General features: G+C 43.4%; 2 protein-coding genes across 6 annotated transcripts; both read left to right on the top strand.

Annotated features, from left to right (window-relative positions):
• The first annotated feature begins 3,545 nt into the window (after window positions 1-3,545).
• Window positions 3,546-10,454, top strand: LOC133475508 (eosinophil peroxidase-like). 2 transcript variants are annotated; one of them, XM_061768460.1, is made up of 16 exons: window positions 3,546-3,689; window positions 3,796-3,861; window positions 3,974-4,058; window positions 5,911-6,086; window positions 6,340-6,472; window positions 6,600-6,726; window positions 6,837-7,043; window positions 7,126-7,480; window positions 7,575-7,735; window positions 7,815-8,073; window positions 8,145-8,315; window positions 8,400-8,637; window positions 8,713-8,912; window positions 9,002-9,049; window positions 9,600-9,677; window positions 9,744-10,454. In XM_061768460.1, the coding sequence occupies exons 2-16, from the start codon at window positions 3,801-3,803 to the stop codon at window positions 10,151-10,153; spliced, it is 2,709 nt and encodes a 902-aa protein (XP_061624444.1). In that variant the 5' UTR covers window positions 3,546-3,689; window positions 3,796-3,800; the 3' UTR covers window positions 10,154-10,454. The 2 variants fall into 2 exon arrangements, with proteins under 2 accessions (XP_061624444.1, XP_061624445.1); XM_061768461.1 differs by having other exon boundaries at window positions 3,644-3,689; window positions 3,799-3,861.
• A 4,689-nt stretch (window positions 10,455-15,143) lies between these two features.
• Window positions 15,144-46,415, top strand: ebf2 (EBF transcription factor 2). 4 transcript variants are annotated; one of them, XM_061768459.1, is made up of 16 exons: window positions 15,144-15,358; window positions 16,593-16,749; window positions 17,943-18,000; window positions 21,472-21,527; window positions 21,655-21,728; window positions 23,466-23,534; window positions 40,700-40,781; window positions 42,117-42,258; window positions 43,128-43,258; window positions 43,372-43,498; window positions 43,611-43,699; window positions 43,832-43,897; window positions 44,119-44,293; window positions 44,375-44,557; window positions 44,633-44,803; window positions 44,975-46,415. In XM_061768459.1, the coding sequence occupies exons 1-16, from the start codon at window positions 15,225-15,227 to the stop codon at window positions 45,004-45,006; spliced, it is 1,746 nt and encodes a 581-aa protein (XP_061624443.1). In that variant the 5' UTR covers window positions 15,144-15,224; the 3' UTR covers window positions 45,007-46,415. The 4 variants fall into 4 exon arrangements, with proteins under 4 accessions (XP_061624443.1, XP_061624442.1, XP_061624441.1 ...); XM_061768458.1 differs by having other exon boundaries at window positions 17,937-18,000; XM_061768457.1 differs by having other exon boundaries at window positions 44,633-46,415.
• The last annotated feature ends 14,533 nt before the right edge of the window (window positions 46,416-60,948 follow it).

Below are 60,948 nucleotides of genomic sequence, written 5' to 3'. Positions count from 1 at the left end.
ACTTCATTGGAATTGGGGTTGTACTTTCACATAGTGGAATTAAATGTAACAAGTAACACTGTATTTCTAATAACACCTTTGACTTTGCTGTGCGGCCATTGCGCACTTAGCTGTTCAAATGCTTTTCAGAGAATAGCAGGTTGTACAAAAAAGTACTAAAATATTGAACAGTTGGACATGTGCATTCAAAGGTTTCGGTCAAAGGTCAAATGAAGTTGACCTGTAAAGGTTATAGGGCATTTTAGGTTCATCCTGAAATTTCACCGGAAGCCGAATATGCCCAACTTTTAGATAGCAGTGTATCCTGTGTAACACAAACGTTGCGGTTTTAACAGCCCCAGAGACTTTTTGTAAAATAAAGTATTTTTCTCTTATCTGTTTTATTCGATAATGCTTCTTTTTTCACGATATTGTAGGCCTTTTAAATCCTGTAACCAGTAATAAAGTCTTTCCTTATCTTTGGAAGTGTTGCTTACGTGGTGATTTGTTACATGTACAGTATGTGTGGGTGTTGGAAAGCTAAAATGAGTACGCAGTTGAGCAAAACTTTACCGCAACAGGTGCCGGAGGGCAAAAAGCAGACAGACAGAAGGACTGACTGCATTCACGTTCAAATAACTTCCATTTCCTGGTAAATGGCTGATGGCTGATACAATACCAGGAACTCAACGCTGAGACTTGACATTAGTACACTTGATCTTCTTTAAACATTTGAGATGTAATACATTTTTACCATGCCATCTATAGGTTGACATTCACTCCAGTCACAGAAAGGCCACCTATGGGGCCCAGGATGAGCCCGAACGAGCTACACGGTGCCATCCATGGAGAAAACAGAGGAGTCCAGTCCGTTGTCACCTGGACGACGGTCAACGGTTGTGTTTTTGCCAACTATTTGTTTTGGGCCGCGGAAGAACCCTCTCACTTTTATTCTTGCACATTTTGGGGGCTCATCTCAATGTGTCCGATTTGTCATTTGTTGAAATTCAAAATACGGCCCTCGCATGTTTTATTGTTGTAACCGAGCGACTTACACGCTCTTAAGTGATGATTAGAATTGTGAGAATAAAAAGGAGAGCACATGTACAAACATGTACCTTCTGACAGACACACCCAAAGTCAAAGTCATAGTGGCGCAGTCTACCTTAAAGCAAAGGCTTGTACCATTCGATTTGGTCTGTTTTTGGTATGCTCTTCATGCATGCTTGCGCTCCTTGATATTTTCAGTCAGCAGCTAAATCATCAAACATAAAAAAAAAACTGGGGGACGATATTTAATTTTGAGTTTGATTAGTAGTGTACTGTTCACACCCGGTCTACAGTTTGCCACACTTCAGAGACAGCCTGTGACTGACATTCGAAGCATGTTGCACAACCTGATCTGTGAGGTAGTCAAAGCCTTCTGAGGTTCCTATCAAGGCACATCCGAGTATAAAAATAAACCCAACACCTCAAAAAGAGCGCAATCACGCTAAGATCTCTTCCTCCTCTGGCTCAAGTCAATCAATAGCGCTTTGGGGAAACCAAATACTGCACAATTCTACCAGTGGTGACCAGCAAGGCCTAAACTCTTATCAGAAGCACTGGCCTACATTTGCAACCTAAATTCTAATCTTGCTTGTATATGAAATTGGATTAATTTATTCCCAACGTGCTGCCATGTCAATCTAATCTGCCCGTGCAGGACCTTCAGCATCAGCATTGGCCAATGTTACTTCAACTCTTAGCAATGGGACCGTTTATTTAACCCTGCTTCAGATTTCAAATTCATCCTCACAGCTCTGGCCGCCCTCGGTGATATCAGTTGTTTTGGTCCTCTGATCGGTCGGTGAGAGCAAAACCTGTTACAGCCGGCTTTGACGAGCAAAACACAATCTGTATAATACATTTATAATCAGCATCTTTAGTCAGTGTGACATATTGATTTGTTCTTGTCACGTTATTAGATCAATATTGAGTCTGAACTGCCCCAGATGATTATGTGGCACAGTTGCGTGTCATTGTAGTGCGTTTTTGTCATAACATTGATGGTTTCTAATTGTGCCGTGATAGCGGTCAGAGATGGATTCAGTTGGAAAAAAAATATACCAAAATATACGGACGGGGACACTTGAGAAAAACACAATGGGAAATACAAACAGTAAGACAGACACCGGTATGAGATGAAGCGGCCACTTCCTTTATGCGGGACCAATCATTGAAAGGAGCCTTTTAGAATATTCTCCCTCTTGATTGACTTTAAAATTGCTCATATGAAGTGCTTGTACTGTTTGCACTAATCAATTCAATCTGATGACTTAAATTCGATGGATGGCAGTAAAGGTTTCTGTGTGCTTTGCATCAGATCACAATAGGGCACATGGTGTATTCACAATTAGAATTTGTTGAGGAAAACATACACCAAACAACCTTTTTGGCACTTCGTTGGGTACACCACATGCGAGCTCACTGTTAATGGACACAGTCTGAGAGGTATTTATTTAACAATGTTTATTGGACTTTGCAGTAGCGAAACCAAAAGTTAAATGTGTTGTTTTAAAAAAAAAAAACTATTAACTAGTAATCATAAAACGATGCATCAGTGTCAATCAAAACTGAGCATCATGATCTTTATAAAGGAAGAAAAAAGAATACTATACTCTACATCTCTTTGAAATTTAAGGTTGAACAAACTTTGGCCAATAACTGTATAGCTGAATAATTTATACTTTTTGTGACTTTTCTAATAATAGAATGTACAGTCTGAGCCACTGAAAATGTAAATATTCTATACATGAAATGAAAAGGGCTAGATTGCTTATTTCATGAAACCACTTCATTTACACATGAAAGTCTACTGTTCAATCATATTTTGATTTGATTTGATTTGGTTTGATTGGCAAGAGCTATGTATAAGAGAAAATCATCAAAACAAGTGCACTGTCCAAATACCTTTTGAATAGTCAGCATATTTACATTTCTGGAGAACTTCAAATCATTAAAAATGTAATATGGTCAAAGTGGGAATTCATCTTTAATTGAAAACAGCTTTGAACGGGAACACAATGTATTTATACCTGCAAGTGATATTTTGTGAATGAATATTTATGCTTTATGCGTTTATGAAATAATACATTACTTTTTTAATCAACAAACAAAAATGCGTGTGCGTGGGAGGAAGCTCGACTGTGGAAGAATATTGGTAATCAAGCATTACGTCTTCTCACGAACGTTTCTCCGGGAAGCTCAGCTTTCATATTACTTGTCAACAGGTTTTTCTTTTTTGTCGTGCATGCACGCTTGCCACGTGCCCAACATTCGATCCTTTTCAGACATTATCATAACAGTAATTCCTAAATAAACGGGGAAAAAAACATGTTGTAAGCCAAAAAAAAAAGAGATTTATTTATTTTTTCCCCCCATGGGCTTTGTCTTATAGCAATAATTATGATAAGTTGACGTTAGACTGTGTATTTTTTCCCTAATGACGCGCTGAAGCGGTTGAACCTGGATGCTCTCCAAGGCGGAACAAAGAAGGAGGGAAAACAAAAACAAAACAAGGAAAACAAAATGCTCCAAATTCCTGGTGACGAGATACGTTTGCAGTGACGCACCTTTTTTCTTTATAAAAGGTGCGAGCGGAGCAACTTGACTGTTCACTGCCTGCCGCCGCGGATTTACAGATTTCTTATAGAGCTCCTTCCTTACAGGTATCAGCGCTGTTCATTTTTTTATTTCATTGCATTAGTTTCAATTATGTGATTTTGACCCCCCTCCTCCAACCCAACCCACCCCCCCCTCCCTCTCCTCATGCAGCAGAGATGTTTTGGCGTGCGTGCCTGCTGCTCGCAGCGCTTTGCCTGCAGTGGCAGCTGAATGCCCGTAAGTAAATGCAGCCTGCTAACACGCATTTAATTGTATATAGTTTGCCATTTGAAACAGATTTAGTTTTGATGTGAGATTCCCCCCCCCCCCCCCCCCCGCTTGCTTCTAGAACATCTGAGCCGGAACGCCATTGAAAAGGCGGTTCACGATGCCATGACTACAGTTGACTCTGCATATGAATATTCAAGACTAGAGTGAGTTCATACACTTTTGTCCTAAAGGCGGAACATGTTGCACACTAACCAGCCGCAACGAAATTATCGACACGTCAGCGCCAAACTTTCATTGTTTATTGTAATGTCAAGCAACATTAGCGGGACAAAAGAAAGCATTTCTTTAAATAAAAATATCTCAGACAGTCTGGTGACATTGCGGTCATATGGGGGGAAATCTTGACTCGGGTTTTGTATGTGTGGAGTGTGCATGCTTGCGTGGGTTTCCTCCCACAGGCCCAAAACAAGCTTCTTCAATTAACTGAAGACTTTAAATTGTCCTTTGGCGTTAATGGTTGTTTGTACAGCTGAGATAGGCTCCAAGTTCACCGGTGACCCCATCGAGGACAAAGCAATGTCGACCAGTCTTTCCCAACCACATGGAGCCAAGGCCCAATAGATTTTGCATTAGAAAAAGCTCACCGCACGCCATCAAACAAATGGACTTCGCATCGGTCCGTTGTGGTAAAGGACGAGCTAAGGCGAAAGGCGAAGCTCACGATTTACCGGTCGATCTACGTTCCTACCCTCACCTATGGTCACGAGCTGTGGATCCGGATACAAGTGGCCGAAATGAGTTTCCACCGCAGGGTGTCCGGGGTCTCCCTTAGAGAACGGGTGAGAAGCTCGGCCATCCGGGAGGATCTCAGAGTAGAGCCGCTGCTTATCCACATTGAGGAGCCAGATGAGGTGGCTGGGGCATCTGATTCGGATGCCTCCCGGACATCTCCCAGTGAGTTGTTCCGGGCACGTCCCACCGGGAAGAGACCCCGGGGACGACCCGGGACACGCCGGAGAGACTACGTCTTTCGGCTGGCCTGGGAACGCCTCGGGATCCCCCTGGAAGAGCTGGATGAAGTGGCTGGGGAAAGGGAAGTCTGGGGGTCCCTGCTGAAACTACTGCCCCCGCGACCCGACCTCAGATAAGCGGTAGAAAATGGATGGAAGGATGGATGGAAAAGCTCACCGCACGCCATCAAACAAAGATGTCAGAAAAGCATAGAGCGGCTTGGAAGTGCAAAACAACAAACACTTTTACAATTCAGAAAACAAATGAACAAAAGCAGAAACTTTTTTACAAAAGACGAAACAAATTACAAAAGACGAAACACCCGGAAAGGAAACGTCCCATTTCACAGACATTCCTAGAAATCCCACGCCCTTTCTCGGCAAGCCCCGCCCCACTTCAACACGATTGGCTCCTGCATCACGGGAACGGTAGCCTAGGCTGTGAAGACGCCGTGCAACGGAGATTATCATTTTTAATCGCGTCAAAACCAGTGGCCGACCGAACGACCACTCAAGGAAACAGTTGCTTAACCACGCAGACTGCGCCATAGTTCGGTCGGCGGCGGCGGTGGTCGGTGTGCGCCAGCCTTAACCACCATAATCCGAACCTTAACTGATCGTAAACTGCCTTAACCCCAACCCTAGTCCTAAACCTAACCATAATAAACTTCTTCGTTTTTTGTTTTTTAAATTAAATTTAGGATGGACATCTCGTTACATCTGCGTAGCCTACCCTTCCCGCGATGGAGGAGCCAATCATGTTGAAGTCGGGCGGGCCTTGACGAGAAAGGGGGTGGGATTTCGAAGAACGTCTGTGAAATGGGACGTTCCCTTTCCGGGTCTTTCGTCTTTTGTAAAATTGTTTCTGCTTTTCTTAATTTGTTTTCTGAAATGCAAAAGTGTTTCACAATTTGTTATATTGTTTTGCACTTCCAGGCCACCGTACTTGTGCCATCAGATTGTGTACCGAATAAGAATTTACTGCAATTCTGTTGTGAACAACAAGAGGCATGCTGCTGGTAAATGTGACCTCTTGACGCTCCAGGTGCCTCGATCGTATCAGACGCAATGCAGCCAGAGCTGAGGATGTGTTGCGCTTTCTCAAGCAACCTGTGGGAATTACCCGCGAGGTGGCCCGATCAGCCGATTATATGGACGTCACCCTAAATATCATCAAAAGGTCGGCAGAAAGACGTCAAAGACGTTCCATCAATGCCACAGGTGAGTGAAACTAATACCTCAATATTAGTCAGTACTCAATATTATGGACTCTGCAAAGCTGGGCATCCGTTTAGGTTTACACTCAACGGGTCTGCATTCGAATCCTTGAAAATGTTATACTTTGGAAAGATACCATGCGTTAGCCATAGGTGGTACGTGAGTGTACGTTTCATAATGAGGGGCAGAAAAGAGACTCAAACTGCGTACATGTTTGTGGATACTCTCAGTCACTGGTGCTATGACTTTGTTGTAGATCTGCTGTCTGAGGAAGATCTGGAGTTCATTTCCGAACTGACAGGCTGCTCACCTCGACAGCGCATCCCCTCATGCAAGACAACCCCCAACCTTGACGTCTTTCGCACCGCAAGCGGCGTCTGCAACAACGTGTAAGGCTTCGGTGGCTTTTGTTTCATGGCTATTGGCCACTTCCCAGTTAATTGAGCATTTATTAGTTTGTACTTAGCAAAACGAACACCACCAATGAAGGCCTTGATCAATTCCACTCACCTACAGGCACAATCCTCGATGGGGAGCCTCAAACACACCGTTCGCACGCTGGCTTCCTGCTGAGTATCAGGACGGTATCTCGCTGCCCCGAGGGTGGGACCCCATCAGAATCAATGGCTTCTTTCTTCCTTTGGTATGATCATTCTATTTCGCCTCTTCGTCGAATCCAACTGATGACATCCAAATGACCGCATACAATTGAAATGGACATCTTTTGGTGAAATGAAGTCTTTATCGTTTTAGGTGAGAGAGGTGTCCAACCGCCTCCTGGCCACAGCCGTCAACGATGTAGTGAGCGACACAGTCTTCTCTCACCTGCTGCCCTCCTTTGGACAATGGACGGACCACGACCAGACCTTATCGCCTTTTTCTCCGGTCATCCGTTCATTCAACAACGGTATCAACTGCGATGAGACCTGTGAACGCACTGAGCCTTGCTTCCCTATCCTGGTCAGTCGTCGACCACGCTATGGCTCGCACGTTATAAGCACGCCCACACAAACACACTCACCGCGGCTCGCACTCTGAACAGATTCCCAAGGATGACCCACGTTTTGGCATCCAAGAGTGCATCCCCTTCTTCCGGTCAACAGGGACTTGCGGATCTGGCAACACGGGCTTCATCTTTGGCGCTCCCACTGTACGACAACAGCTGAACGCGCTCACATCTTACATCGACGCGGGTCAGGTGTACGGCTCCGATGAAGTCGAAGCGCTAGAGCTCCGTGACCTCAGCACAGACGAGGGCTTGTTGAGGGTCAATGAAAAGTTTACCGACAAAGGTCGAGAACTTCTGCCCTTCACTAAAGCGATGGCCAACGTGTGTGCGACCCGAGCTCGCATCACGAACGACAAAAATGCAGAGGAAGTGCTTTGCTTTTTCGCAGGTGAGCGGCAGGCCCAACAAGTTGATTCGGTATGTTCTCCGTAGGAGTTTCTGCATCGCAGCAGCGTCCATCTTACTTAATGTTAACTTCGAAGGTGATGAACGCTCCAATGAGAATATTGTTCTGACCTCGCTGCACACGCTGTTCCTCCGTGAACACAACCGTCTGGCTCGAGCGCTGGCCAGACTAAATCCCGAGTGGAACGGAGAGCGACTCTACCAGGAAGCCCGCAAGATCGTGGGAGCATATCTCCAGGTTAGAGCGGGCCTCCGTCACATGAACCATAATCTGGTTTGATGAATTCTACTCTTTACATTTTTTTGTTGTCTCGCAGGTTATCACATTCAGGGATTACATTGGCAACATAGTTGGTCCGGACGTTGTAGCCAAGAAACTCTCCACATACCCCGGCTATGATAAATTCATAGATCCGTCTATCGCCAATGTATACGCAACAGCTGCCTATCGATATGGCCACTCGATGATTCAGCCATTTGTTTTCCGCCTCAGTTCGGACTACGAGGATCACCCGTTGTACCCCTCTCCATTGTTGCACACAGCCTTGAACACACCGTGGAGGGTTACCTTTGAAGGTATGGTCAACATCCGCAGCTGTTTTTTCCCGTACGCCCTTGCACATTCTTATATCTACAGATGATTTCAGGTGGCATCGACCCGATCCTGAGAGGCCTTGTGGGACGGCCGGCTAAGTTGAACGTCCAAGATTCCATCATGACCGACGAGCTGAGAGACATGCTGTTTAAATTCTCTTTTGAGATGGCACTGGATCTGGGCTCTCTCAACATGCAGCGTGGACGTGACCACGGAATCCCGGGTATTTGTTTCTGTCTTCCTGCATACACAACATGTTCATAATCTCGTGAGTGGATTTTTCTGATGTATTTACCCCTGTTCTCAGGATATAACCAGTGGCGCAAGTTCTGTGGTCTGTCACAACCACAAAATGAGGCGGAGCTGGCTGCCGTGCTGAAAAATACGGACTTGGCTAAGAAGTTTCTGGATCTGTACGGAACACCTGAGAACATTGATGTGTGGATGGGAGGAATCGCAGAGCCTCTGGTGAAAGGAGGAAGAGTTGGAGAATTGTTTGCCTGCCTGATTGGAATTCAGTTTAAAAAGATTAGGGAGGGAGACCGGTAAAGACATGAGAACAAATCACTGTCTTTAAGATGCTCCCAAATACCAACTCAATGACAAAATCTTCTTTCCAGATTTTGGTGGGAGAACGAAGGAGTCTTCACAAAGTCCCAGAGGGCGTCTCTGATGAGGACATCAGTATCCCGCATTATCTGCGACAACACCGGTATCACTGAAATTCCAGACAAACCTTTCCTGTTTCGGCCACGAGGCAACGGTTACACCGATTGCAGTGACATCCCAGAGTTTGACCTCACTCCATGGATGGACACCCGTGAGTCCCTCAAATGAAATCTTTCGAAAGATAGTGCCATTTGTCTTGGTCTTTTGAAATGATTGACTTCACTGTTTTATGTGTTCTAGCATATGGATTTTACGAACCCATGTCAGGCACAACCAAGCCCACTCAAGGTATGCGCAGCACACATTTCTTCATGAACATATACAACTCCCAACTGTAAATTTATTTGCAAACCCATCCATCCATCCATCCATCCATTTTCTGAGCCGCTTCTCCTCACTCGGGTCGCGGGCGTGCTGGAGCCTATCCCAGCTGTCATCGGGCAGGAGGCGGGGTACACCCTGAACTGGTTGCCAGCCAATCGCAGGGCACATAGGAACAAACAACCATTCGCACTCACAGTCATGCCTACGGGCAATTTAGAGTCTCCAATTCATGCATGTTTTTGGGATGTGGGAGGAAACCGGAGTACCGGAGAACATGCAAACTCCACACAGGCGGGGACGGGGATTGAACCCCGCACCTCAGAACTGTGAGGCTGACGCTCTAACCAGTCGGCCACCGTGCCGCCTATTTGCAAACCGTACAAACTATATTACTGTAGGCAAAATCTTTTTGTCATATCAGCTGTGTTGAGCTATTTAAATAGTTCTTGCGTTCAAAATAATTTACTCAAGATTGTATTTTGGCTAACTGCTGTCACCCATTAATTCATTCCAGGTATCTCGTCACCCCCATACGGTGGAATAGATGAACCTCGTGGACCCCCTGGACCCCCCGGACCCTCCGGACCTCCTGGTAAATCCAGTATCATTCAAAGCGCACAGTGGCAAAGTCCTGTTCCTTATGTTATTTCTTTTCCAGGACCTCCAGGTCCCTCCGGAGGCTATAATCAGAGAGTGGCCTTCTCTGTACAATTGAGCGATAATTTCCCCAGACCCGGTGTTCCTATCCCCTTCCGCGAGGTCATCTACAACGGGCAGAGCAGCTACGACACCAACACAGGCATATTTACTTGCATATATCCGGGGGTGTACGAATTCCAGTTCTACTGCACCATCTATGAGCGCTCCGCCAGCGTGGATCTGATGCGTAACGGAGAGAAGATTTTGCATTCGTTCACCACTAGGCAGGAAGGTTACCTCTCGGCCAGCGGAAGCACATATATAAAGCTGAAAGAGGGAGACAAGATATGGCTTGTGGCTAACTACGGTGGCAATGGTATGACCAAAGACAGCTACTTCTCTGGGCATTTGCTCTTTACTGAGGAGTGAAGCTGATATTTAAAAAAACGTGCCCACACACAAGGGATCAACTTCACCCTCTAATGCGCTGTTACTTCCTCAAAAAAAAAAAACAACAGCAACCTGTTTGCAACTGGAAAGGTGGATCTGCTATCATTCGATCATGTATAACCCAAATTTTAGAAAAAAAATGTTTCATTTCCCCTTTATGCTTCATTCATCATTCAGTGAGTGCACAAATGTTACACTTGTAGTATCACAATCACATCTCACATCTCCTATGTGATATTCTCCTTCTTTGAAAATAAATATTTCTCTTTTTAAATACCAATTCCTCATCCCTCTTCCTGAACGATGTCGGTCGGACCATCTGAAATAGAGGTCATCCTTTTCCGATTTATTATCATAATTTAATTGAATACATGAATGACACATAAATCTGTGAATAAAGAAGGTGCCTGACCTTTGCATGATAAATCATAGTGAGCTATTAAGAAAGATAACAGAAATTATTATTGTTTTGGGCCGAATTGGCTGATTGATGAATCAAAAAAAATCCCACACACCAAAGGTATTGCATCAAGTTTAGAAATAAAAGGACGAACCCACGCACGCACACACACACACACACACGCACACAAATAAAAAAACAACAACCTAGTGCAGTTTTTGCATATGAGAGATTATAAACATTATTATTATTAATATCATTATTATTATTATTGCGTGGCGGGGCCCTGTAAAAAAAAATCACTTTGGGCCCCTCCACGCAATGCTGCAAATTTCAAATTGTGTTATTTAGGGCACTTGTCAGTCTTGGGCCCGAGATAAGACAACAACAGCAGCAACCAAAATTCATTTTCGTGCAGGCAAGCCCCTGCAACATTGATTTAAACTGCTCGAGACCACAATGATATGTTTGACTAAGACTTTTGGGTGGTGGTACAGTTTTGCATACAGCGAAATTATCTCGAGTTTGACTTTACACCCGCAGTCCTCTCAAAACCACAAAAAGGCCACCCTTCTGCTTTAGTCCTTCCTCTCGGTTGGTTGACAAATATTGTCGAAGATGTGTTCTTCTATTGACCACTGGGTGGCGCTAATATACAAGGTAAATGAAAGTAGGCAGCGCCACAACCTGTGGAGGTTTACTTTCCTAAATCCAGTCAGGACTGAGTAGTGCTGCACGTTGACCACCTTTGACAAGCCTTCTCTTTTAAAACATGAGAAAGAGTGTTTCTCATTAATAATTAGCGTTCCCCCATTGTTTTAATGTCTTTAAAAATCTGTGATCATATTTTTGGATTTTCATCTCAACTGTTCAGTTTAATTTTACGATTTAAATACATGAGGATCACCTCATGTAAAGCGTGGGCCGCCGGGAAACTCATTATGGCAATAGTAATAACATGATATGAAATTTGTAACATTTGAGTGTGGTACAAGTGGTACACAGGCTCCCTCTAGTGGTATGCAAATGAATCACTGCCCCAGTACAGTTCAGTTGTATTTAACTTTTAAGTTCAATAAATTTACATTTCTTTAAGAACTGTTTTGTTTTCAAATGTTTATATAGGTGATTTTTTATTTGCCTTCTATGTGCAATACATTTTAATTGATCCATTACTTAAGTAATGAATGAATGTCCGCTGTAATTGGGCAGACTGGAAGACTTGAAAAACGTGATTAGAGATGAGTCGACTTCAGCTTTAAACGTCGCTGACAAGTAGTAAAGTCAACTCATCGACTAGTTGACGAATCACTTCAACTTCTAACACACACACACACAGATTCTCTCTCTCCCCCTCGCTCTCCCTCGATCGAGCCTAGCCTAGGTACAAAATAGGGCTGTCACTATCGGATATTTTTAAATGGACTATTCCATTGTTTATTCCATTGATTAATCAAATAAACGGCTAAAACTACTTTTTATTCGCTATTGTTTGATGATGGAACAAAACCAAACCTAAACTGTTGGACTCTTTTCTCACACACTTGTTCACAAAGAGGTGAACCTCGCCCCATCTTTGCTTGTGAATGACTGAGCAATTCAGGGAAGCTCCTGTTCCCAATTAGCCCGTTTCTAAACACTCAACAAACTGCTACTCTAACACACTGAGCGGCATCACATACAACAAAATTTTACACCTGTGGGATGTTCCAAACAGGTGTTCGATGAGCATTCCTCAACTTTCTCCCTCTTTTTTGCCACCTGTCCCAGCTTTTTTGCAGCCACAAAATTCCAAGTTAATGATTATTTGCTAAAAACAATCAAGTTTATCAGCTTGAACATGAACTATCTTGTCTTTGTAGTGTATTCAATTAAATATAGGTCGAACATGATTTGCAAATCATTGTATTCTGTTTTTATTGATGTTGAACACAACGTCCCAACTTCATTTGAATTGGGGTTGTATAATCAGCCGTCTTTTTCCGGAGGACTACAGAAATCAGTTACTCAGTTTACTTTTGAAAGGCTGAAATCAGAGGATTGAGACAATGTCAAGTTGAACAATGGCTCGAAATGATCAATCGATGCTCGGAATAGCCGTCGAATCATTTGATGATCGATTAGTTGTCAATGAATTGCTACATTTTTTGACACAATGTATTACAAAACGTACACCACTGCACCATTGAACTTGCCTCACTGTTAACACATCCCCCTCACAGTTGTGAGGTTTGAATCTCCGCTGTGGCCTTCCTGTGCGAAGTTTGCACGTTTTCCTTGCGATAGCCCACATTTCAAAAACATTGTCAATTGAAGACTGTAAATTGTCCATAGGTGTGAATGTGAGTGTGAGTGGTTGTTTACCCTGCCTTTTTTTGCACAAAGGCTCCAGTTCCCCTTCATGTGACCCTAACGATGGCAAGTGCTATTGAAAATGGATGGACGGATGAAAGGATGGACAGGAAAGGATCATGACTCTTTGCATCCAAACGGAGGATATCTGGTGCAGGAAGTACAACCAAAGTTTAGTCCTCAACATTTTCTCCTCCTACTGACTAATCAGTTTAGGTCGATGAGCTGTTTAGGTCCACAACATGGTCGTTGTGTGCATGAACCAGGCCACACTCTCAACCTTTGGCTCTATTTATTATAATACAATGAGAGAACGCATCAGTCTTGATGACAATTTGTCAAAAGTTGTATTTACTGTACTGCCATCTTCCGTTAGACTATACAGTACACTTTAATGTATTATTTTATTTGGATTTATTTATTTGTCCGATACGGACAGTAGTTACACATTTAACATGTGGTGAAAAAGAACCAGAAAAAGACACTCGTGGCAACACTTGGAAATAAAAAATTGGAGCAACAGAATTGTAGAATGTTACAAGACTTTCCTTGTTACTTTCAAAAACGTCAGTCAATATTATTTGGCTATTACAATATATAATAACGATACTCTGTTATTATATGTACTGTCATTCTAAAAATGAAATAAATATCAATTAACAATAATAATAATATTTACATATTAATTATGCCTACCAAGTTTGAAAGAAAAACACCTACTGCTACCACAACTACTAATGATGCTGATGACATTATGATGTTTATGAGTATGATGATAGTGATGATTATTATGTATTTATTTGCAGATTGGCTGAGAGAAATCACAATATTTCTTTATTCCACTGCCGGTCGTCCTAGTTCAAATGAATGTTTGAGTTTGAAACTGCTTCCTCCTGAAATCGAAAATGCCAAATAGCAAATGCAAAAAAGTTGCAGGGATCCAATTTTTTTTGTGTGTGCAAAACTTAAATGGAATGGACCCCCTAATTAATGTCACAGTTAATAAAAGTAAAAAAAAAAAAAAAATGGCTATTGTGAAAAGGGTGATTAAAACAACTTTTCTTTTCTTTGGGATCTGTGAAATGCAACGGAGCACTTTCCTTTTCCATCACGTGTTAGTAAACAGCGAGTGAAGGAATGTCCCAACAGTGCGCAGACTTTGTGGTGGAGCTGCCGATCTAGTGAGGGGAAGTGTGCGGGGGACAAGGCGACATTGCCGCAGGCTGGAGGTGTTGGGGGGGTGATGGGGGGGTTGGTTGGGGGTGGAGGCAGCGCGACTCCCCGGGACGGCCCTCATAATTGGGGGGGAACATCTGACTTTGTCCCGCTGCTGCCGGCAGATGGTGCAGGGGGAGATTTACACTGTCATTGTGACATTGTCTCGGCTACTTAGAATAGGCTGAGGGTGACGCAATCAGGCTGGTATTGGGCGAAAAAAGGAGGAAATGTAACATATAAGACGTGTTGTTATTTTATTGGCGTTTGTTGGCTTATATCACTTATCCGAGATACATGTAGCAAGACTTTTTGGACATCTTTCCATCAGGTTCTGATCTCAATGTGGGACGTGTGAGGAGTGTTAAGAGGTCATTTTGCACCCCGGATGAGCGTGCCGAACCTTGATTGCACGTCCAACGCTCGCTGTAATGTCGCAAAACCAAAACTGGATGCGCCAAGTGGTTTGAAGAAAAAAAAAAAAAAAAAAAAAAAAACACGCATAAGCCGATACAAAGATCATTTGGCGATATTAGGCAGAAAAGTGTGTTTCCTACACGCCTACAGATGCGGGAAACGCTCGATGATGAGCCAGGAGGTGTTTTGCAGTGTGAAAAGTTGGTGTCGGCCTCTCGGAGTGGATGCCGAATGTGGCCGCGGTCCAAACGACGGGACGCACCTCGCACCAATGGGAGCGCCCGCCGCAACATATGGCAGCGAGGCCCCGCCTCCTCCACGCCGCATCCTCATTCATGCTTCAGACTTGCACACAATCTTGCGAGTTGCACCGAGCAGATGATGATTGCCGGCGCTCGGCTCGTCGGACCATGATTGACAATTGCGACGGGATCTATTTAGTCACATCTTTCCACCTTTGAACGCAAGTGCGCGTGGATTCACACCGAGACAAACTCCAAAACATCTCACTTCATCAGCAACACCAGCTCACCAGAGCTCCTTTCTTTTTTCTTTTCTGCGCCCTGGAGGGGGCGGGAGGGGGGGGGGGGGGTGTGTTTGCTTAAGTGTTTTGACTTTTGGGTCTTTCAAAAAGTGCGCCCTTGCACCACTCAGGACACGTCTTAAATGTTCGGCATCCAGGAGCATTTGATGCGAGAAGTGAGCGGATTAAAAGAGCGAAGTCTTGGAGAGGAGATGGATCCGGTCCGCTCTTGGGTGCGAAATGTCGGCGTGGTGGACGCCAACGTCGCCGCGCAAAGGTACCGACCGTCATCTGCCATTCAGACTGCCTGCATTATTATTATCATATTTGTTTTTTGTTTTTTTGTTGTTGTCAAACTTGTCAAAAGTGCCAGAATTGCTTTCTTGTGAAAAGCGTTGCAAACCTGTTGCAAAATCGGACTCATAAGTCACGAGCAAAAAGCCCCAATAAAAAAAAAAATATATACACAGAATATATATGTATAAAATCTAAAACACACAAAATATTGTCAAAATAATGATAAGCGATTTTATGGGCAATGTGCACATGTAGCGGAATTGTTTGATTTTTTAATGTCGCAGGGAACCTAAAGTCAACTGCACAAATTGGAAAACGAAATACTAAATGTTTTGGGAACTTCTTTACTGGAACGCACCCATTTTTTTTAAATATAAAAAATAAAAGTCCTCAGTTAAAAAACAAACAAAACAAAAAAAAAACAGCAACAACATTTTGGATTCGCAAGAAATGTTCCCATTTCTCATTTTAATGGTCTAAAAAAGAATTCTGTGCGTCTTCTTGCCATGTTTGAAAAGTTTAGAGGGGGAAAAAAAAAAAACAAGCGACAGTTTCAAAATAAGTCAATTGGGCTGAAGAAAAGAGATGAACACCGATTTGATGTAATGCACAATACATTGAAAAAACGGTTTCATTGGTTACAATTTGATTTGATCTTTTGTTTAATTAAAACAAACTCCCAATAGAGTGTGTAAAATGTTGCATGAAAGAAAACGTCGTTGTGTGGAATTTAAATCCAAAATACATTAAGTGTGCAGTTTTGCTCACCTCTGTTTGGCAGTATTTTATTAATCAATTCGTTTCAATTATCAGTAATGTTAATAATAATAAATGTTTTATTATTTAATATGTTTCAGCAGCACTTGGAAAAATCCAATTTGTGAGCGCTGCAAAGTCGTCTTGATGAACTTTAAAAACTTTGATTTGGAAAGAACGTGCATTCAAAAAGTTGGAAAACCATTTGATGATAACAAGATATAATATTAGTAGCAATTTGCTATGCATATTGAAGGAAACTTCTATATGGAAATAATAGTTTGTATTCAACACAATTTTGTGGGGTGTATTTTAAGCAATATAAGGAACCACGGGTGGTTTTATTTGATTGTGAAGCACACGTGTAATTTGTTTCACCTGAAGACCACGTGCGGTGTCACACGACGTCACGTGGCCGTCTAATGGCGTGCACCTGCGTGTCCCCCCTCCTCCCGCAGTGGCGTGGCCCTGTCCAGAGCTCACTTCGAGAAGCAGCCTCCTTCCAACCTGCGCAAGTCCAACTTCTTCCACTTCGTGCTGGCGCTCTACGACAGACACGGGCAGCCCGTGGAAGTGGAGAGGACGGCCTTTGTGGACTTTGTGGAGCACGACAAGGTGTGTGAGGGGCCTCACTCTTCAAGTAAACCGAGTCCGATTTGCGACAAGAAAACACATCCAGTTGCTGCTCTTGATCATCAGCTGACGGCTTCGTGCTTACGCGAGCTCTGTAGAGCCTCAGCGAGCTGAGGATGTGCGATTGAAAAAGAATATCTAATGACTAATTAGCAGCCTGCCTCATTACAAGGTGAAAAAAACAAAAATGCCAATGATTCCCACTTCTGTTGAGTTATCCATCGAGAGCTAATCATCAAAGTGTCTTCTCAAAACAGCAGTAAGGGGCGTTGCGGGGTGGGAATGGGTGGGGAGGGGGGGGGGGGGGGGGGGTGAATTCCTCAGCTTGGGCAAGTGGGACATGCGAGTGGAGGAAATTAGAAATGGACCGTGGCCTCGTGTCCACCGTTGACAGACCAAGATCTTGTCAAGTCAAGTTTGCTTGAAATGCCAGGGATGCTGTGTGTGCGTGTGTTCATGCCAGGGTTGAAAGCTGTCAGGGTGTGCCAGTGGGTTCATTTTCTGCATGGTTACCCTGGCATCTGTTTTGGCTTTGTAATTATGCAGAGGTAGAGCGATGGCATGACAAACTAAACGGCCTTCTGTTTATATTGATCAAACCTACAAAGCCAGGCGTCAAATCTATCTCCTGATATTACAAATTGGACTTTGGACTCCACTATGCCAACTTATCTTCATGCATCTTAATTTGCCCTCTTCTTCTTCTTGCCAGTTGCTCTGCTCCCCCAGCCTTCTCGTTCTTCTCCCCTTGCTCTCATCTCTGAGATTCCTCCTGGGTTATTGGACCAGAGAGCATTCCTTTGAGACCACTTAGAAAGACCAGTAGAGGTAGAAGACGAGAAAGAAACGAGCGGGAGGAGGCGGGGGCCGCAGGGGAGTCCAAGGATAGTTTTCCCGTCAAGGTCGACCGCCGCTCATTCTTACGTGCACGCTGGTCAAACGCACTCGTAGCGCTCCAAACTTCTCCCGCGCCCGATCTCGAAGTGACCCGAGGTTAAGCGGCGAGCTCGTGCCAACAACGCGCGCTCGCGCCAGTTCAGGCCTGTGATCCCGACGGCGGAGAAGGTCGAACTGCGGGATTTGGAGAGATTGGCTTTGTGTTTAACGGTGTCCCTAACGTGCTTAACTGCATGCTCTGTGTCATGCGGCTGTGTGCGTATGTTTCCAAGGAGCAGACGGGAGAAAAGACCAACAACGGCACTCACTACAAGCTCCAGCTCCTCTACAGCAACGGTAAGAGGACGTGAACGCAGAGCTTGAAATTGATCAGATGGGGATGTTTAAACAGGGGGGCGCTGACAGTCAACTGTCAGCAATGGAAGTACAGCAGCAGCCAATTTCTGTCCCTCGAGGTACAAGATACACGATCATGTACTCCACTTCCCAAAGTTTCAAAGGCGCAAGCATCAAAGGTCCTAAAGCTGCACCCATGAGAATGCCGGCCCAGTGACAAATGATTGCACTCTTCATCTATATCAACCCAAGTGACTTTTTTTCTCCGAGTAAGACATTTGCACCGGTAGGACCAAATACAAGTTCAGTCCCGAAATGCATCTAACAGTTTCAAGGCTTCCTATAACACAAACCTGCAGGCTATAATATCCCTGTGACCAAAAAAAAAAAAAAAAAAAAAAAAAAAATGTAGGAGTTTTTCAAGTCGGGAGCCAAAGCTCAAAGTGCCACCCTGTGGCGCAATCTATTAGTTTGAGATTTTGAAAAGGTTAGCCTCATAGTTACACTGTTGAACAAATAAAAGAACATTTTTACTTTTTAACAGTTTCATCATTAATGTTTGGGACTTTTTGATGGAACCTTCACTTATCTGGGTTGTCATATGAAGTGATATTGTATAAATTGTTCACAGTTGTCATTAGGTCAACATGGTATCGTGTTTTCCACATTCTGTCCACATAAAGCAACAAACACATTTTTTAAATGATTGTTCACATTTCATCATGTTTTGTTAACAGTTTATTATTTTCGTGAAGAAAAAAAATATGTGGTTCATCTCAAAATGATGATGTATGGTTTTAATCCAGTTTTTCAGAGGAAACGGCCAAAGGGCCCTGTTGATGCATTCATTCAAAATTCAGAATAATCCTCCAAATGTAATTAGTCATGTTACTTTGACAAAGTAATTGTAAGTTACACAACTACTCCATTTTCAAAAGAGTAACTTGTAATTGTAACTAACTTTTTTCCCCAAATCATCTTATCAACACTGACCACAACTCACACCCAGAAGCTCACTAATTAGACTAACCGGCCAAGTTGCTTCAAATTTGCCAAAAAATCTGCTCCTAAATGAACACCTTTGAGGTTACAACCTCACTGACAAGCCAGTGGACCCATTCTACACTCTCGTACCGCGCATTTCTAGTTTTTGGGTCTAGGGGTAGAACCGATCGGTCGACTACTAATGGATGGGTCGACTTCTCCGCATCAATGTTTAAAGCTTGAAGTGGACTAATCGCTAATGGCACCTTGTTTTCCAGTCGGCCAATTTACAGAGTATTAACAACTTAGCTGTCTGCGGCCGTCGCCGGACTCACAACTAACCGTGGAGAAGAAAAATGTCAGCCCAGCGCATTCTTCAAACGTCTGCGCGAGTCAGAGCGTCTGAAAACAAAATGGTCGTCAATGAGAATAGCGGACAGCCTCGCTAGCTTTGCGTATTCCCATCTCCGCTAGTCGTCAAATATTCTATAATATGGCGGCGATAGGCAACAACTGTGCGATAACGAGAACTTTATTCATATCGCAGCACGCACCGACCGACATTGCGACACTCGCACTATGTCGCTTTGCTGCACAACGCCGTGTGGTAACACTTTGGTGGCATACGGCCACAAAAAGGAGACAGGAAGCACGGTCACTTCCGTCCGCAACTGCAATAAAAGCACAAGCGAAATAGAAACAGTGAAGCAAAGAAATGCTTAATTTTCTGGAGCCTGGCTGCTACAGTCCTGTCAAAGAACACGCTCAGCTGTGGAATAGAAGAAAGCGGTGCGCTCGTTGAAGAGAGGAAAAAAAAAAAAAAGGTGCAGGAGTCTAATTACAGCAACTACAGTCAGCGTAATGGGGAGTTGTATTTTGAATCATTTATCTTCATTCGTTGTTACGCCGGTCAGTCGAGATACTGTATGTTTTTTTGTTTTTTTTTACGTGAAACCGGTCCGCGGCACAAAAAAATGAAGGGGCCAGCTGTTGTGCCAATTAAAAAAAATATATACATCAATGACTTCATCGATTTATTGACTTCGACTCAAATTCCATCACATTATAGTCGACTCTTTAGTCATTTAAGGCCTCATTGGCACTCAGGTTAACCCTGGTGTACCTTTTCCACGACCAAATATATATATGTACAAAATGAAAGGCTACAAAAGCCGTACCTGTGTATCGTCCACGTTCACGTTGCCATCCCAGAACCCGCCAGAACCCCGAGATCAGCAATTGCAACCGCCGCCACAACCGCGACCCCGAATTGTGATTCCCACATCACGTTAGGGATACGCACGGAAATTTGGTTCCCATGAGCAACCGCTGCTCCTACTCTGCCATCGCAGTGGCACCCATGGGAGAGAAGATAAAAGACATGTTCTCCAGCATCCCCTTTGTACACGCGCGCGCGCACGCACTCACACACACATCAAGAGCCCTTCCTCTTCATTCCCTTCCCCCTTGCGATATCAAAGGCATCTCAATAGGGACTTTGATGAGGGGAACACATTTCAAAAAGCAATACACTCCAAAGTTGCCTAAATATACTGGATAAAAAAAAAAAAAAAAAAAAAACTTTCCCCAAGAAACAGTTGATTACACCTCTTTTTCATCTCTGTGATATATATATATATATTTTTTTTAAACAAGCAACAGTGGAAACTCTCTTTGGACTCCAATTAAAGTGATCAAGCTGGTTGTTGTTGTTCTACCTGTTGGTGTGCAGACTAGTCGTTGCGCAGACGAGTCTTGGGAATATGTCGTCGTCGTTGATAAATTGTACGTGCGCGGCTGTAAATTCTGTCCTCAAACAGAAAACAACTAATAATCATCAAACATGAAATAACTTCCAATCCCCTCAGAAACCATCAGAGAGAAAATATGAGGTGCATGCCAATCGTATTTCCCCATGTTGCTTGGAAGGAGTTCAGTTTTGTTTTGTTTTTTTTCTACTGAGGGGTTGACTTTGGGGGATAAGATTTAGATCATAAATCTTTTATTTCTAACTATCCCCAGTACAATAATTGAAGAGTTGTATATTACTGTTTTGGGTCAACTGAATACGTTTTCATTTATTATCTGGTGGTGCGCAGATTATCAATGCGTTTGTGGAGCTGATTTGATTCCCCTACTCAATTTCCATTTCATTATATTTTCAACTGAAAGACTTTTCCTAATTGTTTTTGTACACTTGGGATCAAGGGGGGGGGGGGGGGGAGCTGTATATTTTGTCATCTGAAGTAGGCTACATTGAAACAAGTGCATTGAACAAATTCAAATTTAAAATAAAATAATTGCAGGTTGTCTTCCTGTGAACATGTTGAATCCATAAAACGAAAAATTGGCGGTCCTGAGTGATAATATTTTGTAGATTCATCCCTTGTATCATACTTAAAAAAAATAAAATAAATTAACACCGATTAGTAAAAGAGGTCTGTCATGCTAAGATATGAAAACTAAACATCTGCTCTTTTTGTGCAGGGGTCCGTACGGAGCAAGATCTTTACGCACGACTTATCGACTCAGTCACAAAACAGGTCGGTGAGCTCGGCTCTCCTGATGGAAATCGGCTTTTGAGGAAATGGGAATGAAATCATTTTACATGCAACTGACATATCCTGTTGACTTTCACCCCCCCCCCCCCCCCCCAACCCCCCCTTGCAGCCGATATCGTACGAGGGCCAAAACAAGAATCCAGAAATGTGCAGAGTTCTGCTTACGCATGAGGTCATGTGCAGGTGGGTGATGTACACGTTCGTCCTGGACGCACACGCTTTCAGAATAATCTGAAGTTTTTGGGCCCTTTGGTGTTCCAATGTTTTGAGGGTCGTGGCAGGCCCTGTGAAAGTTACGGCAAAACATCTTATTAAAGCAAAAATCTAGAGATATATTTTGCCGTAATACTGAACACTTATCCGTAACTTTTCCCACTTCCCCATAATAACAATTTGCACACATTTTTTTCAATGTTATACTGTGCACAGTATTTGCACATTTCTCAACTTCTTACCCACTGCAGTAGTACTGTAAAATACTTCTACTTATTATTATTATTATTATTTGTAGTTGTTGAATAGAAATTCTCTGGCTGACAAAGTTATAAGAAAATGGCAAAGTCTGTAATGAGTTGTGTTCAGGCATATTAAGGAAATATTCTTTACAATGTGAACATGAATCTTTTGTCGGATCTTGTCGAAACAATGTACAGCTCGTTGGCAATATTCTAAAGAATCATGGTAACCCTTGCATGATCCAGAGCATTTTCATCAATTCTTTATGCTGAGAAAGGTAAAGAAAGCATAAAGATGTTCGCACAAAGTCGTGTATGACAGTCACAATCTTGAATCGTCCAACCTGTCCAAAAACAAGATTTCCCTTGTCATCGTTCGGACTTCTACTGTATTTTTCCACACGCTGTCAACAAATGTAGCCTTGTAATAACAATAATAATAATAACAATCCATCCCAATTTAACTATAGTGTGTCGCCAACCAGTGTATTGGTTGTACGCACAAAGACGACAGCTGACGTAAGCAGAAGCGCTAAAGTATTACAATTCCTTCATCCAACTGACACTCCAGGAATGAGCTGAGACAGCATGTTTGAACTTTGTTAACGTGCGACGAGTGACACATTTTGAAGGGGCTTTGAAGACCCCATGTGCTGCATATCACCGATGATGATAATATAATAATAGTGTGCTTTATGAAGGTAAATGGGTAAACACGGGTGTGTGCAGGAAGAGGAAGAGGAGGGATGAGTGGGCCGGTGACCCAGAGTTGGAGGGCAGCAGCAGCAGGGAAAGGATGGGGGGGGGGGGGGGCTGCGATGGAGCGGGCTGTGCCATTGTGTAGCCAGCAGATGCCCGAATGTGACTCACAGCTGGCTAATAACGGAGCCGAAGAGGCAGAGGGCAAGCGTCACAGCTGGGGAGTGAGGCCGTCTGACAGGGGGGCGTAGGGGGCAGGGCAGGGCCAAGCTGGGACACGAGAGGGGTGAGGCGAGGTGTAGGGGTGGCAGATGGTAAGGGGTGGGGGCACTTTTGTTATGCAGTGAAGGGGACTTGGAGGCGGGGGGGGGTGACCAGCAGGCTCCTCGGACAGGACTGCTGACGAATGGTCGTGTGTGTGTGCGTGCGTGCGTGCGCGGGCGGGCGGGCGGGCGGGCGGGCGGGCGCGCGTGGGGGTTGAATTTGATTTCGGAATCAATGTGACAGATTGGCTGGCTGCCTTTTCACTTTTGAATGGTCTCTCACTGTTTGTAGGGTGTGTTGTTGTACCTTTTCTTCCTCTTCTATTCTTTTGTCCGCCCCGCCGCCCTCCCCTCTCATGCCTCCTTTGTGTGCTGCTGGATGTTGGTGGACTGCAGAGTCCAGGCCTGCGGACAAATGAGGGCTCCTCCTGTTTAAATTGCTTATTTTCCTGGCTGACTTTTCCCCCTTGTTGTCTTTTCTGTCCCTTTAATTGCCCACTCAGCCGCTGTTGTGAGAAGAAGAGTTGCGGCAACCGAAATGAGACGCCCTCTGACCCAGTCATCATTGACAGGTAAGGAGCTCCAATACCCGTACACAAAGCACCGACTCATACTCACTTACTCGCACATTGAGAGAGAGATTGTGCTCTTGTGTAAATATGACCACTGTTGCGTTTCCACGCAGTAAAACTTCATCTGGCTTGGTCTCGGTGTGCTTGGCTGTACTGGCTGGATGAAGCAATTGGGCATGCGTGCAGGTTTATACCGTACAACTTGGTCATGCTAGAAGCAGTCCTTGCGCCACGCCAGTTAATGGTGCCAATGCAAGGGGACTATTGCACGGTGACGGTTAAAAATAGATCCACTAAAGAGGTCATTAGATAAGATAAAAATACATCCAAAAATGTTTTTATGCTAGATGTGCTCTGTACTAAACCTCCCCTTACAGTGCCAATCCAAACTGTTGATACAGCGCCTCGTTGGAGATAATTAGATCGATGCATCGTGTACCTCATAACGTGTCCAGCGAGGGTAGTATTGTTATGGCTGTCTGTTCAGTTCTCAACCTTATCAGGACCAGTTGCACCGAAACCCCGCCACCACTCCCCAACAGACATTTATCCCATGAGAAGCATGCGTATGTTTCATATCTGCGTGCAGACTCACACATGTAGTCAATGTTCACCCTGAGCGCCACTTATCACACTTTAACCGCCGCAGTAATCCGAGTGTGTGAAGGCCTTTGCATCCGAGCGATTTGGAGTTTTCACGGGTTCTGTCGGCCGAGTGATGAATGGTCATAAGCGTGAATACTTTGGCTGTGATGTCATCGATGCGACTTTCATTGGCTCTCCGTCCTGCGTGCCGCACCTCCTCTCCTTCCGTCTTTCATAACAATTGGGGAGAAAGCATTCACTTCATTTATGTCAAGGACCCTTTTCTTCCCCTTCTCGGTTCAAGCTGGCTGCCTGTTGACAGTGCGTCTCGAAGGAGTTCTGCTCAGGATATTTTTCATATCATGGAAAAACGAGGCTGTTGTCTTTTCAGTGTTCCCAGAATGCCTCGGAGCAGCTGCATTTCTCATTTGCGCATTATTCTCTCCATGTCCCATCCCATATACACTTCCTCCTTACATGCCTCAAACCTCAATTTAAGTAACTCCACAGCCTATTGCGGAGAGAGCGACTCATCCATCCATCCATCCATCCATCCATTTTCTACACCGCTTTATCCTCACTAGGTTCGCGGGCGTGCTGGAGCGTATCCCAGCCAACTGCGGGCAGGAGGCTGGGTACACCCTGAACTGGTCGCCAGCCAATCGCAGGGCACATATAAACAAATGACCATTCGCACTCACGTTCACACCTCCGGGCAATCTAGAGTCTTCAATTAACCTAGCACGCATGTTTATGGGATGTGGCACAGGGGAACGGGGAGAACAGCGAATATATTATATAGTATTTCCACTGCGGATTTTGTGCGACTGCAAGTGCTGATTTAAACTGAATCCTTGACCTCTGCTCCTTTTCTAATCGCACGGGGAAGATCCCGTCCTGGTGGGGGTCTCTCCCTCTCGACCAGCTTGCAAAATCCTCTCCTCTGGGAGCAGCCCATTAGGAGCTTGTTAATTTCTCCTAAGCCAAGACAGTTTGGTGTGGTCCATTTTATTTCACCTTATGTGCATGTTCTCGTTCCACTGGATGTCTGTGCACCACATGCTTGGTTTAAAAAAAAAAAAAAAAAAGTGTGTGAATGTTGGGAGTGTTTGCATGCACACAAATAGAAGTATGTTCTCATGCGAGTGTTTTTGGAACCTCACGTTTATTTATGTATGTGAATGTATGTGCAATTGTATATGTGTCTCAGTGACCCCTACTCTGACCTTTTTTCCCCCCACAGTCACTGCCTGGGCCTTAAATTATTCATGCGTGCGTGCGTGTGTTCTTGTGGGAAGGGGGGTGTAGTCTGTTTCTGTGGTTCCAGTAATCAGCCTCCTGCTCCCAGCCCCAACACCTGTTCTCCAATTAACATGCAGCGCGCGGGGGGCCCGCTCACGTCCGTTGCCCGTGTCGCTTTCCACCCATTTCTGCCTCCCGGTCCCTTGCTTTCACCTCCTCGCATCCTAACTTCTGCGCACCTCGCTTCATCTCCTGCTGCCCAACATGCTCTTGCGTACCACTTCAACCTCTATTATCTAATTCCCTTTCTTTTTTTCCCCCATTGAGTAAGCATCTCAGTAAACACCCCTCCCTTTTCCATTTTTGCCATAATTAGGCAGTGTCATTAGGACACCTACCCAAGCACAAGGTAGTTTGCAATTCCCCAAATGACCCAAACCCCCACTTTTCTAATCTCCTTTCCATATTGTTTCAGTTTTCCCTCTCCCCCCCCCCCCCCCCCCCTCCTCCTGCCGCCCCCTTCTCTCCCTAATCCCGATTTGAGTGAAAGGAGAAAGAGATCACAGCTGATCCATGAGGAGGGGCGAAAGAATGGAGAGAGGGTGGAGGGAAGACGAGGGCACAAAGAGATGACTCTCGAGTCGTCCTAGGGAGAAAATGATTTAATAGGCCGCTGCCTGCTGTGTCTAATCATTTTACAATTGTCTCATCTTAACTCAGGCCAACTCTTCGATACTCTTCTCGGCCGCAGTGTGACGTCTCTGTTTGGAGAGCAGCACTTATCGTTGACTGATAGACAGCGTCGCTCACTGATTGGTCCGACGGCTGATCAATAGACCGATAGATTGACTCCTCGGGACACATAGCCACGATTCTTTGCTAACTCTTCTCACTCTGTGTGTTCTAAAAACAAATCATTCGTCACATCTTTTCTTTCTTAATTGACTGTTAGGTTTGGGTTCCTATATAAGATACTACACATGTACAGTGGATATAGAAACAGATCAGATGCTGATTAAAATAACCCGATTGTTCTAATATGTTTCTAATATGAGACCATCATCAATTATTTGTTTATTATTTGACCACACATCCTTGCAAAAGTGCTCCAAATCTGTGTGGTTGTGTGAGATGTCTTCTGCAGTCCTATTCAGATCACCCCCACGTAGTTTCAATTGGATTCAGGTCTGGACTTGGGCTGGGCCATTCCAAAAGTTATTTTGTCGATTTACAAAAGAAAAACATTCAGGCTCCACAACATTTTGCCAACATGTTTAAGTCTCCTAAAAGCATTTGCAGGGCAACTATGGTACGGTGCAATAAAACAAAGGGTGAAATTCTTGGCCACAATTCCAAAAGGTATGTTTGGCGTGAAACCTAATCTGAGCGGTCACAGACGAACTCCACGATGAAGCGTAGTGACACGATCGCTGGAACCGGTGCGTCAGCCAATATGAAGGAACTTATGAATACTGTACTTCCAAATACTTCTGGCTCAGAACCTTTAAAGTCTGCTATTTTTTATTTTGCCAGTTTTTCTTGCAAAAATCTAACCTGGCGTCCCTTGCACCTTAAAGCTAATAACAATAAACAATTTAAAATGTCAGCGATATTTTTCGATCCTTCTGTGAAAGCCACCTTAGAATTACCCCGCCAAGATTTTTTTTTAATGGCAGCATTATTGGCGCGATGACCTCTGAGCTAGAAGTTCTATTGGTTGTGAGCCCAAGTTGACCTCTGTATTTATGAGCGCTGTGGTGGCTTCACAATGGAGACAAGCAGATGTCAGTGTTAGTATTAGTAAGAATGGACTGTGTGCTTTGGATTGGAGCGGTCAGCATTCACTGGGAGGGCGTGTGTGCATTTATATTGGGCTAAGAAGCGGAGATCAATAGCTGGTCATAAGGAGTGTGTGCAGGGATCCATCGCGAGGCAGCGGCCTTGTGCTGTGGGGGTCGGGGCGTGATCAATGGCAAGCACTATCTCACTAATTGATCGTGTTTCTAAGAGCGGTCTTTTTTAACAAGCCGGCACTCCGAGAAAAGAAGAATAATCAATAGGAATTTTCCAATGCTGTCAATATTGTGGTGCCCTCCCCCAGACCCAAAATGAGCTCACCAGAGCTCGTGTAAGGTCAGCAAATCTTCAAATATACGTTTTAAAAGTTAAAAAAAAAAAAAATTCAAAATTTCAAAATAAAAATACAAAGTCACAACAGGGGACATTTGTCACGGGTGATTTTCGGATAGCTATTTGTACTTTTTGAGATTTTTGCTTCCCTCGTTGAGCAGTCATTACGTGTGTCACGGCTTGACTTCAGATTCGGGACTGCCAGTGGAATCCATTAGTCTTCATCTCGGTTTGGGGGTTGTATTGATCCATTTGTTGTCTTCTAGTTCTGGTTATGTACATGCACCACCGTCTGTGTTTTCAACTAGACCAGCTCACCTTTTCCACACAATTCAACTCTTTGACAAAAGACCAACTGGAATGTTTAGTAATGCTGATATTGTTTACTAAATTATGGGTATGAGGGTCATATAAACGTAAATCTCTTTGGCTGGAGCAGTAAATCTGTAGCCAACATTTCTTTGAATGGATTAAAACTGTCTGGGCGGTTTGACAAAAAACTATTCAGATATCACTTATTGTTATATGTAAATGTCTCGCGGTGTCTCGGAGACCATCTGTTTCAGCGGTCGTGGCTCCACCTGCTTGAGCACGGCTGACTTAAACCAATTTTAAAAACAAACTGCGCGCGATGACGACGAGCGTCGCTTCTGAACTCGGCTGTTTTCTCAGCAGCCGCGACGGCGCACCCCCAGGCTTGGAGCAGCGAGGGCGGGGGACAGGGGGTGTGTGTGTGTGTGTGGGGGGGGGTGGCGGGGTGGGGTGTGTGTCACGCCTTCCTCAACGCTTGCTTCGAGCTCAAAGCAAAACACAACAATTCTTTGGGAAAGAACATGAAAGTCTCATCCAAAGAATAAATGCACCAACAATTTTGTCCCGTGTCAGAGGTCGCATTCCTCTCATTTCCCAGATGTACACTGAAGTACCAAACGGCCCTGTTAGGTCATCATCATACAAGCACTCCAAGGCTGAACGTGTGAGACAACATTGAAAGGGATTGGCTCTCCGCCTGTCGCCTTAACATCATCTTGTCGCTCTTCCTAGCGCAATCACTGAGGTAACTTCCAACTTATGGAGACACTTGGAAGTTGAACACCATCCAAAACAAATTTTCCTTTAAGGATTTCTTCGAATTGGATGAGAGTCGACTGCACAGGCAATCCGCAGTCATTCGAAGATTCTGAACAGCCATACAAGTACGGTCTACAAATGGACTGTAAAAGTAATACATTAAAACAAACGAGCCCTCTTTAAACACTTTCTTAACTTTAGTGACCAATGAACCGGACGTAACGAGTTGCATATGGCAATTCGTACTTAAAGATGCAATTGGTGGGCGACTACCTGGTTACCCGCCTCTCAGCCATCGTCAGCTGGGGTAGACTCCAGCTCAAATGAGATAATAGATGGTTAAATATATACACAATAAATGTCCTGATAAATTCAAGTTTAAAAGTTAAAGTTCAATCTGTAGAACACACTTTCGATAACAAGTTGCAGCTGTTGGTTGGCGTTCGTGTCTAATGTAAGTCATTGTCTTAACTTTACAGTCCGATGTCTCTCGCAAGAATCTTTTTTTTTTTTTTTTTTTTTTTTTTTTTAATGAATTGACAGTTTTACATACTTAATAAAAGAATTTGTCCTCTGCAATTAACCCATCGCAGTAATAAGACACACCGGAGCAGGGGTTCCTTATTGGGTCTGATGAGCAAATTTTGCAGTTACTGTACTCAAAGGCACCATAGACACACAAGGCTTCACATTTTATTGCATTTTTGTAGCACCATTGAGGCATATTTTGTTTTTGGCCTTTTGGAACTTTAACCTTTTGAGGTACCGCTACGTATTTTGTCTCGAAAAAGAAGTAAAGTAAAAAATGTAAAGACTTGAGTATGAATGGACGGCACATTTGTATTTTCTTTTTTCTGAATTTGAGCTGTTTTGCATTGGAACAAGTTGTTGCTGTTGCTGGCAAACATGTTGTAAGCCGATGCCTCTCGCTTCTGGAGGCCTATCTGGTGAACGTGATACGTTTACAATCTCAGGCCTCATTTTGCAGCTTTTTAGAACGCGACCGTAACGGCTTCATTCTCGGAATTTACGTCTGCTGTATATTTGGCATCTTAACCATTCATTGTATTACTCACTGGAGATTTTGAAAATAGTTCATGGAAAAAGTATTTTTACCTCCACTACGGAGGTCTTGTTTTCACCATCATTAGTGTTTGTCTGCTGGTAGGATTACATAAAAACTGCTCCGCTGGTTCTAACCAAACATGGTGCGCAGTCACTGGCATGAGTCAAGGGGGGCGGGGCGGGGGGAATCCATTTACATTTGGATGGAACTTGTATGCCTTAGTAAAAGTTTGTAGTCATATCTTTCTAATTCTATTCTCTTGTCTTACAGTGTTGGTAGTAGAACACAATAACGCCGATATTTCTATGCACATATAAAGTCAGGTCCACTGGTCCCTCCGGTCCACTGTCACGGTCTCTCCCTGGCGGTCGAACCCTGGACACTCTCTCCACAAGCCCTGTCAGTGAGTCCATCAGACGAGGGCTGGCGTGCGGGGATGGTGGGTGGGGTAGGGGGGGGCGGATGCAGCCTGGCGACAGGGCCCTGAGGCTCCAGTGCACACCACCTCACTCACACAGGCTGGACCACTGAGCAGCTGGCACAGGACCATGGGATGCCTCCTCCCTTGGGGCGACGCAAAGGGAAGAGGGAGACAAAGGCAGACAGGGAGAGACCACGCGTAGTCCACAAAATCACATTTTCTGACAGGTACTGCCTGAGAGCCTCGCTCAGTCAAACTGCTAAAAGTTTACGGACCTTTATGTCAGGCTCAAGCATGAGCGCAGGGGAGGTTGGATGACAGACATTCTGCGATTAGTGAAGCTTTTCGGTTGAGTTTGTGTTTTGTCACATGATGACTGCAGCGGTTTGAACGCCGACATCATGTGCCAAGTACCTTTGCTTTGTTTTCTTTGTCCACAAACGGAGACACTTTGTGGTCATAAAGGGAATGGATTACCAATTGGGAAATGTGGACGAACAGAAGCGGCACTTTGAATTGATGGAAGGATGGATGGACAAGAAATAGGAAATGCAATTACATGAAAGTTTCACATTCAAATGACAACATTGTCGAAATGATCCCCCGCGATACTTCTCGTCTGAAGCTCGGAGGCAGAACATCGAAATCGCATTCTTGGTTTGTTACAGTGGCTGAGCGCAGGAGTATGTAAACGCGCAATTGAAAAGTGGAATAGGTCAAAGGGGAAACAAGATTATAGGAGAGGAATGAGCCATAGAAGAATGACTGATTAACTAAATGCATACAAATAACAAATAAAATGCATCATGTGTACGGGTACAAAATGTAAATAGAAGGAGAAGAAAATGTCGAGAAAAATAAAAAATATTATAATGGAAGTAAAAACAGCTGGTAACAACGTCAATTGCGTCACAGGCCAGTAGTAGGCAATGTCGCTCGGTCATGTCATAGATTTCATACTTTCTTGATGTGAATGTTAAGCATGACCGAAGTACAGTAAATAATGTGACTCTGCTCACGGCGGTAGCGGGCCAGGAAATGTACTGTACCTATTATGATGGGAACCACGTTAACAAACACAATTCTGTGGTTATTGCAGTTCCACGCTAGCACATGTGCAGACCGGATGCTTAACATGCATGTATGTGCCTGGCCTCCTTTATGTTTCACCGTTTACAATGAAAAAATAACAGTTGTTCTTGGAAAAAAATTTAAAAAAAAAGGCTCTGGTAAAAGTAGAAGTCCTGATTCAACTCCCGTACTTAAAAGTAAAAGATAACAGAGTGAAAAGTAAAGTGCTCAGCAACAAAAGTAAAATGTAAAAGTTTTTTTGTCAATTATATACTGTGTGTTTATCACTTGACACAATGGGGTAAAAAAAAAAGAAATGATTTCCCTCTTTTATTAACTTACATGGTGCTGTTGAAAACAAACAACAAAAAGTTCTTTTTTTAAACTAGCAAGCGTTGGCTCGCCTTTTATGCCCGACAATCAAAACAATGTGTTCCCATAGCTTTGCTGAACTGAAAGGAGTCGGAGGGAAATGAGTTTGACTTCTTCCTACTCCTTTTCAAATATGCATATTTGTTCTTTTTTTTTTTTACTTTTTCACATTTGAGATAATTCAAATTAAAAAAATACACCTTCTAATATGAGTTTTGCCTGATTATATGGAGAATTTTTGAATGCCAGAAGTTGTCTGTTTTTCAGTTGGCACAAGACAAAACACATTCGCCACCAAATCATTCTTGTAGCCAACAATATCAAACAATTCTCTTCAATAAAGCCATGGCTGGGGAATATCTTGCTTCTCTTAATCTGTGGTTGCCTTCATTGTTTTTTTTCTTTTTTGCACCTTTTTTGTTCCATTTTTCCATCTGCAGAGTTGCAAAAAAAGTAAGTAACCAACTAAAAGTAAGGAGTAGAAAGTACAGATTTTGTTGTTGTTTTTTCATATGTAGGAAGTAAAAAGTTGTTAGAAAAATGAATAGTAAAGATGCTTGTAAACTGTACTTAAGTACAATAACAGAGTACGTGTATTTTGGTACTGCCCGTCACTGATGTTGTGTAAATAGCCCACAAATTGCGTGGCATTGCCCGCGTCGTGGGGCCAATCGCTCCCATTTATCTGACTCCTAATAGGGTTCACCTCTGCCTGAGCAGTGCGGAGATTAACTCGGGGTGCTGAGAGGATCACAAGTGGGCAGATTAGCATGATTTAGAGGGCACTTCAGATTGCGAGCCGTGTTGTTTTACGGGTGGATGTGACTTTTCCTTCTGTGCGGTTTGGCTGTCAGGCAAAATGATCAGCATTACCATTTTTTGGGGTCATACGTGTAATCAGACTCTTGTGTGAGTTTTGCCAGTCATACTGGTATTTAGGAACAAGGGCTGTTTTCTTTCGTTGGATACTAGTGTTGTTGTGTGTGTGCGCGCGCAAATGTGTGTGTGTGTGTGCCTGATGGAGCCTGGTCATCCTCCTGTGCAAAGGTCTTAAATTTCACTAATGACTTAACAATGCCCCCTGGTGCTGCGCAGACCCGGCAAGCCTCCCAAGTTTGTTTGTTCGTCCGTTTAGCTGCAATCTGGATGGACCAAATCTCTCAGGAGTTGGATTTTTTTTATTTATTTTTTTTATATAAAGAAAACATTCAGGAATGCTAATATTTACACTTTAATAAACCTCAAACAGTTGTATCCTTGGGGTTCCTGTTGGCTTATGCCAGAAGAATTATGATGAGATTTTGCCTGTTTTAACTTGTCCTGTCAAACCTGTTTCATGTGATTGCTGCCTGTCGTGACCAACACACTCTTTGAAGAGATTTTTATTCTCAATTAGTCGCCCCCCCCCCCCCCCCCCCTGGGAATAAAGGTTAAAATAAATAATGACAGAAGAGGTTGCTGTTCTTTATGCGTTCGAAACAAAACATAACCCAAAAAACACTAAAAAGAGCATTTTTCAACTGGCTCCACCCAATTGTATTGTTTGTTAAAATAAAACTTATTTTAACACCTCGTTTGTGTTTAATAAAAAAAATAAAATTAAGAAGGCCTAATGACTTGAATTCACATTTTCTCATCAATTGATTTTACAGTTGTATTACGTCAGTTAGGTTGTCGTTGTGAGAAAGCAGAAAATATTACTTGCAATCAAATTGTTTTTCTTTTTTTGTGTGTGTGTACTAAAGTGCGTGTCCCAGGTAATAAAGTCAAATGTGACTTTGGCGTAGTTTCTGTTTTGTTGCAGATGATATCACGCTGTCATTTTGCGGGACAGACGACATTGCAGCAAAGAAGCCCAAACGGATTTTTCTTGTGCTCTAATGGTCTTCATCATTCACGCAGCAGATGTTGCGTAGTCCTCCGCGGAGAGGAGGAGCAAAATAGAAGTCGGGATTGAACTCTTTCAATGTCACAATAAACTTTTGGTTGTGCACATGTGTTGGTAGCGGCGCTGATGAATCTGTCAGTGCTGAGGGCAGGGGGGGCCGTGTGACTGCTGACAGCCTCCCAGCAGGCATGCTGTGAGCCCCAAAAGTTGGCGTGCCCCCCCGCCAGCGACACCCACCGAGCCCCGCCGACGCTCGGCTCCTCTTTTCCCCTCGCCGTCCTGGACTGCGCACATTTGCTGCGTGTTAGCCACAGACGGTAAATTACAGCACCCTGGACCTGTGAGCGATTGCATTCCCGTCTCTTCACACGTTCCTCCACTCCCTCCCCGCAGGACCGTTACCCAGCACACCTCCTCGCACTGTGTCTATCTGCCGCCCCGTTTTTCCTCTCATTTTCATCTGTTTTCCTCTCCTCTGTCTGTCAAACTCATCCTGGCTTTTTAGATGCCTTCAACCCTGTCAGATTTCTCTCCCCTGTCTGTCTGTCTTCCTCCGCTCCACTATTGTGTCACGCTAGGCGGCATTCCATCCCTCACGTCTCCCCCTTTACTTTCTTACAAGCAGGTCCCTGTTGTAGAGACTTCACAGGTTCTCCCCCCCCCCCCCCCCCCCCCGCCCCCTCCTCTGGCTTTCACGAAACAGATGTTGTTTGTCAGATCTTATCATTACTGGCTAATTAAGAAGACATCTCTTCTTCTGTCGCTTCTCCTCTTCTCTTTCCTCTCTTCCCTCACTTCCATCCCTGATCCACGCTTCCTCTCGGAGAAATGTCCGGGTCAAGCTTTGATTTACACGTGGTAGCGGTAAAACTGATTAGTGGCTGATTGATAATGAAAAAGCTCGATTAGCGTTCGCGTATTGGACATGACCTTCTGGCATGTTGAAATCTGTTCCGCTGTGAAGGAGTTTCCATGTCACCATTTGACAGCTATGAGAGTATATTTTGAATCGTTGTCCCTCAGGAGGAACCAAACATTCTGGGAGAGGTCAGGCCACGGATGGGACTTCAATTCCCTGTCCTGGTTGTGAATTCATGTTCTCCAGACTCCGGAATATCTTTTCATATCCATCGTGTTTGGCAGGCTGACCGCTGTCCCATGTGGTGGCACTCTTTTGGTTAAGCTTGGGAGACTTCAAATTGAATTCAAGTCTTATTAAAAGCACATTTCCAGCAAGTAAGACAAAGAAGTAACTTGATGTAACACCTGAGTCCCTCTTGTTTACTCTTGCTCCCCACATTACCTCCTGCAGCCTTCTTTTCCTCTCTGCTACACATGAAAGTTTTACAACACCACTAAGCTCTATAAATCAGGACTAGTGCTTTTAAATGTTTGCTTTTGTCACAGTTCTCAAGTTTAGAGGTGGGTCGCGCATTTCGTGGGGTGAATTTGGTGGGACAGAGTCAAGCCGGAGTCGTTTAGCTCTCTGACCTTTGATTTTTCAAACAAAACCGCCAAAATTCCAAAAGCAAATGTTTTATCTGGCATTATTGTCCAGGTGGAGGGAGAACAGACCAAGAGATGCCGTCCAATTAACACAAATCAGTGGAATGTTAAGGTAATACAAGACAAGATGCATAAATGTTATCATTTTAATAACAAGATAAAAAAAAAATGCGAAAAATTAAACCTCAAAAATGTCAGGGACGAACGTTTTTCTGTTTAAGAATGTTTTTCCCTAAAATTTCAAACAGCAGGGTTAAAGCAAAAAAGAAAAAAAAGAAAAAGAATTTCCATTTCATATTTATCACAAAATACACGTTTGTCTCTCCTAAAGTCTTGCTACTGATGCCACTGTCATGCATGGGCATGCAGTGCAGTCCTGAGTTCCGAATTCTTTCTGTTGTGCTTTTTTGCATGTTCTGCCTGTGCCCGCCCGCATCAAAACTTGCGATTTGGCAAAATGGAGACTCCAAATTTGCCATAGGTGTGAATTAGGGTGTACAAGCACCTCGGTAATTATCCAGGGCAACCCACCTCAATAGCCCAATGTCTTAGGGCTACATAGGCCCAATTGGCAATTTCAAGCGTTCAAAGTCTTGTCCAAGTCAATAAAACACACATTTGATTTCAACTGAAATGAGCAAAGAGAAAAAAAAAACGGAGTCTGTTTGGCTGCGAGAAGCTGATGCCAGTGATACGGCTGTATGTTTTAAGAGGGGGGGGGGGACTGGAAGGCCGGTGTGAAAGGTCCTGTGGTGGTATGCGACAGAGGGTGTATCAGTTCATTGAGGGTTTTCTGTGCCCCATTAGCAGTGTCAAAGGTCATGTGCCCCGGGTGTTAACCCTGGTGACCAGTCTAGCTTCCAGTCTGCCAGGGGACCCAAGTCCAGGAGTATTTATTACCGATCCCCCCCCCCCCCCCCCCCCCAAACATAGCTCTCCCCACAGAGGAAAACCAAACATCTCCAACCCTCCCCCTTGGCCGTTCTTCGGCCTGGGCACATGTACTAATTGGATGCATATACATACGCCGATGCATGACGAACCATCTGTAGACTTGTCTTTGCATCGAGCCTATCCTAGGTCAACATGGCTTTATCCGAATTTGAGCCCAAAGCCATTAGGCCCAAAATAAGTTGGAACCATGATCTTGGCTTTTTGTTGTTTGTTTTGTGTTTCTGCTCTTGTTTGATTGACACAGGCCGTCATTAATGGTGTGTGGACTCGCAACACACACGCTTATGCGGCCTGTGCCGGTGTGTGACACATGCGTGACGCATACGTGCACATTTGCGGGCCTGCTGTATGACTTAGTGCTCCCAGTGTGTGAGTGTGGCAGAGGAAGGCCCTCAGCATGTCAGTATGTTTTAATGCTTCACATCTGCTTTCCTAATCTTCCCCCCACCATGTCAGGACAATGTTTTGTTTTTTTCTGGGTGGTGTATGTGTGTGTGTGTGTGTCGGGGGTGGGGGGGGTGGGGGGGATATTGAATGAGTGATGGGCTTGGATACAGGACATTCAATAAATCGCCATCGCTCTTCCTCAGTCTATTTTTCTGCTATTTAATTTCTTTCTCTTCCTTCTAGTCACGGGGTGTTGCTGGGAGCTTCAGGAAGTACTGTTCTGTTTTAAGCCAGAATGAAAAAAGAGACTTCATTTTTGTTGTAAATCTCATTGTTCTTGACTCCACATCTTTGCCTAATATTTATTTTTCATGAAGGAACCATTTCCCAGAATACAAATGGTAAGTTTCCTCCCTCCCTCTATCCATCCAACCCTCATCCATCCATCCATCCATCCATCCATCTTCTTGAGGCCTCTCAGCGAGCAGCTCGAGCCTATCCCAGCTGACTGTGCAAAAGGCAGACAGAAAAAAAAAACAACAACAAAAAAACGGGAGCCACGAAACCTTTTTGACTTCCGAAGTGAGGATAACACTGCATATATCGTTTGGTTTTTTTAACCTGTCAGTATAAGAAAAGAGAGTGTGTTGCATTTATGAAATTGATAAATTGCTACGGAGAACACAACATTTTTATTCCTGCATGAAACAAAACCTTTTGAACGCCAAAAAAGACGCATGGTTAAAGCTTACATTTAAAAAAAAAAAAAAAAAAAAAAAAAGTCTATTTAAGTCCTCCTGGTATTTATGCGATTAAAGTCAAAGTTCAATGATCCACCTGCAGCGATCCAGAAATGACGTCTGCTTTTGTGTTCGTCATTTTATTTTCGTGTGGAGCGTGCAGTTAACTTTCAACTGGAAGTAAAAATGACTATTCCACTTAATCTAAAATCTAGATCTGTAAAATAGTACCCAATTCAAATATTTATTTTAGGTGGTTATGATTTTGACTCACTGTGTGAGTCCTTAGAAATATTCGATATAAATAAAATATACTTACTAATAAACGGGCAGACAAAAATTTTGCGCACCACCTTTATTCACACTAGATTTTTTTTAAATTTGTATTTTTACTCTTTTATGCTCAATTAACTGAATTTATCCTCCAAGAAACAAGAAGTGTACTTGCTGGGGAAAAAACAAAAAACAAAACAGACCGATAAACTTGAATGAAGTCGTCGTCCCCCCAGTTAGAAAAAAAAAAAAAATATCTCAACAAATGTTGCCCCCCATAGAATTACGAAAAAATGGCATAAGATGTCGTCATATTTTCCTCCACGAAGCAGGAAGTGGCCAGCTAACAAACACAAATATGGTTTTGTTCCCACTTGTGCTAACAGTGAAGCCTTGCTGGAGGTCTGCGTGCTACACAGTGCCGTTTTCTTTTTTTCCCTTTGGGCTATGTTAACATAAGTGGGGATCTCAAGCCAAGGAGCCCAGACCTCCGTAAGGATTCGAATAAAGTAAAGCTTCTATCACGCTTTTGCGTCACATGCCTCAACAGTTGCTGCAACTGGTAAACGTTCATTTACAACGAACTAAGAGGGTGATTGATGTCTTTTATGTCCATGTGAAAAGGCAGTTTTTGTCAACAATCATTAGTGCCTATGAAAGTTTTTGTCGGGGGTCTTGTGCTGCTCAGGTGTACCCTCTGTTATTAAGCCCACATGTAAAGCATAGTGGGTTTCCATTCGATTCCCCAATGGACAGAAATGTAAAACGGAGAGTCCCAGAGGAAAGAAGCATTCCAAATTTACATGTTTGCTTCCAGAGGGTGATTGTTGTAGTTGAAGTTGAGCAAGTTGTCACCATTTGGAGAGTGACTGCATGCTGCGAGGCCCATGTTTAGTCTTGGGAGCTGAAACAGATGCAGACAAAAGGGGTTAACAGAGATGTAGAAGTGAAGACAGAAAAGAAAAAAAACAGACTCCCTGTGGTTCCAGTGTGCAACGTGAGCCCTCAGTTTAAGACTTCTGTCTTTGCTTTGTTTGTGTCCACTCGTTTAAGTCTGTCTGTGCAGAAGAAATGATGAAGAAAGTAGAAACTTGGTTTATTTCTGGATTTCATTAATTGCCCGTCAATTTCCCCATCGACTTTCACTTTTCTTTCAACCATTTCTGCGTCACGTACGACTATATAAGCCTTACAGTCTCTCCTCTTCACAGCGACTCCGATTGTAGTCTGCTATATGTACTGGAATATTTAACGGGCTAAAACACACAATAAACATAAACACACTTCTTTTTTGAAAATTACCCTTCTCTGATAAACCCCGTGGCATGAAGATCACTTCCACTTCTTTGTATGTTCTCCTCTTCATCTCCTCTTTAAGGATGGGGAGGTGCGTGGGTGTATTACATTACCAAAACAAAAACAAACAACAGCAGTATTAAACTTTTGCAACCACAATAGAGGAAGGGATAAAAAAAACAAAAAAAACAGAGGGTCCTCGACTTCTTATTAATTATGCAAGATTAGTCTAATTATAATTCAGCAAATGAATGTGTGGCAGAAGGTGCGAGGCGACGGGGCTGGGAGATTTGCATGTTAAGTGGGCAGGGGAAAGCAGCTAATACATGCTAATATATGCGTCAATGTCTCGCTTTAATTTCAGCATTTGCAGCTGTGTGCGTCCGAACGGAGGGGGGTGAAAAGTTGACTCAATGGTTTTTTTTTTGGGGGGGGGGGGGGGGGGGGGGGGGTTGTAAATGAATTAGAGTGTGCATGCACGCATGTGGATGTGTTTGTTGTGTGAGGCATCTGGTGTCATACAATCGATGAATGATAAGAAGAAGTCAACAAACAAGGTCAAGGGCCCTCATAAAGTGTGCCAAGCCGGAGGTTGTGGGTGATATTTCCTTTAGTGACCGGACTGGCTGAGTTGACGACATGAGTGACAGGCACTACTTGAGCGAACGTTACAACTTTTTTTTTTTTTTTTTTCCTTACTCCTTCGTACAATTGACATGACAATTTCCCGTAGGTCGCTATCAACCGGGCTGACAGGATCACTCATGCACAAGATCAAGCTGCAGACTTAACAGATGTGAACTACGCCCAAACCAAAGTCAGATTCACAGTATATTGTTCTCCAATTGGATGCCTGACCTTTTAGGCATAAATTATTATCACTGTCTGCCAACAACAATATTGATTGTCCTCTAATGAATATACAAATGATATATTGGAAACACAATTGGAACTGGAGCTATGCGAGCCATGTTGCTCTCACAAGGGAGGAAGTTGGAAAGAGTGATAGAAGAAATATTTGTGAAAGATGACAAAATGAAGGCGAGATTAGAATGTGATGGGTGTGTTGAGCTCAGGGGCTAAAGTGAAGTTTCCCTCCGCGCTCCCTGAAGATAAGCGATAATATTTGAACTTATTTAGCAGAGTGTGCGTGGGTGGGGGAAACACTTTTATTGGCGCATTAAGGGTTGTGTTTTTCATAGGCAACTTGTTCCGTGGAAGGAATGGACTTCCGAAGGATGTTTTATTTGCCAACTGTTGTTTCAAATCCTTTTGTTTTGCGTTGGTTCACATCATGTGACTAATTCACTGTGAGACTAATGTGTTTTTTTTTTTACCCAGCATCCCCCCCCCCCACCTAATTCCTCGGCATCTCACCTTGCAAAGCATCTCTTTTTCTTGCGTTAGAGTGGTTTCAGGATGTGTTGTTAGCTTCTCTTTCGCATCGCTGTCTTCGCCTCTCAGCGTGGGGACTTTGGGATTGCGGCAGAGCTGCGTTGCCATGGTAGCGGGCTATGTTGCCGAACTGCGTACACCTGGGATTTGGAGTCTCTGCCTAGTCTTCCTCTCCCCTATTTATTCCGTCTTTTTCTTTCTGGTTTTCTTTGGTGGAGCAGAGGCTATCAGCAGCCCTCTCTATGCAGCCTTTCCCACTCAAAATAAACTCACATACATAATGAAACACGCGTACTTGCCAAGGAAATTTACGATGTCCATGCCAGCGCCTCGGTCTCCATCACCGCCTTCCTCTTTCTCTGTACTTCATATCCCTCCCTGTTCATTCCCATGCGGCGGTTCAGATATGGCATTGTGGGACACGGCGCTCCCTCGGGTCTGCAGGCATACATCGCTCTCTGTAGTTTACTTTGAACAACAACAAAGCTTTTCGCCGGACTCCACTTCTCATTCTCATCACTTTAATAGCATTGACTTAACAGACTATAAACTTAACTGCTGGGATTGATGTCAGAGCTATAATCAGATAGATTTGCATCAACACCTACGTAAACCTGCACCCACCATGACTGCCTCTGAAAATAATGAATGTCTCCTTTGACAGTTTGTGTTGTTTGTGAGCAAAGTAATCCTACACATGATCTTTTTCATGTTATTCCTTACTTGCTGTAGTTCTGCAAACACGTGTCCTCTTATTTACCTCTGCAGGTTTTTCTTGAAGTTTTTCTTGAAATGCAACCAGAACTGTCTGAAGACAGCAGGAAACCCCAGGGACATGAGGAGATTTCAGGTGAAAAAAACAAATGTATGCTTGCAGGATGAGGCGTTATGATGAGATGCAGAATCCATCGCCGTGCAAAACATAACATTTAATGTGCACAACTTTCATGACTTATTTTTTTCTTATTTTTTTTCGGCTCAATCTCAAAGATGTTTGTCAAAACATGATGAACCACAATCAAGTGTTTGCACAAGATTATCAAGAGGGAATGCAGGTGAAATGAAATCACTAAGGAGTGAGACAAAAAGACAAAAGTATGTTTTTATATGTTTAAGAGAGGCTGCTGTGATGCAGGAAATAGTTTGAGGTGTTTCAGGAAGTTGTCAAGAATTGAGTGATTGGCTCCAGATGGAAGAGGTCACACTCCGTGACCCAGGAAGTGGTCACCGGGGACACTCCTGCCTCACTTCCATTGCCATCTTTCAGCACCAGCGGCCCCTGTCTGGCATTCGGTTTCTCCCGGCTAACCCTGTCCCCTTTTCCGCCTTGCACGTTCCTCCGTGTTTGCTTTAACTCCTGGGATGTGACACATGCTGAGAAGTTATGAGCCCACAAAGACTCTCATCTCTGGGTTAAAAGGTGCTCAGTGCTGGACACGAGTCAGCTGCTTGATCGATAATTTACAGTTATTTTTCTTAGAGCGACCCTCCCTTGATATAACTTAAAGCATGTTTTTTCTCTTTTTCTCCTCCATTGTTTTTTTTTGGTTTTTTTTATGTGCAAAATTATTAACCCGTGTGATTTTCTAAAAGAATAATTAATACTAGATACAAAAAATATATATTTGACCTAAATCCAACATCCCTTATTAGTTTTTTTTTTGTTTTTTTTTAAGTAACCGCTGATGATTGAAACTGATTATCACTTTCAAAATAATATCAAATAGACACACCACAAGTGTTCTCTCATTTTTTTTACGGCCGTGTCATCCTTGCATAGCAGATGCGTGATAGAACCCACACATGGTGTGTCCAGAGAAAATTAAGGACACCATATATCATGCCCTGATTTAACAGCCAGCAAAAGTAGGAGATTTGCTCCATATGTTTGGTGTCATTGAAGGATCGCGCAGCGATGACGAGCCGGCTGCATGCTATATGAATCACAAAGTTAGGAGAGGCCAGATGGAGACCCAAAAGAGTAGTGTGGAGGGCTGCGTGAACGCAGATATATTATGAAGTTCCCACTCATGTCACATTGCAGACTGAGAAATCATAGCATCACCTCTGCGCCGAAACAAATTGCTTCACCGGAGGCGGTTGCTGCTTGAAACCAGAGATTGTAATTCCCAGCGCGCTGTCCAAGTCATGCGCAGCCGCTCACGCGTCATTTTGTCCGTGTCAGGTGGTCCTGTCCAGCACTGTGAGCGTGGACGGCCACGTCCTCGCCGTGTCTGACAACATGTTCGTCCACAACAACTCCAAACACGGTCGGCGGGCTCGCAGGCTGGAGCCAGGCGACTCCGCGGACAACACCATGGAGTATGGTGAGAAAATACTGCGTGACGTTAACATCTACTTCTGCATTCATGTCCGGAAACATACAGCATATTCATATAGCGGCGTACTCAACTTCAGCTATTCAACGGTCATTCATAATTACACTATGTAGGAAAAGATTAGTTCGGGATATAAGATTATTCATAGGGCAATTATGCTGTTATAATGCTTTAATAGAGCATGTAATATAAAATAATACATATTGATAATAATCACAAATGTATAACTTAAGTAATATATATGAATATAATAATTCTATAATAGATATCAATATATAAGAAATGCAATACAATAAATATAATAAAAATATACATCATAATCTAATCAAATATATATATATATATATATATATATAAAATAAAGTGAGCTTTTAGTTGGATGCAGCGTTTGCATATGCCACAGTTTAGTTGTAGCCCATTATAAGACAAAGTTTCATATATGCGAGCGTAAATATGAGTTGAAATGGATGCCACATGCTTTATGTGGCAGGAAATACATGTGAGTTCTACTGGTCAGTCAGAAAAAAAAGATGCATAGATAATAATGAAAGATTATTATTAAATGCAATCAAATGAGCACCATACTTCTATGTCATTATTAGAAATATGAAAATGATCAAATCATTTGGTAAAAAAAACATTTCCATATATTTGAAAAATGAACAAAACTGTTTTAATGTACTGTCCAAAACTCTACAGCAACATACTTGTACCTCTATATAGCGTCTATTAGTTGACGTATGGGTAAAATAGTTCCAATTGTGTCCCCATGTTGGACTCCAAATTCCCACGCATCACATCGCAAAGCGCAAAACGCTCCCAGTAATTCCGAATTGCTGTGTTGCCGTTCTTTTCAGCCACCCCTTGTATCAAAGCCATCAGTCCCAGCGAGGGCTGGACGACAGGCGGGGCCATGGTCATCGTCATCGGGGAGAACTTTTTCGACGGACTGCAGGTGGTGTTCGGAAGCATGTTAGTTTGGAGTGAGGTAGGAAGGAACATTTCTCATCTGGTTACTGCGGCTGACATTTCACATATACACACGTTCGACATGTATTCTGTTCCACTTTTGTCCGACATGAATTTGTGATTTCCCCGCAGCTAATTACGCCGCACGCTATCCGTGTCCAGACTCCACCTCGCCACATTCCAGGGGTGGTGGAGGTCACATTGTCTTATAAATCGAAGCAATTCTGCAAGGGAGCCCCCGGACGATTCATCTACACAGGTGATCATGCAACAGATTGTGGCGTTTGCCAATTAGAGGCTGTGCGAGTGTTGTTGCTCACAGTTGGAACTTGTGACAAATGTTTGGGGTACCATATGCTTGTCTATGTTAGCCCTGAATGAGCCGACGATAGACTACGGTTTCCAGCGGCTTCAGAAAGTCATTCCACGGCATCCCGGTGACCCGGAAAAAATGGCTAAGGTGAGAGACCCACACGTTCAAATGCAGAGGCGGCGGAACCGGGGTGGTTTCGATGTTGATCCGCCCTTTGAACTGTATCTTTCTTTATTCTCGGACGACATCCGATGTATTATAACGACCAACTATTTGCAGGAAATTTTGCTGAAGAGAGCAGCAGATCTCGTGGAGGCTCTGTATGGGAATCCACACAGTAATCAGGTCAGAAGCAAAAAACGTATTTGGGCTAATTACTTGATGTTTAGACACTGTGGCCAAAATGCAAACGTTAACCACACTTACAAATGTCTCTCACACATTTCTTGCATTTCAGATCATTTGATACCCGCTAATTATGTTTCAGAGGAGTCCCATAACTTGCTTTCTTCGTCGTCCAAAAAGCGGAGAAATGACTGTACTCGTTTTTGGCGTCTCTCCCGTAGGACATGTTGCTCAAACGAGCAGCCGACATCGCGGAAGCCCTCTACAGTGTTCCGCGTCCTCATAGTCAGCTGCAAGCACTGCCCAGCTCACCAGCGCACGGCAGCGTCATGGGTTTGGGTTCCTACCCTTCCCAATTAGGTGTCAGCATCGGGGAGCCAGGACAGAGCAGCCAAGGTGAGCGCAGCGGCTTGTCATTTGAACACGCTACATTTTATCGTTTTATCTACAACTCGGCCTTTGAATATTTTCCTCCAGGTTATATTCGCAACTCAAGCAGCTTATCGCCAAGAGGTTACCCCTCGGCTTCCACGCCTCAGCAGTCAAGCTACGGCGGCGGCGGCGGTATGACCGGAGGCTATGGAACCGTTCCTATGACCACTCTCGGGGTTCCCGGCTCACCTGGCTTCAGCAGCGCTTCCCCAACAGGATCGTCCTACAGTAAGACGGTTGCGATCGCCCGACGCGTTGTTGCGATGTCGAGGCTCGGGACTGACGTCAGGCTCTCTTCCACAGTTATGCCCTCCAGCCCGACCATACCGGGAAGCTCCAGCTCATCGTCGTCTCTGTTGCCTTTCTCCTCGTTCCCGTCCGCCGCTAAACAGAAGAGTGCTTTTGCTCCCGTGCTCAGGCCCCAGGGCTCCCCTTCCCCTGCCTGCCCGGCCTCAGGGGGGAACAGCTTCAGAGGTAGCCATCCGACTCACTATCTGACCCCGCTCTCTGAACTTACGAATGCAGTCTAACCACTTCCTCTAACCACGACGAGCTTTGACTGAACGAGATAAAGAAAGTTGCTGGATGTGCAGTACGTGAATGCAAAATTAGAATCATAGATTTTGCATATTTTTTTCTCTCCAGCGATGACCGGCCTGGTTGTCCACCCGATGTAGCAAATCTACCCCAGACCACTGCTTCACTTAGCCCCTCTTTTGGCACTAAGAGGGCAGGGAGAATGGAAAATTGATCAATAGCAACCACGAATAACTTGGCTACCTGAGCCCATCCTGCCATTTCTTAGTCCTCTTTTACCCAGGCAGATGAACGGGCAAACTTTAGAAACTATCCAAAGACAAAACATCTATTCCACAGGTAGAGGAGATTACTTCAAACCCTACCACAGGCAGGCAATGTTTCTTTGCTAACCGCACTGGACCATAGCACACTGTGACACGAGGCAAACCGATTCCAACCACAAGCTTCAAAAGCTCAGTGTTTAGTTCTGGTGTACGATCACATGCCATATTCTTGATTCTTCCAACACCTGCCCAAACCTTTGCCAGAGATGTATACACGAGCACTGAACATTCTCAAATGATGGACAGCTCTTATAAGCAGGGTGCTATTCGTCTTTATGGACACTTTAAACAGCATGTGTGTACACTGTCTGTGAGTTTAGCGACACGTTTTTTGTAGTAGACATTTTGAAGACAATTTACATTCCGGAAAAATAGACCCTTTATTTTTTTGTTCTGATCGCTAAGATTTTACAAGTGAGAATGTTTTTTTTTTTTTTTCTCTCTCTCTCCTCAAGGTTTATTACTAAAGGAATTCATATATTGATTTATTTAAGTACAAGCAATTTAACTTATTATAGCTAGTTTAGGGAATAATATAAACATGTTTTATAAAAGTGATTCTTTTCCCAACTGTTGATTAACTTTGTTCAACAACAATGCCATCCGATGAGACATTTTTGATTGCGTGTGGATTTCATAGCAAGAATTGGAATCACACATCCCCAGTTTGCAAGCTCTTTGCATAACGAGGATTAATGTTATGCATTGAGTCACACCATAAAAGGTTATTGTCCTCGTGTAAAGGGCAAAATGTTTTTATTTCATGTGTAACACATGCTTTGTTGAACCAACGCAGCGCTGTAATTATGTCATCCTACATTGCAAATTGGACTCAAAAGCATCACATTACGATTTTCAGCTTCATTCAGCAGGTATCTGCAGAGCACATGTGAGTCACTAGGCAGTACAGTAAACGAAAGCACAATAAAAGGCATCAGTACATCACGGGTGGAAACGTATTATTCTGTTTTAGCCGCTGATACTAAACTGCGACACGAACGCCACTCTCAGGATGTGAAAAGGAAAAACAACACACACAGAGTCGAGAACATTTATTGCTTTTCAAGTTTGGTTAAGTTTATTTATTACAAAAATATTAGCAACTTTAATATTGTTTTCAACCCATCTTTCTTTAAAACGGTACAAACATGGTGCAAATGTGATTTGTATATCCCAAGGTGTAATTATATTTTGTGCTCCGAATAAAACAATGAAGCAAATCATTGAGCATTTTTGGTTTTTAATCGTGTTAGTTCTTACTGCATGGATTTGAAATCGGTTTCTCAGAAGTACCAATTAAACTGGCCCTTAATAGTTTCCTAATGTATTTAGCTGGATTTATTTTTGATCAGTCACCTGTATTTTGTATACGCAGCTGATGAGCCGCAGCATCTTAATTGCGACGCGAGCGTTAAAGACTGAGTAGAGCGTGTCAAGATAAACAACAACACCCAGCAAACTCCCCCCCCCCCCCCCCCCCCCCCCCCCCCTCCATCGTTCTCCCTTTCTCCTCGCCAATAAGCCTGCTTGTCTCTGAGGAGCCGGCGTCTGGGGGCCACAAGTGAGAACCACATGAGTCTCCCTCCAATGTGGCCTCCTCCTCTCCATCTTCCCCCAACTCTGACAAATGCGCTCCCATGCACGGAACATGTCGTATGGCTCCTTGCTTTTTTTTTTTTTCTTTTTTTAAGTCTTTATCTGGCACGGCGACGTCCTTGCTTTGGTGCCTCTCTGTTTTGTTCTCCTGAAATGGCCCTTCTCCGTTAATGCAATTAGCACTGGTAAAGGAGGGCAGTTAATTACCCACTCTATTTTGATCGGGTAATGAATGTAATGCCAGGAAACGGCAACTGTTTCATTAACATAGCGCTCAAAGCGGTAAGGGGGCAGGCTAGCACCCGTGCCTTTATCGAATATATTTATGGATAAACAGAATCGACTGCTGGGAAATGTGGCGCTTAAACCACCTGGCAGTCATGCGACCTCCACTGTAGCTCCATTTTTGTAACCCAAAAACGTCCTTCTTGACTCTTGTCTCCTTTGATACGGTTTTAATTTGCGTAGTTACAGTCAGCTTTGTTCCAGCCGCCGCCGCCGCATTCATCTTACCGAGTGCTCCTCCTGCCCAGCGGTGCAGGAGCCATATGCTCCTTCTCCACTTGACTGTTCCCACTGTTGCCCGTTCTCGCGGCGCCAGCATCAGCGCCATTTACTGCCTTCTGATCGCAGTTTGCACGAAGACGAGATGAGATGCCACCTGCTAGCGAGGCGCTACACATCACACTGCACGTGCCGCTTGGGAGAAAACGCAGCATCTGCTCTAATGAGAGCAAAGACCACGTTATCTTTCATTATTGATACTGCAGATGTATTGATGAGTTTCCAAGTTGAAGGCACAGTCCTGTCGCCCAAAACAGACATCCCCTCTTTACTCTCAAGGGATATGTTTGTGTTTATATACCCAATTAGCCCTCCGGCCACAGCATGGCCATGCATTAGGCTGACGTTAGCCCCGGGTGTATGCAATACGTGTGTGTGCCTAAAATATGCAGCACCCCTTTCTCATTTGCGCCATGCCTTATTAGGCAGTATGAGGCTAGGCTTGACAGGGGCGGCCCACTGTTTTGTCAAAAAGATTGGCTTCCGCGCACAGCCAGTGTCCTTTGACTTGAGCCGGTCAGTAAAACCTGCATTGTTGCCCATTAGACCATTGGACCCCAATTCCTTTTTCTAAAATGAATCCCCTGCGCCTTATGCCATTCCCCTGGGTGTCAGTAGAGTGGGGTGGCAGATGGGACAGACACAGAGCTGCCCCATGAGACCGCCACCCCCCCCCCCCCCTCTCCCCCCTCCCCTCAACTAAACACACACGTACACACAAACACGTATAGGTGCACACACTCAGACATGCATGTAAACACATATGCATAAGCAAAGCGCACACACAGCTCAGCAGCAACACACAACTTCCCTGCCCCCAGACACAAGCCTCATCTGTCAGCACGCCTCCTTTGTCGCGAGCTCAGGAGGAAGTTGTGTGAACGCAGAGTGACGTCTCTGTCCTTACCTCTCAATCTGTGCTCTGTCCACGTATGCGCATGTGTGAACTTGCTTCAAAGAGGTGCTAGGTAATCGCGTCTACCCAATGATTGCCTCGTTTGGTCTTCAAGTCATTTATAAAAGTGTGTCCCCCTTACGACGGTCAAAGCCTTGAGCTGAAAAAACGGGGCCGTTGGAGCCTACCTGTATGGAAACTATTGATTTCTGTCACGTTTCACTTTGAAAACTTTGCTTCTGCGTGGGGTCGTGCGACTGCCTGGCTCCATTTGATTGGTCAAATGAAATCAAACATCACTAATAGTTACGTTGGATTGGATCGCATTTTTGTTCAAAACCTCCACGAGAAAGCTATGGGCTCACTCATTTTCGGCTAATTAGAGAGCCCTCACAACTTTAAACCTCTGAAACTCCACAACTGATTTATTAATTGACTCGTACATAATCACTCAAAAAGTATTAGTATACAACATTTACGAGGAAGCTTCACCTGCGCATTCTATAGTATCTAAATTCAACATTTGTAAGTTTTGTAGCACTATAGAGCTTGAAAATGATACAAAGCTTCTTATTAGCTTACAGCTGTCTAAATTAGAGTTGAAAACTAAAACGTTTCATGTCCTGCGTTGTTTTCTCAATTTTCTTGGTTGATTTTCCATGGGATAGCCCTTTTTGCCCATATGTAAGCTACATTTCGACTTGTTTTGACTATGTCATCACTTGAGTTGGTCATTAATATGTAAACAACTTAGTAATGGTTCTACTCAATGACTACAAATGCGGACAAAATATTTTTCTAGTTTAATTTGGGAGTTTTATTTTGTTATATATTAATTAAGGATCCTGTTGTTTACAAAATAATTGGGAGGTGTTATATTTTGCTCATTAAATAGGGTTTCCATGAGTGATTCTGTGGCTCAAGATGAGTTCAGTTAACGTGTGGTCACTTTTCACTTTATAAATATACAAGTAGTAGGATATAGTTATCCTTGTTAGTTTTACAATATTTACAATTAGCTAGATAAGAGGGCCCTGCATAAAACATGTGGTCAGGCGCGTGCTTTGGTTGAGGGTGCGCGCCCCCGGCGGAGTGAGGTGAGGAGAGCCCGCGTGGCGTGGCGTGGCGTGGCGTGGCGTGGGTGGGCGGGTGGGTGATTAATTACAGACTCGGCGTGTGACAGAGGTGAACTCCGCGGTGGTACTGTCTGCTGCCGACACGGAGGGAAAGTCTGCCTGGCTAATTGACCCGGCTTCTGTAAGGCCATCCATCAAGCGTGGCCCCGTAAGAAAGAGGTAAGTTAGTTAACCGAGGCGCCATTCATTACCCGCATTAGCTTCTCGCCGTCTGTCTCGGCTAGCACGTCGTGAAGCTCGCGACCCCCAATTGAATTAGCTGGCAAAATAACACACAGATTTTCGGAAAGCGTTTGGAAAGCGGTCCCTTTTTGGTAAGTGTCTCAGGGTGTTGTCTTATGTCACATTTTCCTCATTGAAGCACCTTGTGGGAACTAAAGCAAACCATAGAAGTCAAAACTACGGTGGCCAAGAAGTATAAAAAGTGAAGACAACATGACAGAACAGAATATGAACCACTTTTACAAATGGCAAATGTAGGAAATGGTAAGTACAGGGAGTGATTGTCCATTGTGCAGCCAAACAACCGATGGAAACAATGGCATATGTTTGTAATGATTCACTCATTCTATAGTCCCTAATCGCTATTTTGGGATTTAGATAGATAGATAGATAGATAGATAGATAGATAGATAGAGTGGACCCCCGCATACTCACAGTTCGGGACCTACGGGTTCACCTATCTGCACTTTAAAAAAAAAAAAAAAAAAACAACAATTTGGAATTTTTTCCCCCCAATTGTTGTTTTTTTGTTTGTTTTTCAATTTCTTTATTTTGTTTTTGTTTTACTTTTTGGGGGGGTTGAGGTTGGGACCAACCCTCAAAACACTTATGGATGGTTAATCCCCACTTATTCAAGAATTTTGTTGGTTAAAAAAACCCCAAAACAATTCCAATGCAGGTATGATGGGCGCGCACCACAGTAGTGGAATATACAGTTCAATCATCATATTAAAAAAATAAATAATATAATTAATAAATTAATAAATAAATAAAAATTTAAAAATTGTCAAAAAAATAAAAAATAAACTACTCCACTGCTGTTAATTACATCGTTACTATTGTGTAATTACAACATACCAAAGTCATTTGGTGGACCATCCGTAATAAATACTGAACAAATAATTAAATTCTAATAACGTTTTGTTGTTTGAAACTGAGTTCCCGTAGGTAGCCCTTTATGGTTCACATGCAGCAATGCCCCTCACTGCCTTCAAGTCGACGCACGAGGGGCCTCGTCATGTTCTTGTTTTTGCTCAGGAACTTCTCCTATCCGAGCGAGATGATCCGGAAGAACTTGGAGGATAGGTCGTTCGAATTCTAAAATAAAAATGCTTCGAAAAAGTGGCTCGATGCCACCTTTAGCATAGGTTACTACTGAATAATCTTTACGAAAGGAAAGGAGATATATTACCCAAAATTCTTCACGGCAGCAACGGACCACCGGTGAAGTTTCGAGACCTTGTGAAGACGCTCGATATTTACACGCTAGATACTTTACAAACAATGAAATAAGCTTTTATTTTCATATTTTGAAAAAAAAAAAAAACAGCTGTAAACACAAAATACGAAATACAGAAACACGTACGAGGGTTAAAACTTTGAGTGGGAGAGTAAAAGGACAGAAAAAATAAAAAAGCAAGCAAGAGACTTTTTTTTTTCCATTATTTATTCAGAAAACAGAACATACAAGCACAATCGCCTGCAGGGGATGACATACAATCAGTAGCAAAAAAGACAAAAACACGTAAAGAGCACATCGAGGCAAGGTTTTAATGGCTTTCGCAGTGTCTAATAGTCCTAATATATTGTTTGATTTAGATTTTTTGTAATCATTGTAGAAACACTTTACACGGGCAGAATCAGTGAAAGGTTTTCAAAGATACATCTTTCGTTTTATTGTTAAGAATATATTTTGCAGGTAAAGTCCGCAAGCTGGAGACTTCCGGCAGGTCAGCGCCACTGGCCGTCGCACGATGACGTCGGCGAGGAAAAGTGGAGTCGGATTGCTTTTCGACAGTTCGTGTGTGGGAAAAAAAAAACACCTTTTCATTTGCCCGTGACGCTGTGACGTATTCCAACAAAGGTTAAGTAAAGGTGGGATAAAGGTTAGGAGATTGGACCATCCAAAGAGGCCCTTGGTCTAAAGTGACCTTAAATGAAATATGGTGCTGTTTCGGTTGTGGTGAAAAAAAAGACGAATCAAGTCATTTGAGCCATTCCTCTTCAGCTGCCTGCGTGCAAGTCTTCAGCCTTGTGGGTGGTGTGGTTTGGGCCCCAAAAAGATGGAGTAGTGTGAAGTTGGACCTCCTACACCTGGTCATGGCCCACATGTGCTTTCACTCTCCCACTTATAGGAAAATATATTGGAGTTTAGTCAAGGCAGGGGGGGAGAAGGGATTACTCATCCCCTAAAGATGACTTGTCATATGGCGTTTCTCTGCTCGGCAAGTACAAAGTTGCAGTCGATGACGAATTTGCTTTTTACAATATTATGAATGTAAACACACTCAACAACAGCTACGCCTTGACAATCGAATCAAGAACCAGATGGGTAAAATCAGTTTGGAGTAACGAGACAGTTTAACCGTAAAGGTTGAACACAATCTTTTCCAACATGCCGATTTTATTTTTATTTTTTTCAATTTTATATCAATAATAATATCATTATTATTGATTATTGATATAAGGAATATCAAATGAAATGTAACTCATTCAGTTGTTCTCTGCTGGCGGGCAGCTCATCTGTAAGGAATAGATGGTTGTGGTTTGAGTCCCACTGCAGACAAAACAAACAAACAAACAAACAAAATAAGAATAATTGTTGGAGAGACGCAAGTCTGCAACCAGACTACTGTCAATGTGCCCTTGAGCAAGAGTTATCTTCGGTTGGTTTCCGAAAATAAAACGTAAGATAACCTCTTGTACGTTTCAAAGAAGACTATTTTGAGCACGACTGACTTGACAGCTTCTGAAATATCGGCTACAGTTCAAAGTCCTTGGAATCGCCTCCAAAGCTGTCCGCGCTTCTTGTAGGCCTTACAACACCAACTGCCCCCTGAGCTCCTCCGACCATTTCTTTTCTCCGTGTCACCCACTCATCTCAAAACTAAAGCCGATAGCTTTGTCCGAGCCCGGAAAATGCTGCAGAACAGCTGCTGACTGACTTAAAACATTTTTATCTACTTCTTTATTTATGATATCATCCACAATTCGGTCATTAAAAGCCGTTGTTTTTTTGATATTAAACTAGAAAAATGAAGGCTTTCGAATTATAATTGAGTATATTTGAACAACACTTATTGCGTTAGTTGACAGCACGGTTTTTAGATCTGAGACGGGGAAAAAATGCAAACACCTCAGTATGATGCAGTCCAGTTTACACAATGCAAAGTGCAACCACAATAATAAATACATGTTGATAAATCATCAACCATAAATCATCATAAATAGCTTTCCATTACACTTCTTTTGTGCATGTGTGCCTCATGTTATGGCAACTAGTGCATGATTACAACTTTTGAGGGTGGAGGATGCACGAGTCCTGTTGCGTGAGCAGCCTCAAAGCGCCCCCTACCGGTAGGTTTTTCTCCCCCCCCCCCCCCCCCCTTCCCACACACACACACACACTAATGGCAGTGTTGGTTCTGTGGAAGTATTTTATCACATTCATTTGTCACCACTAACTTGATTTGTGTCAGTGCTCATTTATTTACACTCTGAGCATCCACGACGTTATGAACATTTGCACCATGCAATGATATCCAATAGAAGAACTATATTTGATGTATTGCCTTCACGATGATAATGTTCAATTTAGTTTAAAAATATGTTTATTATTGTTCTTGTAGTTTGCAGTCGTGAAGAACTGTACTGCATCATACTGAGAGTTCCTAATATTTTGGACTCTCATAACTAACTAACTAACTAACTAAGTTACTAACTAGTGTGAGTTCTGTTTGTGGGTCATACGCCAATTGATGCTCTCTAAAAGAAATAATATTTTGAATGCTGACAATTATTTTGTTTTACAAAAACAATCCAAAATAGTAAAGCACTTTTTTATTTTTTATTTTTTAATGACATGTCAAATTTGTGTTATTTCCTTGCGTTACTGAACAGAACATGTTTTAGTGGTTGAATGGTGTTCAGTTTGAAAATTTGGATTCTTGTTTAAAATGGTAAACTATCAAGAGGTCACCAAAATCGAAAGCGCTCGCATGAACGCACTTAATGACGTCTCTTCTTGTTTTTATGAAACACACGTTGTTTAGCGCTGTTTATATACTCACTACATTCATATATACGAATGAGGTGATTGCATGTGTGGGATGGCGTCGTAAGCAGCGACGTGGCACGCCAGTACTTGCGACGCTGTGACGACAACAACCGTTGTATACGTCCCCCTTTACACATCAGCATGCTTGAATATGCAGGAGGATAACTAATCAAATAAATCCACTCATTAAGAAGGCTGCCGGTATTTCTGCTTTTGCATTAATTATGTAGTCATTAGCATACCAATCAGAGAAATCAGAGATCATGTAATTAAGGTTTAACCAAAAGCACCTGCTGCCTGTGATTTGTGGCGTGCGTGTGTGTGTGTGTGTGTGTGTGTGTGAGTGTGTGTTTCAGGCCTAATCTAATCTCTGGCCTTTGACAAGATGCTCCCTCATCAATCCTGAGCTGTCGGAGTTTTTTTTTTGGGGGGGTTTGTTTTGTTTTGTTTTTGTTTATCGGGTCGGGTGTTGGCGTTTGGCCGATATAGCCTGCGAACCGTTGTCGCGGTGATCCAATTGATTGGCATGGGACGCCCGATTTGAAAGGAAGAATAGGGGACAGGTGGAAGGAGGCGGGCGTTACATCTAGTTGAGCAGACTGGGAGAAAGTGAGGACTCGCTGAGTGTCATGAGGGGGAGTTACTGTCTGTTTTGGCTCCGGTTACACCTTGTAAAAAAACAACCAGTAATTACTCCAACGGTCCACGGAGAGTATTGGAGTACTTGGAACCTCAAACTATATCACCAGATGTTCTTTCTTTCTTTCTGGTTCGAATCAAATTGAATGAAATTGAGCATTTTGGAAAATGCCATATTGACAGATTTTGCTGAATGTTTCTGGCAGCGCAGTACCTTTTATTTCTCCTGTAGTTCATTTCTACAACATACGTATGTAATGGACGAAATTGCTTTTGATGTGGAAACACCGCCATCATTGACGGACAGCATCTCTCTGTGTGTAATATCGGAAAACTGCCGTTAATGAGCCCGTCGGTACAGAAGTGGTGTTTCTGATTGAGGGTGTGCACGTTTTGCAAAGGAGGCTGACCACCTGTGGGCCAAAGATTGATGGAGCTGAAAGGAGGATGAAATCATTTGTGCAAAGGGAAAACCAGAGGAAGCCATTTGTAAGGAATCCATAGAAGAAAAATACACAGAGGAAAAGCGACGGTACGGGAGAAGAGATGAGGAATGAGCGAGAGGAAGGGAATGGGACTCGGGGGACGAGGTCTCAACTGTTTGTGGTGACAGACCCCCCCCCCCCCCCAACCCCACACCCCGCCCCGGCCTTTGGCCTCCTCCCCAACGCTTCCTGCTCCATTTCCTCTTCTTTCATTCCTCATTTTTGTCTTACCCTCTGAATTATTACCGTTTGGCCTGCTTGTGGTCACTCCCAGCCAGGTTCTGTCACAGTCTCCCATCCTTGTTAAAAATAAACATCTGGCTAATCTACTTTAATTCTCACTATACACTATATTAGTTAGTTGTATTACTGGATTGTGCCCCCGCACCCCCACCCTCTTTTGCCTTTAGATTCTGCAAGGCAATGGAGACAATCCAATCCATTGATTTTGGTTCTAGTGACCTGATTGCATTGCAAAGTTGATGTCGATTTTTGAGCTGATGTAAATCTCCGGTTTCAACCCGTCCCATTATTAGACTGAGTACGCTGTTTTAGTGCGATGATGTCATCTTCCATCCGAGTGGACGCTACCCGGTCTACCTTCGAAATCATTTATTAATGATTCAATTAAAATGATTTGAACATAAAAGTTAAATAGAAATTGTTGCTACTGTTTAAGAGCATGCAGTTCCTAAAGAGTAAATGCAAATGTATTGAATTTAAAAGTTAAACACAACTGAATTGTACTTAGGTTGAGATTATTCATGTATCCAATAGAGGGAACCCGTGTACTAGTACTCGGAGAATCACCGTCCTACACATGCAAACTCTGTTCACAGAAAGGCTCTAGTTGAGATTCAAACCCAGAACCTATCGACTGTGAGGCAGACGTGCTAGCTAGTGTTTCGTTGGTTTTCGCTACCCACAAAGGCAAATGTTTACTTGCCACTGCACGATAGAAAATGATAGATGCTAAATTTATCTCAAAATGTTTTTTTGTGTGTAAAACGTCCCCTATAAATGACATTTGAATGTTATTTATTGATGATTCTGACTAAGTTGAGGAAACCTCCTTGTAGACTTCAGAGTGATCCCTGTGAGTGACTGGCGACCAGTTCAGGGGTCACCCTGCTGGGTTCGTCTTCAGTTCACACGTGACCCGGATGAGGACAAGCGGCCATTTGGATTGAACCTTGCTCCACGCTGTACCACTGTCCTACCACCAGAGGGCAGTAGTGAATTGGCCGTGGCGCTCCCCTCTGTGTCCATAAATAGTGTTACATTTACAGTCCATCTGGAAAGTGCGTCAGAAACCTCATAGCGCTGCAGGAATTCCACTGACTTTTGTTTGTTTTCATCAATGGGTGGAAAACAAATGCAAATCTCCATTTCAAGAGACTTACAGAGGATTTGCTTTTGCTTTACAGGGGTGTCGAACTCATTGGAGTTCAGGGGACACAGACAGCCGTCAGTCAAGTTGTCTGGACCAGTAAAATCATCAGCACAATTAATATAAGTAACAATAAGTTGGTGGTTTCCCCTTGTTTTAATGCGAGGCGATACAAGTACATTGGGAATATCTTTATTTATTGAACAATCTTTTTACAAATCATGAAGAAGAATGTCAGAATTCTTGAGAAAATTGTACTATTTGCTTTAGTTTATCGTGGACCTGTGTGCATTATAACTGATCACAGTGATTTGATATAAAGCCACAAAACTAAGCCACAAGGTATTTTGGAGCTGAAAAATAGTGCACACAAGTTCTATGAATTATTTTCCGTGACTTTTCTACATGTGCATAATAATTCTCAAAAACTGAATTGACTCCCGAACCATGCAAACTAAAGCGGGCACAATTTTAAATGTACAAGAAAAAAATGTATCTGTATTCCTTAACCATATCATAAAAATACTTTAGGACTGTATATTTTATGGCATTGCATGAAAAATAGGATTCCAACACATCCAACTCTTTTATGGTGAAGCCGTTGACTAGCGTTTAATTGCACATTATTCAACTATAATCATGCATGGATTTCTTTTCACAGAACCTTTAACGCAACGCCTAACAGCAGTGTTGCTACCGAATTTTTTTTTCACTCTCAAACGCATCTTGCGCCGCAGACACTTCAGTCCCTCGTCGCCATCAAATCCTTGCAGAGAATGCAGAGGGGGGGATCAGGTGATGCGGCCGAATGCCTGAGCTGTGCTACAAGGGCGGACGTGGAGCCTGCTCTTGGTTTGTCATCTGCCATACGGCTTTTTGCCGATCAGAGCTCTCACTGTTGGCATTGCACCGTCGAGGGAGTGAGAGACGCACACAAAAAAAGACCGAGCGCGTCCTCCCTTCAGAGCCAAATGTCAAGTATTTGCTCTGCTTGCAAAGTTCACGATGAGCTCATCTGTTCAGGGTTTTTTTTTTTTAATTGTGTTTTCGATTATTACTTTTTTTCTGAGCAATGTTTGATTTCAAAAGCCCTTTATGTCTTGTTTGAATCACTGCACAAATAATTTTTGGGGGTCAATGTAAAATCCAAAAGAAACTAGAATTTGTCATAGTTCAGTAGCTAATGAATGTGGCTGTCGCTTACATCCTGCATGTTTATTATCTCCCTTTATGTTTCAGATTAGTTGTTTTGTTCAAGATGTTTTTTGACATTTTATTATCCAAACATTTTGATCATTTAATTGATACTAATGCATTATATCAATATTGCAGATGGTGAATGATATGGTTGTTTAACAGTGTGTTCGATTCTAGAGAAGAAACACTTCGAAGATGAAAAGAACAACTCACTGAAACAAGAAATCAGCAGCTCTTTACACTTTTGGACACAGAAATAAAACACATGACGATAAATAACGGCAGTAATGATCACTACTAATTTAAAACGGTAATAATAACCATTTGACTGTTTATCACAATTTAGCGTACATTCTTTCACGAACGAATACAGCAAACTGTGATCCTGGTTGATCTCTGTAGTATCCCAAATCCACCAGCAGAGAGAGCCCGGTGACCTTTAATCCGCACTGTTTGCTTATTTGTCACCATTCCAATTGATCTCCTGCAAACGCCCGATGATAATCTGATTCACACGGTTAAAAGGTCAGCGTTATGATCCTTTGATCCACTGGACAGTTCAAAAAGGTCCTCAAACCTCATCCATACTGTGGGAGCAGAAACCAAGCCTGTTCGTCGTATCCCAACGCTGCTAAAAGAAGTCTGCACCACACTCGATGGTGCCGAGGATGGGACTGTGGCCACACACTGGAGACGTTTGGAGACGGAAATGTCCAGGCTGATCCGGCATGAGCGGCAGGGTAAAGATTTGGCTGAGCGCCCGCTGTCGTCCGATGCGCAACAATAGAGTGGATAAAGCATTGACTTCGCCCGTGATCCTCACGTGACAGGGCCAGATGACGATAGTACAACCCCAATTCCGATGACGTTGGGACGTTGTGTTAAACATCAATAAAAACAGACAATAAACTCAGGCGGCACTGCATCCAAAAACCGACATCAATGTGTAAAGGATATCACCACATGGGCTCAGGAACACTTCAGAAAACCAATGTCAGTAAATACAGTTCGGCGCTACATCCGTAAGTGCAACTTGAAACTCTACTATGCAAAGCAAAAGTGATAAAGTGTTCTGTTCTGTGAGTCCACATTTCAAATTGTTTTTGGAAATTGTGGACGTCGTGTCCTCCGGGCCAAAGAGGAAAAGAACCATCCGGACTGTTATGGACCCAAAGTTCAAAAGCCAGCATCTGTGACGGTATGGGGCTGTGTTAGTGCCAATGGCATGGGTAACTTACACATCTGTGAAGGCACCATTAATGTTGAAAGGTACATACAGGTTTTGGAGAAACATATGCTGCCATCCAAGCGACATCTTTTTCATGGACGCCGCTGCTTATTTCAGCAAGACAAACCAAACCACATTCTGCACGTGTTACAACAGCGAAGCACGTGAAACCCGTCGATTCGAGCGATAGCCCCAAAACCCGATTCTTTTCACGCATTAGCCAATCACAACGGTCATTTGCTCTCACCGGCTCTCGCACACATACCCCGCCTTCTCCTTCTTTAGTGTTCGTCTACTTTCTTGTGCTTTTGGAGTTAATGTGGCTGGCAAACAAATTTTTTCTTTTTATCCGGCTTCCTTTCAAATTCCCAAAACGTGTACGTTAGGTTCATCGAAGACTCGAGATTGTCCATGGGTACGAATATAAGTGTGGTTGTTTGTTTCTATGTATCGGTGTACCCCGCCTCTGGAACACAGTGACCTGTGATAGGCTCCAGTTACCCGCAACCCTAATGAGGACCAGCCAGAAGCACACAGGCTGTAGGTGTCCATCAAATCATGCTGATAGTGTCATTGATCATTTAGTCACTTCATTTTGACCTGGTGCTTCCACCAGACCGAGTTCAGAGAAATTAAAACTTTGTTAACCTTCAGCCATAAACGTTAAGTCAAAGTTTAAGTTTTGGTGTGGATCCGGATCTCATTGAGTCATAGAAGAGTAATCAGTCATTTTAAAACTCGTTCACTGCTATTGACGGCTTTTGATGTCAAATATCCATGTTAACTGGGAGGCTTGGCAGTGAATGAGTGAGGGAGTTTCCTTAGCGTACGATTTGGAAAATTGATGATCAGATATTGATCAAGCAGTATTTTTAATTTACAGTGGAGCCACTCAGGTTTATTGACCCTGGCCAACCTCCAATTTGTTTGGATTCAGACTAGAAAATAACAGAAAAATAATTCATCTGTTACAGGGTTACAAACTTGACCTGGTAAACAATTATTTTATTTTTTTTACTGTAACTGTAGAGGCATGATTTGAAATAACATTTTTACTCTCTTAACTGATTGTTGACTGTTCAAAGCTAATCCTTCAAAATAATACAATTGTTTAAATCTCGGGTGGCACGGTGGGCGACTGGTTAGCACATCAGAATTGGGCGAAGTCAGTGGCGTTTGAAGGCATGAGGAAAGTGTGTTTTGCAAGAAAAAGTGAGGAGAAAAATCATCATCATCCTAATTTAACATTTAAAAAGTCAGTAAGACAATTGAATCGTATAGGAACACAATTACAGCACACGTCTGTTTTGACCCTCACCAAACGGAGCTTGTTGTGAGTCGGTGTCCCCGACTTTTGCAGATTAGTCGCTCCTCTTCCATTCCTCTCTCTGCTGTTGGGCCGATGCCGAGTACGGCTTTCGTTACCTTGACAACTCGGGAGGGACATAAAGAACTAAAAAAGCAAATGCGAACTGAGAAGCGCACGTATTCCCCACAAAGACGACATTGATTTGTCTTTTCACTCGAGGAGTCAGCACTTCGTCATCGAGCCGGCAATTAACACTTGGTTGTTGGTTCGTGTGCAGATCTGTGTATCTGGTGCATGGAGTGGTCTCATTGCCTAACACCCGCACTCACCCCAAGACCTCAGGGTTGTCTCCATAAACTGCTCTTTGAGTGTGTACAGGATGAGTTGCCTCAGTGGCTGTGTTAGAATCCACAGTAAAACGAGCACCCCGTTAGTGAAGCAGGAGCCTAGCTTAATTTAACCAAGCTAGTTGGTTCAGCAAAAATCTTCTTATTACCATCGCAGCCAGTCACAGCGGCGACTGATTCGAGAACATTTTCCTTGAGTTCGATATTGTGATAAACGGTCTCGCCGCAGAGCTGTCAATCCATCAGCATTTGTGTTTGTCGGTGTCATAGCTTAGCTCTTCTGTACATGTGAGCGATTTATGTCGTGGCGCTGCGGAGTGAAGGCAAAATCATCACAAGTCAATTCATGAGTAGGCTGCTGAATGAGGATCAGGGGAGGCCTTAACAGGAGAGGGGAAGGGAAAACTAAGAGGGAGACATTTGGAGTCGGCTGTAGTAGGGAAAAATACTGTGGGCATAGCATGGATTGCTCAAAGGAAGACCTTTTGATTTTATTTCCTACATTTTATGTCCGAATCCTTCCAAAATAAGGCTACCTCTTTTGTCCAGTATTTGTGTGTAGATGCCCCATTATGTATGTGTGATGTATAGTGAGCCAGGCGCAAAACATTTTCAAGGATTTCTTTTTTTTTTTCTTTTCTACTTGCGTCAGCAGCGTTGTTGGAAGGCGGGGCGAGAAACTGAACATGAG

Source organism: Phyllopteryx taeniolatus, chromosome 3 (genome assembly GCF_024500385.1).
Source record: "Phyllopteryx taeniolatus isolate TA_2022b chromosome 3, UOR_Ptae_1.2, whole genome shotgun sequence".
Lineage (NCBI taxonomy): Eukaryota > Metazoa > Chordata > Actinopteri > Syngnathiformes > Syngnathidae > Phyllopteryx > Phyllopteryx taeniolatus.
The sequence above is the reverse complement of the archived record's forward strand: the minus strand, read 5'-3'. Positions and strand labels throughout refer to the sequence as shown.

Coding starts and splice junctions, on each gene's coding strand:
- ebf2 (XM_061768456.1), top strand. CDS start 15,225: ATGTTCGGCATCCAGGAGCATTTGATGCGAGAAGTGAGCGGATTAAAA. Junction 16,750..17,936: donor ACTTTGTGGAGCACGACAAG/GTGTGTGAGGGG, acceptor TATGTTTCCAAG/GAGCAGACGGGAGAAAAGAC. Junction 43,898..44,118: donor GGAATCCACACAGTAATCAG/GTCAGAAGCAAA, acceptor TCTCTCCCGTAG/GACATGTTGCTCAAACGAGC.
- LOC133475508 (XM_061768460.1), top strand. CDS start 3,801: ATGTTTTGGCGTGCGTGCCTGCTGCTCGCAGCGCTTTGCCTGCAGTGG. Junction 4,059..5,910: donor TATGAATATTCAAGACTAGA/GTGAGTTCATAC, acceptor TTGACGCTCCAG/GTGCCTCGATCGTATCAGAC. Junction 7,736..7,814: donor TCGTGGGAGCATATCTCCAG/GTTAGAGCGGGC, acceptor GTTGTCTCGCAG/GTTATCACATTCAGGGATTA.